Source organism: Henckelia pumila, chromosome 2 (genome assembly GCF_033568475.1).
Source record: "Henckelia pumila isolate YLH828 chromosome 2, ASM3356847v2, whole genome shotgun sequence".
NCBI classification, from domain to species: domain Eukaryota; kingdom Viridiplantae; phylum Streptophyta; class Magnoliopsida; order Lamiales; family Gesneriaceae; genus Henckelia; species Henckelia pumila.
Window position 1 is genome coordinate 52,639,546 of NC_133121.1, and position 72,089 is coordinate 52,711,634.

A 72,089-nucleotide genomic window follows, 5' to 3' on the forward strand; every position below is an offset into this window, starting at 1 on the left:
TAATCATTAGTTGCCCTAATACGAGATTAGCAACCCGAGGTCCTCACAACAGGTGGTATCAGAGCGTAAGTTCTTGGACTGAGATAGAAGCTGAGCGGGGTAGATTGCGTCACATGCATTTATAGTATAGCATGATTATGCCTTATTCGATTTGATGATTCGATGATTTGATAAATTGCATGTGAGCATGATCTTTATTTGAAATTCAACTGCATAATTTACTGATTTGTAAATTTTTGAAATTTTTACCTTTTTGTTATAAGATTTTCCCCGGGTGATGTAAGCACCCAGAATCGAAGAGAAAAGTGTTCTTTGGGTGATGTAAGCACCCCAGACTGACAGAATAGTATGGCCAGACTGGACAGAATGGTATGGTCAGACTGAATAGAACAGAACGGTATTGCTCAGCTGAATGAAGTATCTCTGATTGAATAGAACAGAATATCAGCAAATGAATATAGGATGTTGTAGGTAACAGTTGGCTTGAAGAACTTGACCAATTGTTTAAATATCGGAAAGATTTAGATGAATATCGGATCAGATTGATTGAATACCAACTTCGAAACCTAGCAACCAGCTGGTGGATTTTGATGAAGAAATGATGAGAAGGAAGAGGACAGATATTAAGTGCATGATATGAAAGTAATTCTTTAACTCTAGCGAATCGAGATGGATTAGTCTGATTCTGAATGCAGAGTATATTAGAAATTATTACACTAATTGTGGAGGAAGATATACGACCAAGCAGTGTAAAAAAAATTTAGGTAGATGTGCTAGAATCTGTTCGAAGAAACATAGATTCTAAGAAGATTCGAATGAAGAATAAATAGCAGAAGTATACAGAGGATCAGAATAACATTGCACTTGAGAATGAGACTTACAGGTAACATATTTATGTTGTTTTCACCTGTTGATGTTGTAGGTGCAAGAGATATATGATAGCTGAAAGCTGTGTTATATTTTAACCTCTGTGTCAAAAAATAAAATTTGTGAATTGAGTTGAAGAATGAAACTATTGCTTCGATGAAATGAAATTGAACATGATGTTGTTCATATGTGAAATATTTGGTACGATGCATGATAGATTATGAGACTATAACCAAGTACTGATTAGTGATAGTTTCAGATGATTGAATCACTTGATTTTGTGATTTAACCAATCAGTATGTTTTATGCTTTACGAAGTACATGTGTACCTGAATATCTGAGTTGATTGGAAGCATGTATTCCGTGAAAATGAAGTAGAATTGGTTCTTGATCAGAACTCGAGTATTGAGGAGAAGTATGAATAGTCTGATCAAAGGAGAACTGAAATAGAATTGATGAATAGAAGAAACGATTGAATTAGATCAACAAGAACATGATGTGCATATGAATATGATGATATGATATGGAATCTCGAATTAAGATTCTGTGATTTCGGATTGATGTATGATGTTTGATTACAGAAATATTCCGAAATCATTATATTCGATGCACTAAATATGTTTAAGATCTAAATCAACATTGATAGGTATGCCAATGCATAGAGATTACAGATATGTTCCAGTAAGATTTTTGACTTTAGTTTAAGTTGTGAACTAGAATTCAATAGTGAATTGATGAATTTATGAATTTATGAATTACCAACTTGATGAGATTATGAACTGAATATTAATTTTGAGGTTTAGAAGATATATGATGATATGAAAATCGGTTACAGATGAGTCTTTTCTTTGATTATGCTGAATCGACTACATCAATTAGACATATAATTCTTGAAATGTTTGATTTCGAGTGGCTCTCCTTGTTTTGTTCATAGAGCCTGAGTGATTTACTCATTCTGAGTTATGTGATGCAAGTGAGTTGTTTTCACTTTGCAGAGTTTGTTATCCAGAAGATTTGATTTTGGATGACCTTGATTGAGGGATTTTCTCAATCTTGATTTATTTCTTTTGATTTTGAGAATTATTGATCCTTTGATGATATTTCAGCGTATTTTAAGATTTTTAGCTCGTAACTGATAGAAGAATTTGAATATGATCCATGATTTTTTGGTTAGATGATATAAATTTTCGGTATTTGGAAAAGAAGTGAGAAATGAAATAGGCATTGATCGATTGATTTTAGATTTCTGTGTATTTGGTTTGAGTATATTCAGACGAATATATCACCAATCAGAATGATTTTGATTAGAAGTAAGCCAAAACTGTTCAGAAGATGAAAGAAATACAGAAAGTAAACTGAAGTGATGAGAATTCAGTAAAGAATGCCAGATTGAGATATGAATTGAAGCCTCAGATCCGAATGAATGAATTCTATTATGATTGATTATTTGATTGTGCCTGATATTTCCGAAAAGAGATATCAGAATTTAAAGAATTGCACAACAATGAATTCAATATTCATTCGATAATTGTTTTATCAAAAGATAAAGCAAATAGAAGTAACAGAATTAGTACATTTTTGAAGTTAAATGTACCGAGAGTTTCCGATGAATTTGAAGATCGTTCACAAGATGAGTTCAGTGATAGTTTGGAAACTCCAAAAAAAATTGAAACGAGATTATAATTTGAAAGAATATTTTTTGAAACTACCATGATGAAACAGTATAGATGAGGTAAATAGGTGGTAGTTATGAACAGATTGATGGATGTTACTATATATGATGATCTGTCGGTATGATCAAATCACTGAATTGTGATTAGATTCGTTATAAGATGAACAGTAAGCCAAGAAATATTGTTTCAGATTGAAACATTGGGTTTACTATTAAATTGTAATACAGATGATCCGAAGACTTTGAGTACTTTTTGAGATAAAGGTACAATATATTATCCTTGAATTGGAAGAATAGTCAGAGAAGATGAATCGAATGTCGAGAATGAACTTCACTTGATGTGATACCAATTATCAACAGCTCTGAATACTTTGAAATCTGTGACTACAGCATATTATACTCTGATTAATAGATAGTCCGAATAGACTAATCAGAATTTTAGAATACACTGTATGAGATGTGAATAACAGTTATTTATTCAGATCTATGAAGAAGATAGAGATATGATGAAATTAAAGGAATGATGAAAATCTATTGTCAGAATTAAGACTTTAGATTTATTCGAAAGAATGTGGCATCGATTGATTGACTGATGTTCTGAGAGTTGGTTATATGTGATTGCATTATACCTTCTTCAATTGATGGATTATCTGAGTCGATTTTTCAGATATTGAGAATATTCTCAGAACTTTAATACCTGATTCGGTATTACTTGACTTGATGTATTGCCACTTGATGATTATAATTCCTGTAACAGCTATTGAGCCGAGTTTGAGATAATGCTATGAGGATATGATGAAAGAAAATCCGATTTCTTTGTGTTGAAATGTTACTATTGAAGTATATAATATCAGATCAGACATGAATTGTTGATAGTAGATCAGATTTGATTTGAGACACACAAAGATTTTGAAGATGAATCTGTACGAAATGAAAACAGAGAAGAAAAACCAGAATTCGTAATTGAATGATAGATAAAACTTTTGAAGCTGAAACTGATTCGTTAAGCGGAAAAGTTATTGTTGAAACATCATTCAATTCAGAATAGAGAAAAAGCAGAGTTTAATTTGCAGATTCAGAATATGAAGTTGACTATTGATCTTGAAGCACTGAATTGAATGACAGCTTAGACTTGATATATGTTCTATCTAGAACATCGAATGATATTCAAAAAGAAACAAGTCGACACAAATACTGAACTTCATTGAATGAGATGTCAGATGGAATTGACGATAGGAAAGATTTATTCTTTTCAGCTTGATACAATGAATCCGAATTGTTCAATGAATTTGAATTGTTCCATGTATATAAGTGAAGGAAGTATCAGTAGATTCTTCCTATGTACTTTAATTAGATGAAATAGATATCGAAAAGATTCTGAGTTAAGTCGATTAGTCGACAAATCTTTAATTGAAGAAAGAAGCAGCTCAGAACGAATTCTTTTCAATGACTGAAAGTATAACTGAATAAATACCAAAGAGAATAGAAGAATATCCGAAGAAAGGATCTAATAAAAAATAAAGTGATGTGATACGAAGTTCTGAGTTATATGATTGAGGTGAGAATAACTTCAGATAATCATTCAGTCTATCAGACTTGATATTTGATTTGACTACGATTTCGAGGACGAAATCATTTCTTAGAGGGGAGGATTTGTAAGGCCCGAAAATATTAAATTATTAATTATGGGATTTGAGAATTAAATTCCATATTTTGGGCTAATATTTATTTGAGAAGTTATGGAAATGATAGATTTAATTTCCGAGCCGAAAATATTAATTTGAGAATTTTACGGGTTTTGAGAATTAAATTTCGGGAATTCTTAAATTAAAAGAATAAATATTCGATTTGAATATTTATGGAATTCAAGATTAAATTCCATGTTTCGGGAATTAAAGAAGATTAGTTTTGAAGATACAACTCGATCAGGGACTGATTTTCAAATATCGAAGTTGAAGGGCTAAAATGCAAAAGGCCGGGAGTATTTGATTAATCCGAATTTATTTAATTTTAATCCGAGTATATTTAATTTGAGAATATTTAGAGTTTTGATTTTAATTCTAATATTCTTAAATTATTTTGGATTGAAATTAAATTAAAACGAAGGCCGAGAACTGAATCGCAATTTATGAGGTTTCAGGGACTAAATTGCAATTATACAATACATATCCGATTTTTATAAAACTTAGCAGAAAGTGATACGTGTTATTAGATGGGATTTACATATTCAGAACAGAGCATGTCGAGATCTTTCATTTTATTTGAAATTTGATTGTTCAAAACGCCGTAACTTTTGATCCGCTCGTTCGATTTCGATTCCGAAAAGTGTTCTGGAATCTTTGCAACGAGGCCTTCGATTTGATGTAAGTATTTTGTGATCTTTGCAGGGTTTGAAAAACGAATTATGGCAGAGATTGTTGTTGAAGTTATGAATGTATTCTTGATCTTGTATGCATTCCGATATCAAAACCGAATCGAAGATTGATTATGAAATGAACTTGTTATGATTTCCAGCTTGTATTTGATATACTTAGCTGCTGTTATGAGGATTAGAATGATGTATTAATGATTTGGAATGGAGTTGAAATTAGAAATGAATTCGATATCGTAACGATTCCCGATTGTCAATCGCTACGATGCTCGGTTATGTTTTGAAACCATATTGATAGTCTACGATTGAGCCAATGATCTTGGGATTGTATACTGATTTTGTTAGATGGTAATATTTACATTTCAGACGTGCTACAAGCTCAATCAACTCAAGAGGTCGGATTGTGAACCGAGGAAGTTCGTTTGTGATTTGAAATGAATTTGATTAAAGATGTGTTGATGATTTTGACTCGATTCTGAAATGAATGTATTGAACGAAGCTTGATGTGAAGGTTTTGAGATTGCAGTTCAGATTTGAAGAATTCAGAACAGAAGAAATACGAAGGTAAAAGTGGACTACTACTTGAATGGGATTATAACTCGAGATGGTTTGTATCGAGTTCCCTAAATCACATACTTATTTGATTACTTGATTTTATATGCTCTTATATGAATTATGGAATGAGTCTTTGATGTTAATGAATGCTATTATGATGATATATGTTGCATTCATATTGCAAGACTTATTCTTTGATTTTGAAATAAACGAAAATGTTCGATTAGACGATTTGAGGGATTATATATGTATGGCCTGGGTGGTTGAGTTAGCCTAGTGTCTGATTTACATATATAGTGGCTTCAAAGTCTAGAGAAGTAAGATAAGTAACCCCATCTCGATCGGAAGAGTCGGTGGTTAGTTATGATATCTTCTTCTCGGGATCCCAACCGATGAAACGAGAGATTTCTTGAGAGAAGCCTATTTTTAATCATGCATTGTCTTTTACTTATATCATGAGTTTGATATATATAACTTGATTTGCATGTTAGTTTCTTTTACTGGGAAATATGTTTCTCACCGGAGTTTATCCGGCTGTTGCTTTGTTTTGTATGTGTGCATTGCAACAGGTAGGGCAGGAGCTAGTCTGAGATGATATGGACAGCTCGGGATCGAGATTTAGAGCGTGTGGACTCAGGTTTAAGCGGAAGAATGATAGTGAGAATTACAGCAAACTTAGCAAGAACATTAGAAACTTGTAAATGAGATTTTGACGTCTTGAATAGTTTGTAGTTTCTTGATATTTATGGGATTCATTTGATGTATTGAATTGCATGATTAGATGCTTGAAACCTTGTTCTTGAAATTATACCAGTTCTAGATTTTAAGGAACATGTTTGATGTTGATTTGTAATGATTTAGATCACTTGTTCCAAGTTTGACAGCAAGAAGAGTGTTCTACAGAATTGCTGGACCTGGTGCCCGCTCGATCGGGTGAGATGCACCGATCAAGCGCGGTATGGAAATATTGGAACCGAGAGCTCTGGAGTGTGGCTCGCTCGATCGGAAGAATTCATCCGATCGAGTGAGGCCATTTGTGCTACAGACCGAGAGCAATGCTTTCTTGCTCGCTCGATCGGGTGATTTTATCCGATCGAGCGAGGCTCCGGATTTTTAAAAAATAAAATAAAATTTTTTAGCTCTTGGTTTTAATATTCTAATTGATTGATTTATTATTTAATTATTCATTAGTTTCCCTAATACGAGATTAGCAACCCGAGGTCCTCACAACTACACCAGTCGAAAAATTACGGTATAAGAAATTTTTTTACTGATACCATACCAAAACTTTCAGCATACCAATTGTTGATACATCGATATTTTGAATACATATAATCAGCATATCGATTATGACGAAATGTTACGGTATATCGAGAGTTCGATATGATATTGATAAACCGTTTTATACCGAAAAAACCATTTTATTTTTAAAAATTTAAGAATTTATTGTTTAAATAAATTATATATTTTAAAAATTTATATATGATTTAGGTGTTTCGGTATTCCGGTATATGCCCCAAAATAGACATTGTGCTTCTGATATAAAGACATTCGCATCCACTTGAACGTTAATAGTTGGAGTTTTTTCCCTGCAAATATTAAAAATACACACTTCTTTCCTGTGAAAATTTAATAAGCATGTCAACCCTTAACGTTTTATAAAATTGCATGTTTTACCCTTCTCATGGTAATTTGGTGAACACGCGCGTTTCATGTTTCTGACTAAGCATATGGTAAAAAAAATTTCTTATATCTATACTATATTATTTGTGTAACATTATTCACTTTCAAAAATCTTTTAAAATATTTATATATTTTTAAAATCTATATCTATACTTCTAATTTATAAATAGTTATATCACTCTTAATAAAAAAAATATAATATTAAAATTCATTAATTGGATAATAACAAAAATCATCATGTTTAAATAATTATTTCAACAATAAAAGTTATTATAATAATCTTTAGATTTATTCAAATACATAACCCATATAATAATACACTATTTTTCTTCACAAAAATTCAATTATAAGATATTTATTTTACATTTTCACTTTATTATTATTATTAATTTTTATTTTCAATATTATTATTCTTAATTAATATTTTTATTACGAATAATATCATTAATTTATTTTGATATCATTTTTTTATTTCAAAAGGAAAAAAATACCTACAAAACAATTAATTATCAAGTGGATGAAGTAAATGTTTCAAATGAATATCTAAAAAAGGATTAATTATCAAGTCGATGGTAATCCTCTCATTTTTAATTTTTATGATATTTTAAATTTTAAAAAAAATAATCTTACATAAAAACCAATATTAAATTTAGGAGAAAAAATAAATTTACTGATCATCAAAACATAACGATGCTTTTTATACTACAAAAAAACTTTGAGTTTAGTCACGGCCAAAACCGTGACTAAAACCGTGGCTAAATTAATTTACCCACGGTTTTAGCCACGGTTTTTGAAACCGTGGTTAAATTCACTGTTGTTAAATTTAGCCACGGTTTTGTATAAAAACCGTGGTTAATTTAAAACCGTGGTTTAAATAGCCACGGTTTTTAAAACATCGTGGTTAATTTAGCCACGGTTTTTAAAAAAACCGTGGTTGAAATAGCCACGGTTTGGAATTAAACCATGGCTAAGTTAGCCACGAATTAAAAAAACCGTGGCTAAGTTAGCCACGGAAATAAAAAATCCTGGCTAATCTAAATTTGTCACAGAAGATCAAATGCATAAAAACTAATGAAAATGTGTATCAAAGATAAAAATGTATCACAAAACACATAAAATCAAACAAAGAAAAAATAAAACTAATCCCACAACACACTAAAACATATCAAAATTATATAGTTTAACATTTAAAATCTAAATACATAGCTAAAACAGCATGCCCATAACCTTATTGTGTGAATTCTCTGAAGCAGCAATACCTTTTTAGATAAAGTGATATGAGCAATTCCTATATTTCATAACCATTAGTTTAATTCCATTCAAAATTTCCAAATAAAATGATAACCAGCAATTCCTAAAATCCATGGCATGCACATAAACAAACCGACTCCAAATCCAAATAAATATTAGGGACAGTAAAAAAAATTGATTCTTAACTTTGAACATGAAACCATACTAAATATATACACCACTAAATTAATCAGATCTACCACAATTAATCTCAATATAGAAGGTAAATGGTAATGATAACTAGACAAACAAAACAAGACAAAATAAGCTCCAATATCATCCACTAAAATGTATTAAATAAACTCATCCTAAAAATTCCAAAACGCGACAAAATGAAAAAGAAAACAACTACTACATTCTAGCTTCAATTAGAATACAAGAGAATTAACTTGTGCAGCCAACAGTAGTATCCAAAAATACATAATGTAGAAAACATGCAATGTACTTGAAGTCGAATGATTAAATTATACAAAAACCTTATCACCTACCGAAAAAGAGAGTTGTTGATGCTCTATCATAATTCAGATAGATGCAAAAATTTAGGAACTTTGATATAGGGCTGGAGACCAGAGTAAGTATAAAAAAAGAAATGTAGAGGTTAAGCTTTCAGAAATGTAAAGGTTGAGACAAAACTTAAAATATAAGGATGTACCAAAAACTTGAAATTATAATATCGTCGAAATATACCTTGAACTCGACCGACGATATAATCTACAACATAAACGATATTAATACATCAATATAGTATCATAAATGAGTTGAAAATAAAAATGAAGACCACAGAAATACTTTTATCCCGTTCGTCATCAAGTTAGTTATATCACAAAGAACAATAGCTAAGAAACATTACTCAGTAGTAAACTGAGCCAATTGATATATAATCCAGGACTAAACTATTCGTACAACACAATTTAAATCAAAAACTCTGAATAAATTTACAAGATACATGAACATGTTTAATCATTACTTTGATTGAACCAAGTACCTGTAAGCCAACACCACCACCAGAGAAACTTCCCATTGTGTGTCCTCCAGATACATCGGTGCTGCAAGGGAAAAAAATGTGAATAAAGCATACAATAAAATTATTGAAAAGGAGATATTGTATCAAGATTTGGAAATTATGCATCCATAAACAGTCCAACATCACAAAACCCATATTATTAGAGGATACTATCCAGAAATGTTGTTTTCATGGGGTGATCATAATTATTTTAAATTTACAAAGCATAAACATTACTGCAGTTTAATAGTAGTAAGTTGCTCAAAATGCATAAACATTGGCATAAATGTACCTTCCATCTGTTACCATGCCTAAATGCGAATATGACATTTCTTTTGGCTTACCATTTAAAACTCTCCTATTAGATGATTAAAAAAAAACACTCCCAGATTTGAGTCCAAACAGAGGAAAGACTAATCATAATGCAGCATGCTTACCCATGGCTATAGGATAGTCAAAGTTCTCAGCAGTAGGTTTACAATATGCACAGTACGGGCAACAGTTTCACAATGTTGATGCAAGCTAGAACAATATATCAAAGAAGGCAACGAGTGTGTATGCAACGATCCAAATAGCAGCTCCAAATAACAAGCTCAATGCATCATTGAAGCCCATAAATCATGTCCGCCAAAAATTAACACTACTATACCACCTGAGTGACCAATAAAACAATTCAAGAAAAATAAGAAACAGATGAAAGGCAGTCATAATAAATTCATTTTCACTATAAGAAGCTAAGGAACCAGAGCAAACCAGAAGAAAATAAAACAGAAACCGATTGGAGCTATGTTCTTTATCTGTTGTAGCCTCACTTGATTCTTTATTAATACAAAAGAAATATCTCCACGCTATGGTTTGAATTGAAATGACTACTTTAAAGAACTGAACAAATTGAGAACTCAAATACATGTGTCCATACAAGGAACACGAATGCCTTTCTTTTTCATGCTCTCCACAAATTCATATGGCGTGAGACCCTGAGAATACAAAACATCAGAAACCATCAACATATCATAGAGAAGTGATGGGAGAGAGAAATCTGATAAAGACACTTAAAATTAAGAAAAGGAAGAAGGAAAAGCTAAAAACTAAGATCGGCATGCTTGAACTACGATCACAATAAATTATAACCCACCCTTTCATATGCATCCTTGACGTCACGAGCAGCATCATCAATTGCTCCACCAAATCGGGGATCAATTGTCAATAAACCTGTTTTACAATCAAGATGACACCACTCATTAAAAATGTCACAAACTTAAGCATCACCATGTTAATCAGTTGTTTAAAGTATTAGATATATTCACTTCATATCACGTAGAAAAAACATTAGACATTTTGACCAACCTGAAACGTAACACGGCAAAACCAACCGTCAGATACCAAACAGATTTGTTACTTTTTACAACAAATGGAGGAAGAAACTTGTATTTCCTTCTCAAAACTTGATTTCTGAGAAGCAAACTCGAAGCACAAAAATGGAGAAATGCAAACAAATCTTCAAATACTAAAATATAATCGCAAAAGCAAAAAAGAATAAAAACGAAAAAAATAAACAATCGCTATTCTAATCCGACCGAAGACAAAATCAACTCCTCAAAAACACTTCACAAATATTATATCACAGAAGACGAACAGTGAACACTAAACAAAATAAAAAAACAGAAAAAAAAAGAGAGAGAAGAGAACATGGATCCGCCATCAACTTCTAAATTGGGTCTCCCAACATAAAAGGAATAAATGAAACAGCTCGCAAGGTAATTTTCCCAACCAGAAGTGCTTTTATATTTGACCAAGCACACTCACCAATTATTCTTAAGATCCATTCATAAAATTCTAATTGCTTTCCATTCATAATTTCCCCATTTGGAAGTGATATGCTATCTAACCTACGAATACAAATCACAGGCACTCAATTTTTTGCTAAGCAGAGTCAAAGTCACAAAGACAACGGTTTTTTAAAAACCATTGTATTTGACCTTAAAATATACGCACAATTTAATCAGCAACATCCAAAAATAAAAAATAAAAAAATAACCAGCAACTAAAATTCGAAAATCTCAATTTAAATATTTTGAAAATTTGAAATTATGATCCAACAAATTCTGAAAAATATGAAATACCTCAAACATGTTAACCATCTAAACACAAAACCCATCAGCTACCAATCTTACTAAAATTTCCCAACTTTGGATTTTGATATCACACATTGGCACCATAAATCCTAATAATGTTATTTTAGGCTTCTAAAGTATTAACTTATCCAATATCAACATTATACACAATTATGAATGTTCCAAAATTTGCCAATAAATTCTGAAAATATATGAAAATTCAGTAATATCTAAATATCCAAATATCCATTTATTTAAAACTAAAATTCAAAAATCCTAATTAAATAAATCTGAACTTTCAAATTTTATTTTATTTTTTTCTAGGCAACTTTCGAATTTAATTCCAAATAAATTCAGAAAAATTAACGATACCTCGCAAGAGGTTAACTACTATTACAAGGTAAAAATAAAAAACTAACCAAGATTCGAGTGAAAATTTAATGAGGATCGTGACAGGGAAATCGAGAAGCTTGGTCGTGCCAGACCGAGCTGAAGCCTTGCGATTCCAACTATAATCGAAATCTCAAAGCACTAAGCAACCTTCTCCGGATGACGATATCCTTCTCCGATGACGCACGAAAGTGGCGAGAAAATTGAAGGGAGAAGAGGGGGAATCTGGTTGGATGATTTTGGAAAAATATCACCTTTCCAGCTTCATCAGATGGTTCTCCGGCGTACATGGCGGCAGATCGACGGATGAAGACGGGGGATCGACGGAGGACAGCGACGAGTGTCGGTAGAATTGATGGGTATGGGACATGAATTTAATGCATGTCCATTGTCAACATATGTGGGCGAGAAGTTCTGAAACGGAAACCACATGCATCAAAGCAAATTCAGTCATGAATTTGCAACGTGTGTTCACACGGAGAAAATCTTCCTATAAATACGTGCCTCTTCCCTTCATTCATATCATCCCATTCTCAAGCAATTTCTTTTGATCTTGAGTGTTCTTCTCTCCCTAGTTATTTCTATATATTTGTGAGATAGATTTTCTCCTGTATTAAGAGAGTGAGTGTCTCTTTGGAAACACAGAGAGAGGTTGTAATTCTCCAAATATTATAGTGGAATTTTTTGGTCTTGCCCGTGGTTTTTACCCTAATAATTTTTTAGGGGTTTTCCACGTAAATCTTGGTGTCTATTTGTTCTTCAATTTACATAGTTTCTATCTCGTGATGCCGTACCTGGGACCAACAAGTGGTATCAGAGCCTTGGCATAAAATTTCTTAAAATTCTGAGTATGCTCTGTGGTTGCAGCTGTGACTGATCTTCCACATCAGAAAAGATTTTTTGAGATTTTATAAGGCAGGATTATTGTAGTCAAGATGACGGAAAAATACGAGATATAAAAGTTCAATGGGAGCAATTTTTTGCTGTGGAAATTGAAGGTGCAAGCAATTCTAACAAAGGAGCGTTGCTTGGCAGCTATTGGAGATAGACCGGCGGATGTCACGGACGATCAAAAGTGGAATGAGATGAATCACAATGTTGTTGCCAATTTGCACTTGGCGATAGCGGATGAAGTTTTGTCAAGTATCTCGGAAATAAAAAGCGCAAGAGTTATTTGGGATACTCTGACAAAATTGTACGAGGTCAAGTCACTACACAACAAGATTTTCCTAAAGAGAAAGCTTTATACTCTTCGGATGGCGGAATCCTCATCGATGACCGAACATATCAACACACTGAATACTCTATTTTCCCGGCTCACCTCTATGGGGCATAAAATAGAGGAAAAAGAATGTGGGGAGCTTCTACTTCAAAGTCTACCAGATTCTTACGATCAGCTCATCATCAATGTTACCAACAATGTTCTTTCGGATAATTTAAATTTTGATGACGTCTTAACTGCGGTTCTTGGAGAATAGAGTCGTCGAAGGAACAAGGAAGATAGGTTGGCAACGTCGAAGCAAGCAGAGGCTTTACCGATGACGAGAGGAAGATTGACGGAGCGTGACTCCAGTGGGAGCCACAGATATGGTAGATCAAAGTCAAGAAGTAAGAAGAAGAATATTTACTGCTTTAAATGTGGCGGTAAAGGGCACTTAAAGAGAGAGTGTACGAAGAGGATCGAAAAGGGATCTCAAGGAAATGTGGCCAGTACTTCAGGAAGTGGTGAAATATTATTCAGCGAAGCAGCAACGGTTGCGGAAGGCAGACACAAATTTTGTGATGCATGGATTATGGATTCAGGAGCGACGTGGCATATGACGTCAAGGAGAGAATGGTTCGAACAGTATGAACCAGTCTCAGGAGGATCTGTATTCATGGAAAACGATCATGCCTTGGAAATCGCTGGGGTCGGTACCATTAAAATCAAAATGTTTTATGGTACTATTCGCACCATACAGGAGGTACGACATGTGAAGGGCCTGACAAAGAATCTTTAGTCTTTGGGGCAATTGGATGATATTGGGTGCAAAACCCGTATCGTGAAAGGGATCATGAAGATTGTGAAAGGCGCGCTTGTGGTTATGAAGGCAGAAAAGGTTGATGCAAATCTATATGTATTGTTGGGGGAAACACACAAAGAGGCGGAACTAGCTGTTGCATCAATTGGTTCGGGTGAAGAATCAATAGTGTTCTGGCATAGAAAGCTTGGGCATATGTCATGTGACGACCCGAGTTCTAATCTCTCAATAAACATTAATCAACAATAATAGACAGCAAACAATGTATAAACAAAAGAATAAAAAAAAAAATTTTAAATGGATTGCCCTGCGCACGCGCGGGCATCACCCCTCGCGCGCACGCAGGCCAATGAGACCGAGGCCTCCTGGCTTGGCCTGCGCGCGCGCGAGCAGTAGCTCGCCCGTGCGCAGGCCAATCGGCCAGAAACTTGGCTGCACTCTGCTGCTGTTCAAAAACTGTCCTAGCTTCAATAAATCAACTCAACTCCATGCAAGAAACTCTAAACAGTTTCCAACAAGCATGAGGCAAGGTAAGTGAATGTATTAGCAAAATCATAATAATTTCTCATAAACATACAAGAAATAATCTTATTCATTCAAGATCAAGCTACTTTATCATATTGTGTCAAGGATTGACATCATATCTCAGATCCTATAATATTAACAAGACTGTATCTAAATCAACAACAAGTCTTGAATCAAGTAGCTAGAACAAGATCAAGATTAAGGCTCCAATCTACTACATGACAGCTCACTCAAACTTCTAACTCGGATCATCACACTATTTCTTTCCAATCCTTGTTCTTCAAGTACGCCTTTGCCCGGTTCCACTCCCTCCTATTGCAATGACACATACAACAAAACAATAGCCGGATAATCCAGGTGAGAAATAGATTTCCCAGTAAAAGCAACTAAACATGCATACAAACATATATCAAGATCATGATATAAAGAACATAACTCAATGCATGTTTTTAAAACAAGTTTCATTTCTTCATTCGTCGGTTGGGGTCCCGAGAAGTAGATATCATAACTAATCCACCGACTCTCCCAATCGAGGTGGGGTTACTTATCTTGCTTTTATAGACTTTGAAGCAATCATAAATGCAAATCAGACGCTAGGCTAAAACAACCACCCAGGCCATACATATACAATTCCTCAAATCGTCTATTTGAACGTTTCTGTTCATTTCAAACTCAAGGAATAAGTCTTCAAGATGAATGCAACATCTATCATTATCAAAGCATTCATTATATCAACAACTCATTCAACAAAGCATAGAATAGCATATAAAAGCAACTAAGCACATAAGTATGTGATTTAGGGGAAACTCGATACAAACCATCTCGAGTTGTATTCCCAATCAATTAGTAGTCCACTTTTACCTTTCAAATATGATGTTTAGGATGTCTTCTAGCTTGTCCAAATCTGTACAAGATCAATCACCAAACTCATCTCAAAATCTGCTCAAAATCAACCCAAACGTCAACAAGAACTTCAAGGCAAACTCTACCAACCTTGTTCTATCGTCTATCGATTTCGGAGTCGACTTCTCGAGTTTATATGCCCCGTTTAAGCACTGAAATGATAGCATATCAAGCAATGAATCATCAGCCAAAACTTCAGCAACTTCTAAGTTCAAGAACAATAGCGAATTGCTTCAAATCAAGAATTCAACGGCATATCGGTATAACTTCGGTGATTCCAAACATAACTATAACAATGTCAGCTATATAAGATTCAAAACCAGCATAATCCTCAACATATCAGCAGGTATATCAATCGAATCATAGCTGGAAATCATAAGAACATGATATAACAATCAATCTTCAACCCAACTTCAAGATTATCAAAGATAGAAGCTCAACAACATCAAGTCAAACACAAGTCTGATATCTGTCATTTTCGAATGACCAAACCCTGATGAACAAAGAAGAAACTTACATCAAATCGAAGATTTCGTCGTGAGGATTCCAAAACATCTTTCGGAATCGAAATCGGATATCCGTAGCTCAAGATACGTGGATTGAAAGATGAAGATGAAACTTGGAATTCTCTTTTGCTCTCAATCGGTTTCTTCTCTTTTTCTTTTGCTGAGTAAGTCTGATGGAATACACGTGCATGCTGAGCAATACATCCAATTTCTGATAAGTTCATTAGAAATTGCACTTTAGCCCCTTAACTATTCAATAATTGCAATTTGGTCCTCAGCTTCTTATTTCATTCAATTTCAATCCTAAATAATTTAAGAATATTAGAATTTAAATCAAAACTCCAAATATTCCCAAATTAAATATACTCGGATTAAAATTAAATATTTCCGGGCGTTACAATTCTCCCCCACTAAGACACGATTTCGTCCTCGAAATCTCAAGTAGTATTAACAGGTCATATAACAAATATCAGATAACAGAAAGACTAAAGAAGACTCACATCAATGAAACATCTCTGGAAAACGTTGTCTCATGTCTGATTCAGTCTCCCACGTCGCTTCTTCAATACCATGATGACTCCACTGGACTTTCATAAGTGGAATAGTCTTCGTTCGAATTTGCTTCTCTTTATGATCAAGAATCTGAATTGGCTTTTCAAAATAACTCAAAGTCTCGTCAAGTTCAGCCTCATCAGATTGAAGCACATGAGATTCATCGGCAAGGTATTTTCGAAGCATCGATACATGAAAGACATCATGTATTCCAGATAACGCCGGAGGAAGAGCTAATCGATAGGAAAGATTGCCTATTTTCTCCAGAATTTCATAAGGACCGATGTAGCGTGGAGACAACTTTCCTCGTTTGCCAAATCTGACATTGCCTCTGAACGGAGAAATCTTCAAAAATACACGATCCCCCTGTTCAAAGGACAACGGTCGACGTCGAATGTTGGCATATTTCGCTTGTCTGTCTTGAGCTATCTTCATTCTCTTCTGAATAAGCTTCACTTTCTCATTCATATCTCGAATTATATCAGGACCAGTATCAGGTACATCAGAGATATAATCCCAATACAAAGGAGATCGACATTTTCTTCCATATAAAGCTTCAAAAGGAGCCATTCCTATACTCGATTGATAGCTGTTGTTGTACGAGAATTCACAAAGAGGTAGTGATTCTTGCCAACTAGTGCCAAAATCAAGCACTACAGCTCTCAACATGTCCTCCAATGTCTGAATAGTACGCTCTGACTATCCGTCAGTCTGTGGATGATAAGCTGTGCTCAAGTGTAACTGAGTACCCAAAGCACTCTGTAAGCTGTGCCAAAAATGTGATGTGAATCGAGGATCACGATCTGATGCAATAGATTTCGGCACTCCGTGCAATCTGACAACTTCACGGACATAAATCTCTGCCATCTGGTCGTGTCTATACGTCATACGATAAGGAATAAAACACGTTGATTTCGTCAATCTGTCAATAATCACCCAGATAGCATCACAGCCTCTAGAAGATCGAGGTAATCTAGTCACAAAGTCCATGGAAATATGATCCCATTTCCATTCCGGTACAGACAAACTCTGTAACAAACCAGGCGGTCTCTTCCTCTCAACCTTCACCTGTTGGCAATTCAAACATCGAGCTACAAAATCAGTGATATCAGTCTTCATTTGCTTCCACCAATAATGATCTTTCAGATCGTTATACATCTTCCTACCACCAGGATGAATACTGTAACGACTACAATGCGCCTCTTTCAGTAATTGTTGATGTACATCAGAAATATCAGGCACTACTAGGCAATTGTGAATGTAAAGAAGATCATCTCGAACCCAGTATTCAGATACATGCCCTGATCTAACTTTCTCAATCGAATTCTGCACATTCTGATCAAGTTTCTGAGCATCTCGAATTCTTACCAATAAAGCTGGTTCAACTTGAATTTGATAAATTCGAAGAGGCTGATAATTTGTATCAAATACTAATCCAGATAGACAACAGTTTTCAATCAAGTTCGATACACCAATCGTCGATAAGGACAAAGAACATACCTTTCGACTCAATGCATCTGCTGCTGCATTTGATTTCCCCGGATAATACTTAATCTCACAATCAAAATCTTTGAGCAAATCAAGCCACCTCCGCTGTCTCATATTCAATTCTGACTGTGAAAACAGATATTTCAGACTCTTGTGATCAGAATAGATTTCAAATTGCTCGCCGTACAAATAATGTCGCCAAATCTTCAAAGCAAATACAATGGCGGCCAATTCAAGATCATGAATCGGGTATCTGGTCTCGTGAGGCTTCAACTGTCTCGAGGCATAAGCAATCACATGTCCTCGCTGCATCAAAATACAACCTAAACCTCGATGAGATGCATCACAATAAACAGTGAAACCACCAGTACCTGATGGAATCGTCAAGACTGGTGCACTGGTTAGTCGTTTCTTCAACTCCAGAAAACTGGATTCACAAGCATCAGACCAGACAAATGGAGTATTCTTCTGAGTCAACTGAGTAATCGGCTTCGCAATACTGGAAAAATCTTTAATGAATCGACGATAATACCCAGCCAAACCCATAAAACTACGAATCTCAGGAACAGATGTCGGTCTCGACCAACTGATCACTGCTTCGACTTTACTTGGATCCACAAAAATACCATTTCCAGATATAATATGTCCAAGAAAGACAACCTGTTTCAGCCAAAACTCGCATTTAGACAGTTTAGCATACAGTTTCTCAGCTCTTAAAGTCTTCAATACTGTTCTCAGATGTTCAGAATGATCAATCAAATTCTTTGAATATATCAGAATATCATCAATAAAGATAATCACAAAATCATCGAGATACTTCTGAAATACACGGTTCATCAAAGCCATAAACACAGCTGGAGCATTCGTCAAACCAAACGGCATAACTATAAACTCATAATGGTCATACCTGGTTCTGAACGCAGTCTTAGGAATATCAGAATCCCTAACTCTCAGCTGATGGTATCCAGATCTCAGATCGATCTTGGAATACACAGAAGAACCCTGCAACTGATCAAATAAATCATCAATACGAGGCAAAGGGTATTTGTTCTTTACCGTAGCCTTGTTCAGTTGCCGGTAGTCGATACATAATCTCATTGAACCGTCTTTCTTTCTAACAAACAGTACTGGAGCTCCCCAAGGAGAAACACTGGGTCGAATATATCCCTTGGCCAGTAAATCTTCTAATTGTTCCTTCAATTCTTTCAGTTCAACTGATGCCATTCGATAAGGTGCTTTCGAAATCGGTGCAGTTCCTGGCATCAGTTCTATGTTGAAATCAATCTCTCGATACGGAGGTAATCCTGGAATCTCATCAGGGAAAACGTCCGCAAACTCACTAACCACTGGCAAATCAGCCAGGTTCGGGCTAGTTTTCAACACATCAACTGCATAAACAAGAAATCCCTCTGCTCCTTTCTGCAAAAGTCGGGTCATAGATAATACAGAAATAAGAGGAATCTTGGCACGTGAACCCTTACCATAGAACTTCCATTCTCCAGCCATTTCAGGTCTGAATCTCACTATCTTCTGAAAACAGTCTACGGTAGCTCTGTACTTATTTAGCATATCAATCCCCATAATACAATCGAAATCAGACATACCAAGTACGAAACAATCTATCTCAATTTCATTACCCTCATACTGTAGTAAACAATTCTTAACTATCTGAATTGATATAAGACCCCTCCCCAAAGGAGAAGAAACAGATACTACAATAGGTAATGTTTTAACAGGCAAAGCATGCAATGCAACAAATTTGGCAGATATAAACATATGGGATGCACCTGTATCAATCAAGACATATGCGGGATAACCATAAAGAGAACAGTTACCTGCAATCACGTCATCTGGTGTTCCCTGTGCCTGTTCCTCCGTCAGTGCAAAGACATGAGCCTGCTGTCTCTGAGGCTGACTGCATGTCTGACTTCCTCCTGGCCTCGGCTGTTGCTGTGGAGGTGATGGTTGAAAGGAATGGACAGAAGAGGCTTGCCTCGCAGGTTGAGCCACTGATCGTGATGACTCTGCACCCCGTGTCTGTCCAGAACCTCTCTGAGGACACACCCTCGCAAAATGGCCAGTCTGATGGCATATATGGCACCTCCCAGATACACCTCGGCACTGATCGGTTGGATGATTCCAACCACAACTGTTACACGACACTCCAGACTTTGGTTTTGAACCACTGGAACTCGAAGAACCGCTCCCTGATTTCTTAAACTGTTTCCCTCGAGCCTGCAAATATCCTTTCTTACCACTGCTACTACCACCTTCAAATCGAGGAGACTGTTGCGGAGTCGGAGCTGAAGGTTGTGACTGTCTCGGAGGCTGAGCAATATACGAAGCTCCTCGCTGCTGTATCAAACCAGCTTCTGCTCCTTTGGCACTGTTCAAGGCATCAGCAAAATTATTTGGTCGCCTTGTATTCACCAGTGTAAAAACATCAGGATTCAGTCCATTAATGAACTGATCAGCCATAGCCTCGTCACTATCTGCAACATGTGGAGCAAAACGTAGCAATGTAGTGAATTTTGCAACATAATCTTCAATATTCAAATACCCCTGCTTCAGATTAGCAAATTCAGCACCCTTGTCTTTGCGATAAGACACTGGGAAGAAGCGTTGGTAGAACTCAGTCTTGAAGACATTCCAGGTAAGTACAGTTCCTCGACGCTCCAGAGCTTTTTTGGTTGTAAACCACCAGCTTTTAGCAACCTCATGCAACTGATGTCCAATAAGTCTGACTCTTCGTTCATCACCATAGTCAAGTGAATCAAATAGCATCTCCATGTCATCAAGCCATCCTTCACATTCAACTGCATTCTCAGTACCTTTCAGAGTTGGCGGCTTGTAGGATTGAAAACGTTTCAACAATGTTTCCATTGGAGTTGCAGTCATATCTGTCATATCTCGTGATGTACTGCCCTGTTCATTACTCGGGACTGCAGTTGCAGGCACTATCGGTGTGACAGCTGTCGGTGGAGTATGAACTGTCTGTTCTGGTAGAGAAATAGGAACATGGGGTCTTAGAGGAGGTCGTCCTGGTCTTCGAGACATATCTGATTATCAAAATGGTTAGGATACCAAATCATCAAATTATCTCAGTCCTCCTCTGATCATCTTACCTCTGATCAAGACTCGGTTCTGATTCAATCTTAAATAAAGAGTTGAAGTACTCAACAAGACATGCTTCCAATCAATTCAGATAATCAGGTAACATATCACAATTCATCAGAATCCATGCCTCTAATCAGTTCAGATATTCCAGTAGGCATAGCATTGTAAATCATACTTTCAAATCAAATAAATACGATCAACTGTAAATAAAATATTTGAAAGTAAATCATGCTAGCAATTAAAACATGTAATTCAATCACGTAATTAAATCATAGCATGATAAAAAAAACATAAATAAGTAAGGCAGAAAACTCGATCTACCCCACTCACTGTCTATCTAAGTCCAGAATTGTCTTGCTCTGATACCACCTGTTGTGACGACCCGAGTTCTAATCTCTCAATAAACATTAATCAACAATAATAGACAACAATCAATGTCTAAACAAAAGAATAAAAAAAAAAATTTAAAATGGATTGCCCTGCGCACGCGCGGGCATCACTCCTCGCGTGCGCGCAGGACAATGAGACCGAGGCCTCCTGGCTTGGCCTGCGCGCGCGCGAGCAGTAGCTCGCCCGTGCACAGGCCAATCGGCCAGAAACTTGGCTGCACTATGCTGCTGTTCAAAAACTGTCCTAGCTTCAATAAATCAACTCAACTCCATGCAAGAAACTCTAAACAAAATCCAACAAGCATGAGGCAAGGTAAGTGAATGTATTAGCAAAATCATAATAATTTCTCATAAACATACAAGAAATAATCTTATTCATTCAAGATCAAGCTACTTTATCATATTGTGTCAAGGATTGACATCATATCTCAAATCGTATAATATTAACAAGACTGTATCTAAATCAACAACAAGTCTTGAATCAAGTAGCTAGAACAAGATCAAGAATAAGGCTCCAATCTACTACATGACAGCTCACTCAAACTTCTAACTCGGATCATGAAAGAGTGGGTGCCCGGTGAGCCAACTTGTGGCTAAGGGCTTTGATGACTCTTTGTATAAACAATCTTTTGTTTAAATATAATTTACACTTTTATTAATGGCAATGACTTTATCTTTCTTCATATTGTTATATTGTGATATACTATTGTTGTTTTGATAAAGACCTTGAATATACTATAGTGTATGTAAGATGTGGTAGCACATAGGGATGGCTATCATGAAACACATCTTATAGTCACTGTATATTCTAAACTGTTCCTAGTCGATTGAGCCGTCCGATAATAAGGATAAGGATCGCTCGAGTTTGAGACTAGCATTTGCGATGCAGAGTACCACGTTTCATTGGTAAGGAACATAGAGATGTTCGAAGCATGCAAATGGATATTCATACGATGAATGATCGAACTACCCTATCCGGACTTTCCAAGTGGTTATCACTTATCGAGTGGATAAAGTCCGCGGTTTTGGTTGTACACCATTAGTCCTTATTACTTGAAACATCATTGAGACTCTATATGCTAGTACTGTGCTTTGACTCGTTTACCAACTCTATTGGGGTCATCAGGTGTCGGGATTGGGTATAATTACAACACATATAGGAGTCGATGCTTTGTTGTCAAGGATTCACCACATACTTGCGAGTGTGGATATCCTATGCGATCTGAGGAGATATTAGTGTGACGAATCTCTGGCCAGAGTACATGATGTGTTTTAAGAAATGGTTTCTTAGTAACACATGCGATGTCACTATTTGATCTTCAAGATGTATTGCATAGTTATCGAATCTCGAACGACTCTCGATATACCAATGGTTGTTGATTCGATCGGGATATATGGATGAAGGGACCGTACTGTACGCTAACCAAAATCTATTGGTTCTTGCAGGCACTATCAATGATACCTAGGGAATCATGGGGCGATGTTGCTAGGAGCTCTTACCATGATTCGATGGGCAAGTCGGAAATCGTTGTTCCGAGTCACAAGGAGTTGTGAGCCCACGGCTAGCTGTATCCCTGAACCATTGAGGGTCACACAGAGTAATGGATTTTTAATCCCCGTTGAGATAGTTAAATTTAAAGAGTTAAATTTAATGAACAAAAAAGTTGGACTTCTTAATTAGAGTAGAGGAGTAAGATTTCCTAAAATGACATAGGGATGGGCATTTTTTGGAAATCACTGAATTCGGATTCAGAAAAATTTATCTTGACTTTAAAAGGTGCAGAAATGGTTTCTGTGCACATTGGTGAAATCGGTTTATCAATCGGAGTCATGATGAATTTTATATTAATTTCTGAACATGCGGGCTTTGCTTGTCGGGCTTGAACTTATGACTAATGGGCCCTAAGCTGTCAGCGGCCTACATTATAAATAAGTTATTGCAGTACAGAAATTACACACAACAGGTCACAAAATTTTCGAAAAACCCTAGTGATTTTCTTCTGAAGTGGCCGACCCCTTCTCCCCTCTGCTCGGTAAATTCCAGTCTGTGAATTTTGAATTACAGTCTGGTTTAACGGATCAAATTCGTTAATCTCTTCGTAGAAACTTCTGATAGATTTTCTAGTGCAATCTATCAGAGGGATTAAATATCCGTTCGTGGACCTGATTGAAGAACAGTTCGTCCATCAGTTCCAAGGATATACAACAAGAGCAGAGCAATCTGTTGGTGTCCAAAATCTCGATTCGAGATTGAAGGTAAAAATTTATAATCGTTATTTAATTTTTACACACACAATTTAATCGTAAGGTTTTGATACCCTCTATGGAATCGTTCCATATAAAATTTTAAACTTCCGCTGCACCGGGTATCAATCCTGATTAATCTGATCGCCGAGTTCTCCAAAAGTGGTATCAGAGCCAGGTTGCTCAGATCAAGCGATTAAATTAATCGATTGTACAAAAAATTTTTTAGGCCTCGGTTTTTTGAAACAAAATAAATATTTTAAAAAATAAATTTTTTTTTTTTCGGGCAAAAACCCGGGCAGCGATTGGATCGCTGCCCGGGGGGGGGGGGGCAGCGCTCGGCGCTGCCCAGGGCAGCGATCGTCGCTGCCCTAGGGGCAGCCGGGCTGCCCGGCCCGACCCCATTAGGGCGCGGGCAGCCCGGGAATGTCCCGGGCGACCCGCGGGAAAAATTAATTTTTTAATTTTTAAATTAAATTTTAATATGTTAAAATTCTATTTTTGGTCCGATCGAAAATTGTTTTTGATTGGTCCACGAGGCGTCGGATCGAATTGTTCGAGTCCGAAAATTTTAAAATTGATTTTTGGATAAATTTGAATTTTTGGAAAATTTAAATATTTTTTCCGTTAAATTGAATTTTGAAATTAATTATTTTTGGTACAATTGATGATAAGATATGATCTTATGGATATATTGAGTAAAATATGATTTTATGTATAAAATTGGATTTTATAGATAAAATATGATTTTATTTGATAAAAAGATAAAATATGATTTTGTATATAAAATAAGATTTTATGTATGAAATATGATTTTATCCTTTTAAATTTAAATTGCCATTGCATGTTATCCAATAAATTAATTTTGAATTAAATGTTATTGGATAAGGATGATCGATTGCCATGACCAATTTTGTAGGTGTATGTTAGGAATTTACATTTGTTTTTATTGTTGTTGGATTTATTAATGGGCCTGGTTTATGGCCCAATATGAATTGTCATATGTAATAAAAGTGGGCTTGGTTTATGGCTCGTTCCCACCCCTTAAAAATGTATCCCCTACTTGTCATTGTTATTTATTGTAAATACATTAGATTTAGTGGAAGATGAAGATTTGAAGACGGAGGTGGCCCAGCAGACAATAAAGACGAAGAAATGTAAATTGGAAGCACAATGTAATAGGATTGCATTGCATACTGCATATTACCTAGGATTGGACTAAGAATCGTGATTGGCAACCACGGGTCGATTAGAAATGGAATCGATCATCCTATATAATATGTGATATTATTGTTGTATGCATGTTTTAGACATAATTGTGTGAATCCGGCAAGCATACAAAATTTTAAAAATGATGAGACAAATTTTCAAAATTAAAATCCCTCATTTTAAATATGATTTAAAATTGATATCAAGATAAATAAAGGAAATTTAAATTTGTTTAAATATTCCTACCTTCCATCAACGATCAATGTATGAGATGCTACCCGCGGATACGGTCCGGCTCATATTATTGGGGGGGCCCGTTCGTCGGAAAGCTGTACATTGGATCGACACATGTTGTAAGTTGGGTGGAACTCCCATGGGATCGGCTCATATTATTGGGGGATCCACATGGCGACCGTCCATCACAACCTAATATTTATGGGTCATCTTGACATGTCACAATAAACGGCGTCATATTATTGGGCCCTTATTGGACATGAGGTAAAAACGTGGAGGTTACTTTGGAAGCAATTGGGCTCTACCTTTTGAAAACTATGGTTGGCTGATATTATTCGGGACCATAGTTTGTCAATTGGACTCCATGTTCTCACTAAGGAAAACAGTTTCCCGTTTTCATTAGAGGGTAGTGAAATCGTTAAAATAGTGGGAGTGAGATTCATAAAATAAATTTCGCCTATTTTTTGTCTTAGTAAATTAATTAAACAATCATCGATAATTGTCTGTTTCATCTCAGTAATCCACATGTTTCTATTCTCCAACAAAACAAACTTATTGGCGCAAACAATACAGAATGATTCCATAAGTTAAGATTGTCCTAAGTTCGGAAAAGATTTTCTAAGTGTTAGAAAAGGCTTCTCCGAAAAACAGCCCCGGCTGATGTAACTGCCAAAAGGTTGGCCGAACTAGAGAAATGGTTGGACCATGATCTCAAGGCCAAATGTTACATGCAAAATTGGACAAGTCTAAACAAGTTTTCCATCACTGCAAGAAACCCGATCATTGGAAACGTAACTGCAAGGAATACCTCAAGCAGTTGCGAACTGCAAAGGGTATGTTTTACATTAAAATGTTTTTCTTAATACTACTTCTTGGGTATTGGATACCAGATGTAGATCTCATATTTGCAATGAGTTGCAAATGATGACAAGAAGTAATAGGCTAAGGATGGGTGAGACCCAGTCAAGGCTCGGGAATGGTTCCAGAGATAAATCCAAAGCTATAGGAGACATTTATTTTTTGCAGAACAATTTTAAGTTTTTTGAGAGATGTTTTATTTGTTCCAGATTTGATTAAAAATATTATTTCTGTTTCTATGCTTGATAGAGGTTATTCTTGCAATTTTGTGAATGAGATTTGCAATATTTACAAGAATGAATGTTTGATTGGAAATGGACAACTTGAAAACGATCTATATAACTTAAAACTAAAAGACGTTCCAATAAATTATGTTGATAAACCGGCAACAACAAAAGGAAAATTGATAGTCAAAATCCGGCAAACCTTTGGCATGCTAGGCTAGGTCATATTTCCTCAAGGAGGATGAACAAGCTAGTGGGAGAGGGCATGTTTGATATGTCTGATATTAACTCTCTACCTACTTGTGAATCCTGCCTGAAAGGAAAAATGACTAAATCTCCTTTTAAGGGGAAACCTGAGCGTAGTCAAAATCTGTTGGATTTGATCCATACAGATGTTTGTGGTCCATTTAGAGTAAGTACTCAATATGGCCACACCTACTTCATTACCTTTACTGATGATTATTCTAGGTATGGGTATTTATATTTAATGAAATATAAGTCTGAAGCATTTGAAAAGTTCAAAGAATTCAAGGCTGAAGTAGAAAACAAGCTAGGTAAAAGTATTAAAGCACTTCGATCGGATCGAGGTGGAGAATACTTAAGTACCGAGTTTTTGGACTATCTAAAAGAGAATGGGATTCTCTCTCAGTGGACTCCTCCTATGACACCACAGCTGAATGGTGTATCGGAGCGTCGTAATCGAACTTTGTTGGACATGGTTTGATCCATGATGAGCTTCACTGAGCTTCCACCTTCGTTTTGAGGCTATGCGCTTGAAACGGTGGTATTGTTGTTGAACAACGTTCACACTAAAGCAGTGGACAAAACACCATACGAGTTATGGAATGGCAAAGCTCCTAAGTATTCGTACTTGAGGATTTGGGGATGTCCTGCTTACGTGAAGCGGACAGTGGGAGATAAGTTGGATAGTCGATCCAGCTTATGTTATTTTGTAGGGTATCCGAAGAACTCAATCGGATATTATTTCTATTATCCTGCTGAAACAAAGGTGTTTGTTTCAAGGAATGCCACCTTCTTGGAGAAGGAGTTCTTATTGGATAAGAAAGGCGAGATGATGGAACTCGAAGAAATTCGAGAAGAACCCGAAATACAAATAACGATCCTACACCTCAGGAACCATTGATAGACACGCCTATACCTAGAAGATCCGAGAGGACTTCTAGACCTCCTATTCAATATGGTCTTCTTCTTGAAGGGGATCAAGATGAACCCGATATTGGATGTGATCCAAGAAACTTCAAGGAAGCAATTTCTGATGCGGATTCAAATTTATGGCTTGAAGCTATGCAGTCGGAAATAGATTCGATGCATACAAACCAAGTTTGGTCTTTAGTAGATCCTCCCGATGGAATTGTTCCAATAGGGTGTAAATGGATCTACAAGAAAAAGCTTGGGCCTGATGGTAAGGTATTGACCTACAAGGCGCGATTGGTGGCGAAAGGTTATACTCAAAGATAAGGAGTTGACTATGATGAAACCTTTTCACCAGTTGCAATGTTCAAGTCCATAAGAATCCTTATTGCCATAGCTGCGTGGTAGGACTATGAGATATGGCAAATGGATGTGAAGACTGCTTTTCTTAATGGAGACATTAAGGAAGAAATCTATATGAAGCAGCCTGAGGGGTACACATCCATGGGAAGCGAGCATAAGGTATGCAAGCTTCAAAGATCAATTTATGGTCTAAAACAAGCATCAAGAAGTTGGAACCAGAAATTTGATGAAACAATAAAGGATTTTGGTTTCATCAAGAACCCGGAGGAACCATGCGTGTACAAGAAAGTAGTTAAGGATGCTGTGACATTCTTAGTACTTTATGTTGATGACATCCTACTCATTGGGAATGACGTAGGGATGTTGCAGTCAACAAAGATATGGTTATCAGGTAGATTCTCGATGAAGGATTTGGGTGAGGCATCCTATATTCTAGGGATACAGATCTATAGAGATAGATCTAAGAGAATGATAGGACTCACTCAGCCAACCTACATCGACACCATATTGAAACGGTTTTCAATGGATGGGTCCAAGAGAGGACATCTACCCATGTGTCATGGAGTTTCTCTATCCAAGTCTATGTGTCCCAAGACTGATGAAGAGATAGAGAAAATGACACATGTACCATATGCGTCAGCCATAGGTAGTATCATGTATGGGATGATATCTACCAGACCGGATGTAGCATTTGCTCTGAGTGTCACGAGCAGATATCAAGCTAATCCCGGTCAAATGCATTGGAAAGCCGTGAAGGACATTCTTAAGTACTTACGAAGGACTAAGAATATGTTCATGGTATATGGAGGAAGAGAACTAAAATTGAAAGGCTATATCGACTCTAGCTTCCAAAGTGACGTGGATGACTCGAAGTCAACCTCTGGATTTGTGTTCATGCTCAATGGCGGTGCTGTTTCTTGGAAGAGTTCCAAGCAAGACACCACAGTAGATTCCACCACTGAGGCAGAATACATTGCAGCATCAGCTGCTGCTAAAGAGGCCGTTTGGATGAGGAATTTTGTCCAAGAGTTGGGCGTTATTCCTGAAGTTGTTAGTCCAGTCCCGGTGTACTGTGACAACACAGGTGCCATTGCTCAGGCAAAGGAACCAAGGTCTCATCAAAGATCCAAACACGTACTGAGGAAATACCACATCATCCGGGAGATTGTGGAAAGAGGAGACATCACTGTCGAAAGAGTGGCCTCTGCAGACAATATCGCTGATCCACTTACTAAGCCCTTGCCAGGACCATTATTTGACAAACATCGCGAAGCAATGGGTCTACGTAGTATGACTAGTTGGCTATAGGGCAAGTGGGAGATTGAAAGAGTGGGTGCCCGGTGAGCCAACTTGTGGCTAAGGGCTTTGATGACTCTTTGTATAAACAATCTTTTGTTTAAATATAATTTACACTTTTATTAATGGCAATGACTTTATCTTTCTTCATATTGTTATATTGTGATATACTATTGTTGTTTTGATAAAGACCTTGAATATACTATAGTGTATGTAAGATGTGGTAGCACATAGGGATGACTATCATGAAACACATCTTATAGTCACTGTATATTCTAAACTGTTCCTAGTCGATTGAGCCGTCCGATAATAAGGATAAGGATCGCTCGAGTTTGAGACTAGCATTTGCGATGCAGAGTACCACGTTTCATTGGTAAGGAACATAGAGATGTTCGAAGCATGCAAATGGATATTCATACGATGAATGATCCAACTACCCTATCCGGACTTTCCAAGTGGTTATCACTTATCGAGTGGATAATGTCTGCGGTTTTGGTTGTACACCATTAGTTCTTATTACTTGAAACATCATTGAGACTCTATATGCTAGTACTGTGCTTTGACTCGTTTACCGACTCTATTGGGGTCATCAGGTGTCGGGATTGGGTACAATTACAACACATATAGGAGTCGATGCTTTGTTGTCAAGGATTCACCACATACTTGCGAGTGTGGATATCCTATGCGATCTGAGGAGATATTAGTGTGACGAATCTCTGGCCAGAGTACATGATGTGTTTTAAGAAATGGTTTCTTAGTAACACATGCGATGTCACTATTTGATCTTCAAGATGTATTGCATAGTTATCGAATCTCGAACAACTCTCGATATACCAATGGTTGTTGATTCGATCGGGATATATGGATGAAGGGACCGTACTGTACGCTAACCAAAATCTATTGGTTCTTGCAGGGACTATCAGTGATACCTAGGGAATCATGGGGCGATGTTGCTAGGCGCTCTTACCATGATTCGATGGGCAAGTCGGAAATCGTTGTTCCGAGTCACAAGGAGTTGTGAGCCCACGGCTAGCTGTATCCCTGAACCATTGAGGGTCACATAGAGTAATGGATTTTTAATCCCCATTAGGATAGTTAAATTTAAAGAGTTAAATTTAATGAACAAAGAAGTTGGACTTCTTAATTAGAGTAGAGGAGTAAGATTTCCTAAAATGACATAGGGATGGGCATTTTTTGGAAATCACTGAATTCGGATTCAGAAAAATTTATCTTGACTTTAAAAGGTGCAAAAATGGTTTCTGTGCACATTGGTGAAATCGGTTTATCAATTGGAGTCATGATGAATTTTATATTAATTTCTGAACATGCGGGCTTTGCTTGTCGGGCTTGAACTTATGACTAATGGGCCCTAAGCTGTTAGCGGCCTACATTATAAATAATTTATTGCAGTACAGAAATTACGCACAACAGGTCACAAAATTTTCGAAAAACCCTAGTGATTTTCTTCTGAAGTGGCCGACCCCTTCTCCCCTCTGCTCGGTAAAATCCAGTCTGTGAATTTTGAATTGCAGTCTGGTTTAACGGATCAAATTCGTTAATCTCTTCGTAGAAACTTCTGATAGATTTTCTAGTGCAATCTATCAGAGGGATTAAATATCCGTTCGTGGACCTGATTGAAGAACAGTTCGTCCATCAGTTCCAGGGATATACAACAAGAGCAGAGCAATCTGTTGATGTCCAAAATCTCGATTCGAGATTGAAAGTAAAAATTTATAATCGTTATTTAATTTTTACACACACAATTTAATCGTAAGGTTTTGATACCCTCTATGGAATCGTTCCATATAAAATTTTAAACTTCCGCTGCACCGGGTATCAATCCTGATTGATCTGATCGCCGAGTTCTCCAACAGATCATCACACTATTTCTTTCCAATCCTTGTTCTTCAAGTACGCCTTTGCCCGGTTCCACTCCCTCCTATTGCAATGACACATACAACAAAACAATAGCCGGATAATCCCGGTGAGAAATAGATTTCCCAGTAAAAGCAACTAAATATGCATACAAACATATATCAAGATCATGATATAAAGAACATAACTCAATGCATGTTTTTAAAACAAGGTTCATTTCTTCATTCGTCGGTTGGGATCCCGAGAAGTAGATATGATAACTAATCCACCGACTCCCCAATCGAGGTGGGGTTACTTATCTAGCTTCTCTAGAATTTGAAGCAATCATATATGCAAATCAGACGCTAGGCTAAAACAACCACCCAGGCCATACATATACAATTCCTCAAATCGTCTATTTGAACATTTCCGTTCATTTCAAACTCAAGGAATAAGTCGTCAAGATGAATGAAACATCTATCATTATCAAAGCATTCATTATATCAACAACTCATTCAACAAAGCATAGAATAGCATATAAAAGCAACTAAGCACATAAGTATGTGATTTAGGGGAAACTCGATACAAACCATCTCGAGTTGTATTCCCAATCAATTAGTAGTCCACTTTTACCTTTCAAATATGATGTTTAGGATGTCTTCTAGCTTGTCCAAATCTGTACAAGATCAATCACCAAACGCATCTCAAAATCTGCTCAAAATCAACCCAAACGTCAACAAGAACTTCAAGGCAAACTCTACCAACCTTGTTCTATCGTCTATCGATTTTGGAGTCGAATTCTGGAGTTTATATGCCCCGTTTAAGCACTGAAATGATAGCATATCAAGCAATGAATCATCAGCCAAAACTTCAGCAACTTCTAAGTTCAAGAACAATAGCGAATTGCTTCAAATCAAGAATTCGACGGCATATCGGTATAACTTCGGTGATTCCGAACATAACTATAACAATATCAGCTATATAAGATTCAAAACCAGCATAATCCTCAACATATCAGCAGGTATATCAATCGAATCATAGCTGGAAATCATAAGAACATGATATAACAATCAATCTTCAACCCAACTTCAAGATTATCAAAGATAGAAGCTCAACAACATCAAGTCAAACACAAGTCTGATATCTGTCATTTTCGAATGACCAAACCCTGATGAACAAAGAAGAAACTTACATCAAATCGAATATTTCGTCGTGAGGATTCCAAAACATCTTTCGGAATCGAAATCGGATATCCGTAGCTCAAGATACGTGGATTGAAAGATGAAGATGAAACTTGGAATTCTCTTTTGCTCTCAATCGGTTTCTTCTCTTTTTCTTTTGTTGAGTAAGTCTGATGGAATACACGTGCATGCTGAGCAATACATCCAATTTTTGATAAGTTCATTAGAAATTGCACTTTAGCCCCTTAACTATTCAATAATTGCAATTCGGTCCTCAGCTTCTTATTTCATTCAATTTCAATCCTAAATAATTTAAGAATATTAGAATTTAAATCAAAACTCCAAATATTCCCAAATTAAATATACTCGGATTAAAATTAAATATTTCCGGGCGTTACATGTCAGAACGAGGAATAAAGATTCTCTCAGAACGGAAGCTGTTGCCGGGGCTTACAAAAGTGAATCTACCCTTTTGTGAGCATTGTGTTACCAGTAAACAACACAGATTGAAGTTTGGCACGTCTACTGCCAAAAGCAAAGGCATATTGGAGCTGATTCATTCTGATGTTTGGCAAGCACCGGTGGTATCCCTAGGAGGAGCGAGATACTTTGTCTCGTTTATTGATGATTTTTCTAGGAGATGTTGGGTGTATCCAATCAAGAAAAAATCAGATGTTTTCGAAATCTTCAAAGTTTTCAAGACGCGGGTTGGACTTGATTCTGACAAGAAAATCAACTGTTTGAGGACTGATAATGGAGGAGAATATACCAGTGATGAATTTGATGCATTCTGTCAACATGAGGGCATCAAACGACAGTTCACGACGGCTTACACGCCTCAGCAAAATGGAGTGGCGGAGTGGATGAACATAACTTTGTTGGACAGAACAAGGGCCATGTTGATTACTGCGGGTCTACCAAAGTCATTTTGGGCAGAAGCAGTCAAAACCGCTTCTTACATCATCAATCATTCTCCTTCAATGGTGATTGATTTGAAGACTCCGATGGAGGTGTGGACTGGCAAGCCAGCTGATTATTCTCGATTACATACATTTGGAAGTCCGGTGTACATTATGTAGAATGAGCAAGAAAGATCAAAGTTGGATTCTAAATCCAAAAAGTGTATCTTCTTGGGCTATGCTGATGGAGTAAAGGGGTTTCGCTTGTGGGATCCTACTGTCCACAAGCTTATCATCAGCAGAGATGTTATCTTCGAGGAAGATAAAGTGAAGGGAGACAAAGGCACACAGAATTCAAAAACTACTATCATTCAGGTGGAAAACAAGACAGACGAAGATCAAGTTTCTTGTGAAGCAGTACCAGAGCACGAGGAACAAGAACCAGTTGAGTCAGAGGTTTCCAAAGTGAGGCAGTCAACTCGAGAGAGAAGACCACCAGGTTGGCTTTCAGATTATGTCACTGAACGCAACATTGCATATTGTCTATTAACAGAGGATGGTGAGCCATCGAGTTTCCATGAGGCTACTCAAAGCTCAGATGTATCCCTATGGATGACAGCGATGCAGGAAGAATTGGAAGCATTGGACAGGAACAAAACTTGGGATCTTGTTACACTACCACGAGAGAGGAAAGCTATCGGTAACACATGGGCCTATAAGATCAAGCGTGATGGCAATAACCAAGTGGAGCGGTATTGTGCAAGATTGGTTGTCAAAGGGTATGCTCAGAAAGAAGGAATTGACTTCAATGAGATATTTTCTCCTGTGGTTCGGCTTTCAACAGTCAGGATAGTATTGGCAATGTGTGCGGTGTTTGACCTACATCTAGAACAGCTAGATGTGAAAACGGCATTTCTTTATGGCGATCTTGAAGAAGAAATTTATATGCTCCAGCCAGAAGGTTTTGCAGAAAAAGGCAAAGATAACTTGGTTTGCAGGTTGAACAAATCTCTGTACGGTCTCAAACAGGCACTGAGGTGTTGGTACAAGAGATTTGATTCCTATATCATGAGCCTTGGGTACAACAGACTCAGTGCAGACCCTTGTACGTATTTCAAGAGGTCTGGTGATGATGATTATATCATTTTGCTGTTGTACGTGGATGACATGTTGGTAGCAGGCCCCAACAAAGATCGGGTCCAAGAATTGAAGGCACAGTTGGCTAGGAAATTTGATATGAAGGACTTGGGACCAGAAAACAAGATTCTAGGGATGCAAGTTCACCGAGACAGAAGTAAAAGGAAGATTTGGCTTTCCCAGAAAAATTATTTGAAGAAAGTCTTGCAATGCTTCAACATGCAAGATAGTAAGCCAGTTTCGACCCCTCTTCCTATTAACTTCAAGTTATCTTCTGAGATGTGTCCTAGCAGTGAAGCAGAGAAGATGGAGATGTCTCGAGTACCGTATGCATCAGCAGTGGGGAGTTTAATGTTCTCCATGATTTGTACAAGACCAGACATTGCACAAGCAGTGGGAGCAGTCAGTCGATATATGGCGAATCCTGGACAAGAGCATTGGAGCACGGTTAAGAGGATCCTTAGATACACTAAGGGTACCTCGGATGCTGCATTATGTTTTGGAGGATCAGATTTTGCATTTAGGGGCTATGTGGATTCAGATTACGCAAGTGATCCAGATAAAAGAAAATCTACTACTGGTTATGTGTTTACAGTTGCAGGAGGTGCAGTCAGCTGGGTTTCAAAACTGCAAACAGTTGTGGCATTATCTACAACGGAAGCATAATACATGGCAGCTACTCAAGCTTGTAAGGAGGCAATATGGATTAAAAGGTTATTGGAGGAGCTTGGGCACAAACAAGAAAATATTCCTCTGTTTTGTGACAGTCAGAGTGCCTTGCACATTTCAAGGAATCCAGCCTTTCATTCCAGGACTAAACACATTGGAGTACAATTTCACTTTGTACGGGAAGTAGTAGAGGAAGGAAGTGTGGACATGCTGAAGATCCATACGAAGGATAACATATCTGATTTTCTGACCAAGCCAGTGAACACAGAGAAGTTTGAGTGGTGTAGATCCTCTAGTGGCCTAGCAGAAACGTAAGCAGCGGGAATGGCAAGATTAAAAGAAGGTGTGGAGATGTGTTTGATTCACAATCAATCTCCAAGTGGGAGAAATGTCGGTAGAATTGATGGGTATGGGACATGCATTTAATGCATGTACATTGTCAACATATGTGGGCGAGAAGTTCTGAAACGGAAACCACATGCATCAAAGCAAATTCAGTCTTGAATTTGCAACGTGTGTTCACACGGAGAAAATCTTCCTATAAATACGTGCCTCTTCCCTTCATTAATATCATCTCATTCTCAAGCAATTTCTTTTGAGCTTGAGTGTTCTTCTCTCCCTAGATATTTCTATATATTTGTGAGATAGATTTTCTCCTGTATTAAGAGAGTGAGTGTCTCTTTGGAAATACAGAGAGAGGTTGTAATTCTCCAAATATTATAGTGGAATTTTTTGGTCTTGCCCGTGGTTTTTATATTAATAATTTTTTAGGGGTTTTCCACGTAAATCTTGGTGTCTATTTATTCTTCAATTTACATAGTTTCTATCTCGTGATGCCGCACCTGGGACCAACAACGAGAAGGGTTTGGAGAGAAAGGGTAATCGCGATATTGTTGTATACGTGTTTGGGGAGAGAGATTGTGCACGTGTTGATAATATATCTATATATATATATATATATATTATAATATATTTAATTAATTAATTATTAATTAATTAATAACTAATAATTTATTATTATTAATAATAATTATAATTAATTATTAAAATATATAAGTTTAAATAGCCATTAGCTAAAATAACCACAATTTCTCAAAACTCGTGGCAAAAATAATCACTATTTTTTAAAAACATTTTTGGATAAACCGTGACTATTATAATATTTAAATAAAAAAATTGATTAATAAAAAAAATTAAATATTTTTATTAAGTAATTATGATAATATGTATATGTCAATGATGTATTTTTTTTAAAATCGTTGCTAAATCAATGATTTTTTTGTATTGATTAGTGTAAACAGCGAAAACGTGTTAAAAATTTTTGTTTTGGGGCTACATAAATTTTGCAATGTTATATCCTTAAACAGAACATCTCAAAAACATGTACGACACCACTAACATTTATATACATCGTAGTTTTCTTACATAATCCAAGAATTATCAAAAATAGTTCCAGCAATCGAACTAAAGTTTTCAAAATTTCATTGTTCATATCATCACATGTAGTGGCCCATATCCAAAATTAACGATAATGAGTAATTATCGTGTGATCATGTTAGATTTAGTAAAACGTAATTAAGGAGACTTCTAAATGGATTAACGGAGCCTAGAAATAGACCTAAAATGATCAGAAATGGTCCGGAGGGTCAGACAGATCGGAAGCTCCGAAGTTAGGATCGGATGCTCCGAAGGTGATCGGAAGCTCCGATCGAATTACGTCATCCATGACGTGTGGTTGATCGGAAGCTCCAAACAGGATCGGAAGCTCCGATCACCCCTATCCGAAGTCAACTGGTGAGATTTTGACACGTGGCAGATAAGGATGTTCGGAAGCTCTGATGGCAGGATCGAACGTTCCGATCAAGGATCGGAAGTTCCGATCGAGGATCGGAGGTTCCGATCGATGCCTATAAATATAAGGTCCGAGGCATTCATTTCTTGCCAATTCTGAATTCTCTCCTTCGCCCTCGTGGTCCTATTTTAGGGATTTGGGTACTCTTATTTTAGAGTTCGAGTAGGGTATTTGTTTTAAGTATAGTCAGACAGTGTCTGACATAGTAGCGGAGCAGTGCTCGTGTTGTAGAGCCGTGTTCGAGGCTGTGGATTCGCAGCAGGGGAGTGCCCTAGTTGCGGGATAGTCGCCATCAGTGGGCTGACGACGGACGCAGGTATAGCTATGGTCTCCTTAAATTATTTAGGAGTATGCAATAGCTTAGTTAAGGCTTTTAGCGCTTATTGAATGATGCATGGGTATTTGCATTGTAGACTTGATGATAGGCTTGGAACCTAGAGTGGGACTACTAGGACTGCCTTAGAAAGGTACGTAAGTACTGACTGAGATTGCCAGCGGATATGCATGCTTATATGTTGCATTTATGTGCTTGCATGTTATTATTGTTATGCGGCATGTGCATATCATATTGTGCCTGAACATATGTATCTCTTTCGAGATGAGCCAGTTAGGGTTGCTCAGCCCTGTTAGGACGTTTGATATCGAGTACCCTTAGGTACTGATACCTCGAGGACTCCGTGGTCCGCGTCCGTGATTCGGGAATGAGTGGTCGCACACAGTGGTTAGCTACCCCGATGTGACGAGCTTATATCCCAGGCGCCAGTCTGAGCAGTTGTATATAGTTATCCCAGATATGGATACCCTGTCATTTGCATGCATCATATTTGTATGTTTATCCGTGCTTTCGTATTGAGCTTAGAGCTCACGTCCAGTATTTTCTGTGTATCTGGATACCCTATTCGACGGGGCAGGTGTAGGTGCAGGATTGAGCACCAGGAGCCTGGAGGAGCCAGCAACCTTGAAGACAGTAGTATTTAGCTGTAGGTTTTTATCTAAGTAATTCGATTGGGTTGTATAAATCGAGTTTGTTAGCCGGTTGTATTCTGCCGGTCTGCTTGTATTTAAGTCTTCCGCAGCGATTTTATTTAATGCATGCTTAATTATGCTCTTAACTCTGATTAGGTAGTGGATCCGGGTTGGGTCGCTACATTTATTGGTATCAGAGCTGCATGCAAGGGACTTAGGAAATTAATAATAAGACTTCTTGATTATCCTTGTAGGATTGATTGAGGTCTAGCGAAAGAAGATTTGGTTCTTCATTGCCGAGGTTTGTGGCATAAGTCTTTACTATAAGGAATGCAGCAGTGATGAGAACACCAGTAGTAGCATATCGATAGATAGACTGACTGCTGTGAACAGTTCATCATTCGATGCATTGGAATGTTGATCGAAGAATATATGGATTCCAACCAGGGAAGATTGGAAGAGAAGATCGAGTATATCGCGTCAGATACCTCTGAGGGCTTTTTGGAACGAATGGTGTTTAGTAATCCATGTGGTTCCAGTCCTTGAAGATTCTCCACTCGTAGCTGAAGAGATTGTCAGATAGACCTTCACAGGAGATACCTTGAGTGCCTAAGGCATGACAGGTTTCGAGCGTAAGGTCTGTAAACTCGTGCAGAACATGGTTTTGCCGGTATGCTTGTATCGATGTTTTTGGTAGGCATACGGGAAACTTCATGTTCAAAAGCATGATTTGGATACAAGAAGAACGCTGATGGTAGATCGCGAGCAAAAGAAGTCGACCGACATGCACTGACGCAGAGCATAGCTGGTTAGCTATCACGTGTCATTTCTCCGAAGTTCTTCACGGGAGGACATGTAGAGAGACTTGGACGGGAGTATGCTTGTATCGATGCGTGTGTCGATGGGAAGCTTCATGCTCAAGGGACGAAGACAGGATTCGATGATTTTAAATACTGTATTGTTTTAGTGTAAACAGTATTTCAGTGGTAATGAATCATCAGAATTTAGTTTTATCAGTTCAAGTTATTGGATGTACATTTTGTTGTATTTTGAATACTGTATGTATTACATGGGATTGTAATAAAGAAATTGTACAAACTTGAAGTAATGATACATGTGTTACTCGTGATTGATTGCAAGTAATTTTATAAAGTTTGGCTTGGAATTAGTTGATTGGTAATCAACTAGGATAACTCATGGATTTTGGGTAAGCCAGCGGTAACGAATTGACATGGGGTTAGTCTAGGTGTCTTCCTAGGGCTGACCTAATTAGTCGTTTGACTGGGTTAGTGCCATTGATGAGGTAATTCATCTGGGGGCATGGGAATTTTGATCTTGTTTGAGATTTTGAGTTTTGTTCTAAGTTGTTTCCTTAGGACAGTAGTCTGATTGACCTTCATAGGTTGAGACTTTGTGATGATGGGATTTCAACGGGATACCAAGTCGAGTATATGCCGAGAGTTGTGGACTATGACCATGACTATACATGATGGAGCGCGACCCTATGCCAGTGTTACTCTGGGAGTCTTTTGTACTTCGGAGAATGCCTGGAAGCCTTTGTGCTTCAGGATTTGGCGGTGGGAAGGCTACTTAGTATAGAGTTTTGGTAACAGTCACGACGGGGTATGACATTGGATTGGATGCCTGGTTAGGTACCGGCGGTTTAGATATCGTCTGACTGTCGTCAGAGATATTGGTTTGCAGTTTTGTCATAAGGACCAGTCTTGGAGGGATTTTCCTTGAAGAGTGCGTACTCTGAGCAGACAGTTTTAGTCTATTGAATACTGCTAGACTAAGTGGATCTAGTCGGTATTTGGATACTCTTGTGATAAGGGTTATCCAGGAGATGGGTTTGTGAAATTCCTGAAAACATTTGACTCGGGGATGAGTAGTTTTCAGCATTGATGGTTTCCTTCAGTGATAGATTATATCCGATGCTAAGGATTGTACATGACTATTTGAGGCGTGAGGATAACGTGATTTATGCCAGTGTACACTTGGTGGTGATTTCAGGTGGGACACCGCGACAAGTAACCTCAGTCTCGATTTGTTGCAGTCTTAGCAAGAGATATAGTTATCAGGAGCATGTTCAACGATAGTTGAAATCTTTTCGGACTTGTATTGCGGCTTGGATTGAACAAGTCCTTATGATCATCTTGGATGAAGATAGACAGTGATAGTATGTCTAGACTGGTGCATGTTTAGCGCTAGTGACTACTTGTAACTGTTGTCTGACTCTGTCAAAGATGAGTGATTGAATCAGCTGAGATTCTTTTTATTCCAAGTATTTGGGATATGCGGACGTGTGGCAGTGAGATCATCGATATTGATCGAGCCATGAGAGTTTCATTGATCAGTGATTGTCTGATTAGGGTTGATATCGTCAGACATGGCGAGAGCTACAGTATATCGATTTGATTGATCAGATTATTCCAATCGGTACAGATGGGATATAGTGAATCAAGAAGTACAGGGAATGGTACTTTAAGTATGGTATGCTTTGATATAACGATTCAAGTGCATTTAGGGAATTCTTTAGTTGCTAAGGGATCTTCAGGAATGCGGGAATCGAGACTTTTGGATTCTGCGGATCACGAAAGTGGTCATTAGTTGGCTCATGTGATCGTAGTTGTTGGTAACGTTGCTTTGGCTACCAGTGACAGATTTTGATCTGAGCATTGCTTGGTATTAGCAATTATTGATCCAGTTTGAGGAAATAGGATTCAGTGATTGTTCCAAGATTGTCAGTGGACGAATTTTGGGGACTGTTGGTCAGAGTGTTTTGCTTGGGGTGCTTCCAATATATGTCTCAAGAGTTGTTCTTGAGAGGCGATTCGACAAGTGCTTATGGATTTCAATGAACATTAGCAGGTTAGCATTAGTTGTTTCATGGGATGAAACAACAGCTGAGACTTGTGTTTCTGAGTCTGGCAGGATTGTTGTCACTGAGATCCCAGTGCGTTTTGATATGTTGTGTCATTGAGAGGGTTAGATAACGTAATTGCCACTAGTATTGATAGATTCTGTGCGGGATCAAGGTGAATAAGTTTAGTTATCCCCGCTAGGGAGCCAAGGATTTTGTTATCTGGAACAGGATAAAACGGAAATTGTTTTCATCGATACTATCTCTAGTTCCGAGATAGAAGTAAGCATCTGATATAGACTACTGCTGAGGATGGTGTTAGTCCATCTGGGAGTTTCAGCATGATGATAGTGAATTTCGAGGCGACGACCTCGAAGGATACATTTAGACAAGAAATTGTGTATAAAGATTTTGTCATCTGGTTACTTAGTTGGTGTTCTTTGGGAAACATTCATCGGGCAGAGTGAGTACTGAAAGTATGTACTATGACGCCAGGAATTATCAGGATTTTGTTGTTATCCATGGAAGGATGACTAATACGATTGAGTAGATGCTATCTACGATAGCGGGATTCAGATCAAGGTTTATCGCAATCAGTCTAAGGATTTCAGATGGTTAGAGTGGTGGCAGTGATGCGATTGCTTTGCGAACTGGTGGCCAGTAGTTGCCATTCGCATAAGGTACTGTTTTGGGAAGAAATATCTTATCCTTCGTGATAAAGAGTAACTCACATGAGTTCTTGGAAGAAGGATATCTAGGGTTTGACCAAAAGTCAAATCTAGATTAATTTGTTTTAGAACTTTGCGATAACGTCAAGGGATGCGATGTTACCGTTAGACCAGTGAAATACAATTTTTTGTATCTGGTTTTATCGTGGGCAGCGATGGAGTTTGTGCATGTCTAGAGAATAGCTGATGGCTAGTTACGATCTTAGCAGGAGTGTCATCGCTAAGATTTGTAGGCAGTGTGGCTGATACAGTCAGCAATTTGGACCGAAGGTGCCGTGTTGTTGCGGTTATCGATGGATAACTGACGATAGTCAGCAGTGTTACTCGATTCTCGCAGGATTGCTGATAAGAAGGCAGTGATTTCCAGAGTGATTGTTAAAAGCGTGCGAGTTTGAAATCAGTGCGAATTATAAATCGAGTTTATGTTCTGATGTGGTTCAGTGAATGAACAGACCTTGAAGGTTTAGCGAGGTTTGGTATTGTCGAAGGTTATTTGACCAGATGTTTTGAACCAGAACTACTAATGAATTGGACGAATGGTTTATACTATAGTCCCGAGGTTTACCTTAGATTTCGAGGACGAAATCCTTTTAAGGTGGTGGGAATGTAGTGGCCCGTATCCAGAATTAACGATAATGAGTAATTATTGTGTGATCATATTAGATTTAGTAAAACGTGATTAAGGAGACTTGTAAATGGATTAACGGAGCCTGGAAATAGACCTAAAATGATCAGAAATGGTCCGAAGGGTCAGACAGATCGGAAGCTCCGAAGTTAGGATCGGATGCTCCGAAGGTGATCGGAAGCTCCGATGCACGATCGGAAGCTCCGATCGAATTACGTCATCCATGGCGTATGGTTGATCGGAAGCTCCGAACAGGATCGGAAGCTCCGATCACCCCTATCCGAAGTCAACTAGTGAGATTTTGACACGTGGCAGATAAGGATGTTCGGAAGCTCCGATGGCAGGATCGGACGTTCCGATCAAGGATCGGAAGTTCCGATCGAGGATCGGAGGTTACGATCGATGCCTATAAATATAAGGTCCGAGGCATTCATTTCTTGCCAATTCCAAATTCTCTCCTTCGCCCTCGTGGTCCTATTTTAGGGCTTTGGGTACTCTTATTTTAGATTTGGAGTAGGGTATTTGTTTTAAGTATAGTCAGACAGTGTCTGACATAGTAGCGGAGCAATGCTCGTGTTGTAGAGCCGTGTTCGAGGCTGTGGATTCGCAGTAGGGAGTGCCCTAGTTGCGGGATAGTCGCCATCAGTGGGCTGACGACGGACGCAGGTATAGCTATGGTCTTCTTAAATTATTTAGGAGTATGCAATAGCTTAGTTAAGGCTTTTAGCGCTTATTGAATGATGCATGGGTATTTGCATTGTATACTTGATGATAGGCTTGGAACCTAGAGTGGGACTACTAGGACTGCCTTAGAAAGGTACGTAAGTACTGACTGAGATTGCCAGCGGATATGCATGCTTATATGTTGCATTTATGTGTTTGCATGTTATTATTGTTATGCGGCATGTGCATATCATATTGTGCCTGAACATATGTATCTCTTTCGAGATGAGCCAGTTAGGGTTGCTCAGCCCTGTTAGGACGTTTGATATCGAGTACCCTTAGGTACTGATACCTCGAGGACTCCGTGGTCCGCGTCCATGATTCGGGAATGAGTGGTTGCACACAGTGGTTAGCTACCCCGATGTGACGAGCTTATATACCAGGCGCCAGTCTGAGCAGTTGTATACAGTTATCCCAGATATGGATACCCTGTCATTTGCATGCATCATATTTGTATGTTTATCTGTGCTTTCGTATTGAGCTTAGAGCTCACGTCCAGTATTTTTTGTGTATCTGGATACCCTATTCGACGGGGCAGGTGTAGGTGCAGGATTGAGCACCAGGAGCCTGGAGGAGCCAGCGACCTTGAAGACAGCAGTATTTAGCTGTAGGTTTTTATCTAAGTAATTCGATTGGGTTGTATAAATCGAGTTTGTTAGCCGGTTGTATTCTGCCGGTCTGCTTGTATTTAAGTCTTCCGCAGCGATTTTATTTAATGCATGCTTAATTATGCTCTTAACTCTGATTAGGTAGTGGATCCGGGTTGGGTCGCTACATCACATCCGATTAATGTATTGCTCTAATATTTATTTTATATCTTTCAAATTTTGATTTTTTAATTTTTTTTAAAAAAATACTTCTGCAATTTATTTGACGTAAATAAATATTTTAATCTAACATCTATATAATTATTTTAATTATGCTAAATTATCTAATAATTAACATTCGTGTGAAAATGTGAATTTAACATTATCTCGTAAAAGAATGTCGACGTTTTTTAAATATGATAGAAAACGATAGAAAAGAATAAATAATTGAGGATATATATCATGTAATTAATTAATAATTAACCACGGTTTTATTAAAACCGTGGCTAAATTTAGAGACGGTTTTGTAAAAACTGTAGTTAAATAACAACGGTTTTTTAAAACGTGGATAATTTTAACCACGATTTTATTTAAACCGTGGCTAAAAATAGCCACGAATTTTTAATCGTGGTTACTTAGCCACGGTTTGAAAAAATCGTGGCTGAATAACCACGGTTTTGAAAAAACCGTGGCTAATATTAGCCTCGATTTAGATAAAACGGTGGTTATTTAACTACGGTTTCTTAAAACCGTGGTTAAATTGCCACGGTTTGAAAAACCGTGGTTAATTAACCACAGTTTTTTTTCAAACCGTGGATAATTTTAGCCACGGTTTTAAAAAACCGTAGCTATTTAACCACGATTTTGAATTTTCAAAACCGTGGCTAAATCATTGAATTCAATTTTAATTTTAATCCTACATAAACCACTATATTCATGTTTTAATGTTTATGAAGTATTTTTAATAATAATTGAGGATAATTAGTAAAATGGCAACTAGTTTGACCAAGTGTTTCTTCTTGGGGTAAGTGTGTAAATTTTATAAAAGATTAAGATTTGGTATGCCTATTAAATTTTCACATTAAAAAGTTTATATGAATGTTTTCATAACCGGACCGGAGATCGAACCGGTTACCTTAAAAAAATGATCCAAATGGTCATACCTTTTTATTTAGACAGTTGAACTGAAATTTTTTTTATATAACATAATATAATATAATATAATGAATAATATATGAATTTTAAAAACCCAAAAGATGTATATAAATAGAAAAAAATATATATTTACTAAGGCTGAAAACTAATAAATATATAAATATATTAAAAATATCAATTATAGTTTTACATTTTTTAAATAATAAATTAATTAATTTTAAAAAATCTAGTATTAATAAAATAATATTTTTAATGAAATACAAATTCCAAATAATCATGTATATATGTAACAAAATATTAAATTTAAAGTTTTAAAAAAATTTCGAAAAATCGGTTCAATCGGTTTTCCGGTTCTTGATCGGTTTGATCGTTAAAACGGTTTTTTGGGGTATTTTGGACCGAACTTGTGACCAGTTTTCGGTCGAACTGACCGGACTGATTTTGAAAACATGGGTTTATATTTTCAATATTTAACAGGGGTGTTCGGTGCAAAAAAAAACTCTTAATAATCGTCATCTCTTCAAAAACATAGAATTCACATGTCATATATATATTATATCAACACCATATTTCTTTATATATATATATATTGTGATTCATTTTTTGTGCTTATTACTCAAACATCTTTGCAATCCAAGTGCCACATTCATTTGTTAATTGGCGAGTTAATATTCATTGGCGTAAGAAGGGGCATATTCGTGAAATTATGTCCTTCCTCATCTTGTGGTTCTTGTGGAAGGTTATAAATGATTTTATACATCGAGGTGCTTCCTATTTGCAGCCCGTGTCATTAGGTTCTTGAATGGATATTCGGTGGAATTATCTCAAGCTGGAGTTCTTAAAGCTCAACACTGGAAACAGTCGGAGGATTTGGCTAACTCATTTGGGATTAGCTATTCTTATTTGCGGACTTCTTCCATTAAGGTGGTGCGCTGGATTCCACCTGCTGTTGGGGTTCTTAAACTTAACACGGATTGATTCTCTAAAGAGGATGGAGCTTCGGCTACTGGGGGTATAATTCGATACCATATAGGTAACCCGCTTCTGGATTTTTATGAGAATATTGGTTTTGGGACCAACACCAGAGCAGAGGTATATGCTATAGTTAGAGGGCTCAACATTTGCATTTATGACCTGGAGTGCAAAGTTCGAATCCTGGGGAGGGCAAAAACTCCCCACCAGGGGGGAGAAGATCATGAGAGCAAGAATGAACTGGGCCAGCCCAGTTCATTACAGTTTTGACGCATTATCTTGTGTGTACTTCTTAAACATTTGTAAGAAGTTATTTTCTAACATGATATAAACTCATGTATCAAAAATAGATTGGTGGTGTCTTTACCTTGTACCAAGGTATTTGACCTGCTCCTCCCAGAAGGATCTCTGATTTTTTTATTCCTTTGCAAAGAATTAAAATTTTTCGAGATAAATCTCGTCCATCAATTTTTGGAAAGTCCTCTTCATATTCTTTAGGTAAGACTCCTCTTTTTGCTGTACAAATTCCTGCTTCCTAATCAATATAAGCTGCAAAGTATTCAGCCTTATATTGTTCGTACAACATCCCAATTGGAATGTAAATGGAGAAAGGACTTGTTGTCATTTTACTTAAAGGGATTACTAAATGGTCCGGCCATTTTTAGTAAACTGCATTGTAACTCAGTAATCCGATTAAGACTATTTAGCCTTAATGTTTCTAAGGCCTCAGTAGGTAGAGTATTGTTATTCTTTTCTACTTCTTCAATGTGTCCTAGTAAATCATGCTCATGATTTACTAATTTCAAAAGTTGCTTCTTTCTCTGTTTGTGAACAGATTTTTCGAATCTGATTAAGGGGTTCCTTATCCAATTCTCTTGGTTTTTCATCTCGTAGAATTCTTATTGAATTCTCCAAGTCTTTTCTGTTGCCATAAACTCTATTCTTTATTCAAGGCGTTTCCATGGTTTATGATCTTCCAGGAATTCTAAGCCCAGAATTAGTCGATTTGCTTCTTTTCTTGGAATTCCAAATTTGAAATTCCAATTCACCAATACTTATCAATCCTTGGTAAGTTCCTTTAACCTGTTGTTCTGTAACACCCCAAAATTATCTTAGTGGACCTTATTTGAGATAATCAGAGATTTTAGAAATCGAGGGCTGATTTGATTTTGATCAGGGACTAGAATGCAATTTTCAGAATTTTCAGGGACTAAAACGCAAATTTGGACTTAAATAGATATTTAAGAAAGCTTTGACTCTCCTTTTTACTTCATCCTTCCCCTCCAATCCATCTCCCTCCATCGAAGGCGTGAGAAAGCTTTCCCAAGCTTTTGTGATTTCCGTTTTAGCTCGATCCGTCCGTTGGAATTTATTTCTGAAGGCAGATTAGCGATCACGACTGCGAGAGCTTCGTTCTATAGTAAGTTTTTCTTCGATCAGCTAGACTTCTATTTTTGGATGTTGTTAGAATCGATTGATTTTGGAGTATGTTGATCTTGGCAGAGTTCTGATCGTTTATTCTCTGTCGGTTTTGAAAAAGAGGGTCGTTCGGATTTGTTTTGATTTTTGGAAGATTATTTCGAAATTGGAGATTTTAGATTTGAAGGATTTGAATTGTTTTGATGATATTGAGATGATTATGAGTATATTGGATTGTTGAATTGCTGTCTGCGTTTTCGGTTTGGTCAGTTTATAGCCGTTATGCCGTCAGTTTGAGTTTTGGATATCGTTCAATATTTTGATCGTATCGAGTTTGATTGAGATTTTGGATGTCGATATTGATTCTTATGACTTCTTTTGATAGATTGAATTGAATTCAGCAGAGTTGCGAGGTAGCAGCTTTGGACAGTATGGAAGATTGAAGTCGGTACAGTATCGAGTTTCTTATTTATCGATTGAAGAAGTTGTTTGAGCTTTGAATGAGTTTGATAGGATATTGATGATTATCCTTGTTATTGATTTCAGATTGAAGTACCTTCGAAGCGAATAAGGTAAAAGACGACTTAGAATAGAATGGAATGATTAACTCGAATTAGACTTTATTCGAGTGTTCCGAAGAAATCACATACTTGCATGATTGAATGCTTATTTGAAATCATATTTGAATGTTTATTTGAATGCATGAGATTATATATGCATTTATATTGACGAAATCATGTTTGAATGATTATTTGAATTGATGAATGAAAGCATGATTGAATGCTTATATGAACTGATGATTGAAATGATATTAGAATGCCTGAGATGACATATGCATTCATATTGAGCCTTGATTCATTTCAATTTGATTAGACGATCTAGATATTGTAGTTGAGTGACCTGGTTGGAGATTTTATACCTTGTCAAACAAACTCTCGATAATGCTCTGGAGTCTAGAGGAACCTCGTCCACCTCGAGAGGGGACTTCGGTGTGATTGTTGGATATTTTAACCTTGGGATCCCAAACCGAAGAAAGAAAGAAAGAAGAATTCCATTTGATTATCTGAGTCTGATAATCCATAAGTTTTAAAGACATGCATATCATTTTAATTCAGTACTTGGATTAATTACTTGAATTCTATCTTCATGTGATAGATATATGGAAGTTGATACATGTCATGACTTGATATGTTTATGTGATTTATATCTGAAGTTGATATATGACTTGGATTGATACATTTATTTATTTATATGTTTAATTGAAATGCATGATAGTATCTTTTACTGGGAATTATATTCTCACAGGATTATCTGGCTGTTGTCTTTGTTTGTATGTGTACTTGGCAACAGGCGGGGCAGGACCGAGTCAGAGGCAGCATGGCTAGGTGGTTGAGAGAATAGAAGTGAGGCCCTTGGTTTTAGGAGTTGAACTAAATTCAAACTCTTTTGTATTTTGTGATATTGTAATCGAGTATTGAAGCATGTTCTAATAGTTGGTTGAATGTATGACTTTAGAACTACCTGGTATTGTTATTGCATGTTGAATGAATTTATACATGTTGTTGTTGTATGTTTGGAAGAGTTGAGGATTGATTTTGAAGAAGAAAAACCAACTTTTTCTGGGCAGAGTGTCTCGCTCGATCGGCAGACTTTCACCGATCGAGCGAGCACCCCTGTTTTTAGGCAGGAAGTTTGGATTTTTGCTTCCGCTCGATCGGTAAGTTTTTATCGATCGAGCGGCGGGCATTTGTAAGTCTCGGCAGAGACTTGTTTAAGATGGCCCGCTCGATCGGTAAAGTTCTACCGATCGAGCGAGCACTGTTTAAAAAAAAAAATTTTATTACTTTTAATCTTGGATCTTGAATGCCCTATTGTTGTTTAATTCCAAGATTAGATGTTTAGAATCGAGGCCTCACATTAAGTGGTATCAGAGAGATAAGATTCTTGGACTTAATTTAGAAAAGAGCAGGGTAGATTGAGTCCGCTTGAATTCAGTTTCTCGCATGTGATTGATTAATTCTATGATTGAAGAATATGCGAGCATGCTTTATGATTGAGAATTATTTGAATTACTTGGATATGTGATTTAATTTTTAAAGCATGAATTAATTGAGATACGTACTGTTTCGGGTTACATTGTATACTCTAGAGATCGAATGAGTATGTCGAGCTGAGGTTGTTGGACACCGGATAGATGTATTTGAGATGTTGTGTCCTAATCCTCTTGAATCAGATTTTCTACTCGGCAAGTTTGAACAGGATTCAACTAGTAGCGAACCCGATTGTATAGATTTCTTTTGTGACTGAACTGATGGAAGCATTACTGATGAGATTTCAGTCTGTTAACCCTTCAACTCTGAGGAGTTTTGAGAATGAGTTTAAGTGTGAAAGCTGATTAGAAGAGATCGATCAGTTGTTTGATTTTTTTAACTACAGCGACGAACGACAGATTCAGTTAGTTGGTTACCAACTGCAAGGCTTTAGTACTTGCTCGAGGATTCACATACTCTAACGGCTCTTGACGATGATGAAGCAGGTAACTGTTCGATTCTAGTCTTTCAACTCTGTTGCTGTTAGATATTGATGCAACTTTTTCTTCTTATTGAGAAGTTAGATTAATACTTCCTCTACTTTTGAGTATCTGAATTAGTTGCGGTGAATTTAGTTCGAATTTTGAACTTTGATTCGATGAGAGTTGATTGTACTGAACAGTACTATACTTCGGTTATCAGATTTGATTATATTATCGATGTAGTGTATTAACCGAGTACATGGCAACCGAAGTTGATTTCAGATTGTTGCCAGATTCGGATCCGAGATGATAGACGAGTGGATTTTTCCTCCGGTAAGAATGCCTGAACTAAGAATTCCTTTCTTATTGATTGTTGATTACCGTTTGTTACAGAAAGGTGCGGAGGAATGTTTGATGTATGTAGATGATGTCTTCAATCAGCCCGTGTTGGTTGATTTAACAGAGATGTTAAGTTTGCTGATGTTGTCTAGTTGATATTCCAGATTGCCTCTGAGTCGAGAGGATGAGTTCAAAATTAATTATAGATCAGACATCATCGACTGATAATCTGAAGGGAAGAAGTTTCAGAGATTGAATTCGGAATGAGATAGGACCGATTTGAATTTTTATCGTACAGATTGAATTGGAATTGCATCTGCAATAATTATGAGTCCTTTGAACCTAATCTTCCAGAGAGTTGTAGATGAGTTCTTGAATATTATTATCGATGAAACTCTTATCCTTAGAAGAGCCGTATTGATCTTTCAGATTCTTTAAGGATTGTTCGCAGATTTTCTTGTTGATCAATTATGCTATTCTTCTGACGTCTGAATATTGTTGAGAACGAGTTGTCTTTTCCTCGATCTTTTCTCTAAGAAGATGGAATTTTATTGAATACCTCAAGACTAGAGCTGTTATGAATTGATCTGGAATGACGTCCTTATCTGAATTTGAAGATTTTTGGATTTAGAGAATTTTATCGTGAATCCTTTGAAGAATTCTTATTGTTGAGAAGACGATTACTCAGCAGATTATGTTCTCCTATTTAGTTTGTATATTTGAGACCAGTTCTTATTGAATTGAGGGAGATATTGAATAGAACCTCAGTATTATTGATTTCTTCGGTATTGATGACCTTTCGGTGCTTTGCACTTCTTCGTATTGAGAGTTGAGACTTATGTCTGTTCAGAATAACTCCGTATTATCTTGAGCATCGGAGAAGTTGAAGACGCTCGAGATGCAATATTAGTTTCCGATTTGAGTATCACAGAGATCTCATTGCTCAGAAGATTTATCATCATTTTATTTGCTTGGAAGATTTCAGTAATCTATTCTGATCTTGGAAGATAGAAGTCTTTATTGTCGCAGTCCGAACTAATTATGAATTGGGAAAGAGAGTTATAGAGGACGATTAATCTGACTGCGAATTTTATTGTTATCCGGAGAACTGATGGTAACAGCTACAATGGTAATCTGTATGATCTGATCTTATTTTTATCTATTTCATTTGTCTTCTTTGACAGATGATTGCTGCACTTTTGTTAGAGTCTGGATAAGATGGAACGTTTATCTTGACTCCTTCATTCGACTTCGAACCAGAGTTGATTGAGAAGATTTATAACGCTTTGGAATCTGATTCGACCTTTCAGAATCTGATGACGATAGATCTGATCTGAGTATAATCTGAGTTTCAGGTTTTTATTGATGCCTCATTAGCGAATAACTTTTGTTGTGCCAGATGTTTCGGTTTGAGACAGAGTATCAAGAGATTTGCACTTTGAAGTTTATTCAGAGTTCTTCCAGATGATCGGAAGATGTTTGATGAATTGAGGAATTAGATCGAATAGAGGATGAGGAAGCATGAAGATTCGAAGTATAGTTTCTGATGTTGTGAACTGTCAGCAGTCAGAAAGATAACGATCCAATTTTATGTTGTACAGTCTATTCTGATTCAGAATGGAATTGGGATCACAATTCATTGATTTTAGTAGTAAGACTACTTTGTTGAGTTCGAGATGAGATGTCATAGGAGTATCGTTGAACGAGTGATGGAATCCTCCGTTAAGAATTCTCGATTCTAAGAATTCTTGATTTATTCTGTAGATTGACTGATGTTACAGAATAGTATGAATGAACTCTCGAAGCTTTACAGTTGATGTTTTGAATTGTAACCTGAACTGGTTGATGTGCCAGTGGTTTTTGAATGAATGATGTTGTTCGGATTGAACTTCTAGATTGGTCCCGATTGTCAGAACGAGTTCGACACTGATTGGGGATCCGAATTTTTATCTTCAGGAAGATCGTGAAGTGAAATTTCTCAGAATAGTTTCCAGATTGAGGTTTGGCCAGTTTGAACTTTTGACAGGCCGTTGGATTTGACGAATACTCCTATTTGGTTGAAGAATTTTATGTTGACCGAATCTTTCAGGAGTATCAGTTGAAATTAGGAATTCTTATTGATGAATTTCTTGCTTTCTGGTGATGAGAATTGTACTGATCGTACAGAGCTTTCGAGAATCTTTTCAGAATGGTATGCCGATCAGTTGTATACTAATCTCGATGTTTGAAATTCTGATTGGACCGAATGAATTTCTTCGATCTTATGATCTAATGATGGAATTTCTGATTATCCGTTCTTCTGTATTCTGAGTTTCAGTACTGATAATCTTGCAGTACTTGGTTTTCTTCTTATTGAGATTTCTGTTTTGAATCTTTTTAGCAGAAGGAGTGAATGCAGCAACTGATGTTTAGAACCGAAGGATTTGTTCTTATTTTATCTACTGTCTGATTTTGATTGACCGATAGATAGGATCCGTTACAGTTTTTTGTACAGAATGATTTTGATGAAGAACAGAGAATTGATATCTTGTCAGATGTTGTCAGATGTCATGAATTGCCGAAGTCTGTCAGTTTAGACTGAGATCCTTGATGCTTTGTCCTTTCGGCATAGACTTTGAAGAGAATTTTGTTGTCGATTTCAACTACTTTTGATTCGATACCCTCAGAACGACAGACAGCCAGATCAGATGAGTCAAACTTTAGAAGTATTGCTTTGAGTAGTAGTGCTCGACTTAGCACTAGTTGACGGAATTCTTGAGGTTTGTAGAAATTTCGTGCAATGATAGAGTTTGACGAGCTTTTGGAGGCACATTCTAGAAGTTGTGCGAGAGTAAATGATGATCGAATTGAATTTTGAGATTAATTCCCTTTGTCTCTTGGTTTAGAACGTAAGATGATTCGAATTGTGACTGAGTTTAGAAGAATTTTCTGACGAAGATGAGTCGACTCTTGATAGATGGACGGAGTATTGATGAAGTATTCGACTAGAGTATCTGACTTTCTCTATTGTTGAGATTTCGAACTGATTGAGACGAACGATTCAGAGTAAGATTGGAAGTAAACTCTGGATTTAGTTCCGAGATGTAAATTCTTATTGTAGTCCTTTGATTCTAGCCTCGACCTTGTGATAGAATCGTGATTGATTTCGAGGACGAAATCGATTCTTAGGGGGGAAAAATTGTAATGCCCCAAAATTATCTTAATGGACCTTATTTGAGATAATAAGAAATTTTAGAAGTCGAGGGCTGATTTGATTTTGATCAGGGACTAGAATGCAATTTTTAGAATTTTCAGGGACTAAAATGCAAATTTGGACTTAAATAGATATTTAAGCAAGCTTTGACTCTACTTTTGACTTCATCCTTCCCCTCCAATCCGTCTCCCTCCATTGAAGGCGTGAGAAAGATTTCCCAAGCTTTTGTGATTTCCGTTTTAGCTCGATCCGTCCGTTGAAATTTATTTCTGAAGGTAGATTAGATATCACGACTGCGAGAGCTTCGTTCTATAGTAAGTTTTTCTTCGATCAGCTAGACTTCTATTTTCGGATGTTGTTAGAATCGATTGATTTTGGAGTATGTTGATCTTGGCAGAGTTCTGATCGTTTATTCTCTGTCGGTTTTGAAAAAGAGCGTCGTTCGGATTTGTTTTGATTTTTGGAAGATTATTTCGAAATTGGAGATTTTAGATTTGAAGGATTTGAATTGTTTTGATGATATTGAGATGATTATTAGTATATTGGATTGTTGAATTGCTGTCTGCATTTCCGGTTTGGTCAGTTTATAGCTGTTATGCTGTCAGTTTGAGTTTTGGATATCGTTCAATATTTTGATCGTATCGAGTTTGATTGAGCTTTTGGATGTCTATATTGATCCTTATGACTTCTTCTGATAGATTGAATTGAAGTCAGCAGAGTTGCGAGGTAGCAGCTTTGGACAGTATGGATGTAGCGACCCGACCCGAATCCACTACCTAATCAGAGTTAAGAGCATAATTAAGCATGCATTAAATAAAATCGCTGTGGAAGACTTAAATACAAGCAGACCGGCAGAATACAACCGGCTAACAAACTCGATTTATACAACCCAATCGAATTACTTAGATAAAAACCTACAGCTAAATACTGCTGTCTTCAAAGTCGCTGGCTCCTCCAGGCTCCTGGTGCTCAAACCTGCACCTACACCTACCCCGTCGAAATAGGGTATCCATATACACAGAAAATACTGGACGTGAGCTCTAAGCTCAATACGAAAGCACGGATAAACATACAAATATGATGCATGCAAATGACAGGGTATCCATATCTGGGATAACTGTATACAACTGCTCAGACTGGCGCCTGGGATATAAGCTCGTCACATCGGGGTAGCTAACCACTGTGTGCGACCACTCATTCCCGAATCACGGACGCGGACCACGGAGTCCTTCAGGTATCAGTACCTAGGGGTACTTGATATCAAACGTCCTAACAGGGCTGAGTAACCCTAACTGGCTCATCTCGAAAGATATACAGATGTACAGGAACAAGATAATATGCACATGTCGCATAACAATAATAACATGCAAACACATAAATGCAACATATAAGCATGTATATCCGCTGGCAATCTCAGTCAGTACTTACGTACCTTTCTAAGGCAGTCCTAGTAGTCCCACTCTAGGTTCCAAGCCTATCATCAAGTTTACAATGCAAATACCCATGCATCATTCAATAAGCTCTAAAAGCCTTAACTAAGCTATTGCATACTCCTAAATAATTTAAGGATACCATAGCTATACTTGCATCCGTCGTTAGCCCACTGATGGCGACTATCCCGCAACTAGGGGCACACCCCTGCTGCAGCTCCACAGCCTCGAGCACTACTCCGCTACATGAGCGCTGCTCCGCTACTCGAGCACTGCTCCGCTACTATGTCAGACACTGTCTGACTATACTAAAATATATTCCCTACTCCAACTCTAAAAAAAGAGTACCCAAAGCCCTAAAATAGAGCTACTAGGAGAAGGAGAGGAACTCAGAATTGGAAAGAAATGAGGAGCTCGGACCTCATATTTATAGGCATCGATCGGAAGCTCCGTTCCTTGATCGAAAGCTCCGAACGTGTAGATCGGAAGCTCCGTTCCCCCGATCGGAAGCTCCGTTCGCTACGTGTCAATTCGGTCCACATGCAACCACACACCTGTCATCGACAGCCATCGGACGCTCCGATCCTGATTGGACGTTCCGATCTCCCTGCTTCCGATGTGGTTCCGAACTCACCAAGATCGGAAGTTCCGATCCTGGATCGGTGGTTCCGATCCCACTCGAATCTTGGGACCCTCCAAACCATTTTTGAGTGTTCTGGATCCATTTCTGGACTCCGTTAACCCTTCTGGAATTTTCTTAATCATGTTTTACTTAATCCAAACATAATTACATGATTAAATACTTATTAATCGTTAATTCTGGATACGGGCTACTACATTCTCCCCCACTTAAGATATTTCGTCCTCGAAATCAGATCTTAAGTATCGAATGAAAACAACTCAGGATGTTCTGAACACATCCTGCTCTCAAGTTCCCAATTAGCTTCCTCAGTACTTCAATGTCGTCATTGAACTATCAATCAGAGGAATAACTTTATTACGCAAGACCTTATCCTTATGATCCAGGATACGAGTAGGTCTTTCCACGTAAATCAAATCAGTATCCTCTTCAATCTCAGACCGCTGCAGAATATGAGACTGATCCACCCCATATCGTTGCAACAGAGATACGTGAAATACGTCGTGAATACTGGGAAAATAAGGTAGCAAAGCTAGCCGATAATCCAAATTGTCAATGCTCTCAAACGAACCATAAACCTAGGAGATAACTTGCCCTTAAGGCCAAATCTGAGAATCCTGCAGAAAGGTGATATTCTCAGAGTTACTTTCTCCCCCAGCATCAAGCTGCAAAGGCTCACGCTTAGGATCTAGCATAGTTGTCCCGACGATCCTGTGCACTCTTAATCCGTTTCTTGGTCTGATCAACTATGTCTGCTAACTGCTGGACTAACTCCAGTCCTTCAGTCTGTCTCTCCCCCACTTCTCCCATAGAAGGGTGGAGTATGACAATGTCGTCCGTACAACGCCTCAAATGGTGTCATCCCAAAGCTACTATGATAGTTGTTGTTGTACGCGAACTCAATCAATGGCAACTGATCCTGCCAGACTGAACCAAAATCTATAACACATGCTCGCAGCATATCCTTCAAAGTAAGGATTGTGTGCTCTGACTGACCATCTGTCTCCGGATGATATGTATTACTCAAACTGAGAGTAATGCCCATTACCCGTCAAACCCTCCCCCAAAATCTGGAAGTAAACCTGGGACCTCGATCACTGATAATGCTCATAGGCACTCCATGAAGTCGATCGATCTCCTGAATACATAATTGAGTCAAAACGATCCACATTGTACTCTTGGCTATAGAAAATGAAATGCGCTGACTTGGTGAGTCGGTCCACCACAACCCAGATAGCATCACAATTCCTCGAGGATACCGGAAAATGGGTCACAAAAAGTCCATCGTGATAACTTCCATTTCCCACTCAGGAATAGGCAGACTGTGAAGCAAACCTCCAGGTCGTCGGTGCTCTGCCTTGACCTGCTGACACACCAAATATCTCGAGACAAGTTGATAAACATAGCGTTTCATTCCCTTTAATCCGAACCAAGTACGTAGATCTTTGCTCAACCTGTTGCTTCCCCAGATGAATACTTAACTTAGCATGATGCACCTCCAAAGAACAAATCTCAAGAAATCCACTGGAAGCACCCAAACTAATCATTCCGATTAACAGTCTTTAAAATTTGTCCACTGACAATCCTTGGACAATCACTAAATCCTATTTCCCATGCTGAATCAATCATTGCTAAAACCAAGCAATGTTCAAATCAAAATCCGCCCATGGTAATCTCAGCAACGCTTTCAACGAACTACGATCACAAGAGCCACCCTATGACCACTTTCGTGATCCATAGAATCCAAAAGTCCAAATCTCCGCATTCCGGAAGATCCTTAGCGATGAAGAATCCCCTAAATACACTTGAATCGCTATATCAAGCATACAATACTTAAAGTACTATTTCTAGCACTTGTTGATTCACTACATCCCAATCAAAACCGATTGGAATAATATGATCGATCAAGTCAATATACTGTAGCTCTCGATCTTCCTGACGATATCGACCTTAGTCAGACGATCACAGATCAATGAACTCTCATGGATGATCAATATAGATGATCTCCCTGCCACACGTCCGCAGATCCCCAATACTTGGAATCAAAAGAATCACAGCTGATTCAACCACTCATCTTTGTCAGAGTCAGACAATAACCACGAGTAATCACCAGTGCCGAGCCGGCATCCGTCTAGACATACTAACCACTGTCTATACTCGTTCAAGGTTATCATAAGGACTTGTTCAACTCAAATCACAATACAAGTTCGAAAGATTCCAGATAACGCTGAACAACTCCTGATAATTATATCTCTCGCTAAGATTGCAACAAATCGATACTGAGGTAACCTGTCAAAATGTACCACCTGGAATCACCACCAAGTGTACACTGGTATAAGTCATGCTTTCCTCACGCCTCATATAGCCATGTACAATCCTTAGCATCAAATATAATCTATCACTGAAGAAAACTATCCTTGCCGAAAAATACTCATCCCCGAGTCAAATGCCCTAGGAAATTTACTAACACAACTCCTGAATAGCCCTTATCACCAGAGCATCCAAACACCGACTAGATCCACTAGTCCAGCAATATTCGATAGGCTAAAACTATCTGCTCAGAGTACGCACTTGTCAAGGAAATCCCTCCAAGACTGGTTCATATGACAAAACTAAAACCAATATCCCTGACGGCAGTCAGACGATATCTAAACCACTGATACCTAACCAGGTATCTAGTCCTATGCCATAACCCGTCGTGACTGTTTACCAAACTCTAGACTAGGTAGCCTTCCCGTCGCCAATCTTGAAGCATGAAGGCTTCCAGGCATTCTCCGAAGTACGAAAGACTCCCAGAGTAACACTTGGCATAGGGTCGCGCTCCATCATGTCTAGTCATGGTCATAGTCCACAACTCTCGGCATATATCCGACCTGGTTCCGGATGAAATTCCATCATCACGAAGTCTCAACCTAAAAAGGTCAAACAGAATACTGTTCTACGGAAACAATCCTAGAACGAAAATCCAATTTCCAAACTAGATCAATATTTCCATGCCTCCAGATGAATTACCTTATCAATGGCACTAACCCAGTCAAACGACTAATCAGGTTAACCCTAGGAAAATACCTAGACTAAATCCATGTCAATTCGTTACCACTGGCTTACTCAAAATCCATGAGCTATCCTAGTTGATTACCAATCAACTAATTTCAAGCCAAACTTAGTAAAATTACTTGAAATCAAACACGAATCTTTGAATAAGTAAAACATGTATCATTACTTCAAGTTATGTACAATTTCCTTTATTACAATCCCATGTAATCCATACAGTATTAAAAATACAACAAAATGTACATCCAATAACTTGAATTGATACAACCAAATTCTGATGATTCATTACAACTGAAATACTGTTTAAAAATACATCAATACAGTATTTAAAATCGTCGAACTTGTCTTCACTCCTTGAGCATGAAGCTTCCAATTGACACACGCATCGATACAAGCATACTTCCGTCCAAGTCTCTCTACATGTCCTCCAGCAAAGAACTCCGGAGAAATGGCACGTGATAGCTAACCAGCTATGCTCTGCGTCAGTGCATGTCAGTTGACTTCTTCTACTCACGATCTACCATCAGAGTTCTTCTTGTATCCAAATCATGCTTTTGAACATGAAGTTTCCCGTATGCCTACCAAAAGCATCAATACAAGCATACCGGCAAAACCATGTTCTGCATGAGTTTACAGACCTTACGCTCGAAACCTGTCATGCCTTAGGCACTCGAGGCATTCCCTTGTAAAGGTCTATCTGACAATCTCTCCAAGTACAAGTGGAGAATATTCAAGGACTGAAACCACATGGTTTACCAAACACCATTCATTCCAAAAAGCCCTCAGAGGTATCTGATGCGATATACTCGATCTTCTCTTCCAATCTTTCCTGGTTGAAATCCATATATTCTTCGATCAATATCCCAATGCATCAAATGATGAACCGTCCACAGCAGTCATTCTATCTATCGATATGCTACTACTGGTGTTCTCATCACTGCTGCATTCCTTATATTAAAGACTTATGCGCAAACCTCGGCAATGAAGAACCAAATCTTCTTTCGCTAGGCCTCAATCAATCCTACAAGGATAATCAAGAAGTCTTATTATTAATTTCCAAAGTCCCTTGCATGCAGTGCTCTGATACCAATAAATGTAGCGACCCGACCCGGATCCACTACCTAATCAGAGTTAAGAGAATAATTAAGCATGCATTAAATAAAATCGCTGCGGAAGACTTAAATACAAGCAGACCGGCAGAATACAACCGGCTAACAAACTCGATTTATACAACCCAATCGAATTACTTAGATAAAAACCTACAGCTAAATACTGCTGTCTTCAAGGTCGCTGGCTCCTCCAGGCTCCTGGTGCTCAAACCTGCACCTACACCTACCCCGTCGAAATAGGGTATCTAGATACACAGAAAATACTGGACGTGAGCTCTAAGCTCAATACGAAAGCACGGAGAAACATACAAATATGATGCATGCAAATGACAGGGTATCCATATCTGGGATAACTGTATACAACTGCTCAGACTGGCGCCTGGGATATAAGCTCGTCACATCGGGGTAGCTAACCACTGTGTGCGACCACTCATTCCCGAATCACGGACGCGGACCACGGAGTCCTTCAGGTATCAGTACCTAGGGGTACTCGATATCAAACGTCCTAACAGAGCTGAGTAACCCTAACTGGCTCATCTCGAAAGATATACAGATGTACAGGCACAAGATAATATGCACATGTCGCATAACAATAATAACATGAAAACACATAAATGCAACATATAAGCATGTATATCCGCTGGCAATCTCAGTCAGTACTTACGTACCTTTCTAAGGCAGTCCTAGTAGTCCCACTCTAGGTTCCAAGCCTATCATCAAGTCTACAATGCAAATACCCATGCATCATTCAATAAGCTCTAAAAGCCTTAACTAAGCTATTGCATACTCCTAAATAATTTAAGGAGACCATAGCTATACCTGCATCCATCGTTAGCCCACTGATGGCGACTATCCCGCAACTAGGGGCACACCCCTGCTGCAGCTCCACAGCCTCGAGCACTACTCCGCTACATGAGCGCTGCTCCGCTACTTGAGCACTGCTCCGCTACTATGTTAGACACTGTCTGACTATACTAAAATATATTCCCTACTCCAACTCTAAAATAAGAGTACCCAAAGCCCTAAAATAGAGCTACTAGAAGAAGGAGAGGAACTCAGAATTGGAAAGAAATGAGGAGCTCGGACCTCATATTTATAGGCATCGATCGGAAGCTCCGTTCCTTGATCGAAAGCTCCGAACGTGTAGATCAGAAGCTCCGTTCCCCCGATCGGAAGCTCCGTTCGCTACGTGTCAATTCGGTCCACATGCAACCACACACCTGTCATTGACAGCCATCGGAAGCTCCGATCCTGATTGGACGTTCCGATCTCCCTGCTTCCAATATGGTTCCGAACTCACCAAGATCGGAAGTTCCGATCCCACTCGAATCTTGGGACCCTCCAAACCATTTTTGAGTGTTCTGGATCCATTTCTGAACTCCGTTAACCCTTTTGGAATTTCCTTAATCATGTTTTACTTAATCCAAACATAATTACACGATTAAATACTTATTAATCGTTAATTCTGGATACGGTCTACTACATTCTCCCCCACTTAAGATATTTCGTCCTCGAAATCAGATCTTAAGTATCGAATGAAAACAACTCAGGATGTTCTGAACACATCCTGCTCTCAAGTTCCCAATTAGCTTCCTCAGTACTTCAATGTCGTCATTGAACTATCAATCAGAGGAATAACTTTATTACGCAAGACCTTATCCTTATGATCCAGGATACGAGTTGGTCTTTCCACGTAAATCAAATCAGTATCCTCTTAAATCTCAGACCGCTGCAGAATATGAGACTGATCCACCCCATATCGTTGCAACAGAGATACGTGAAATATGTCGTGAATACTGGGAAAATAAGGTAGCAAAGCTAGCCGATAATCCAAATTGTCAATGCTCTCGAATGAACCATAAACCTAGGAGATAACTTGCCCTTAAGGCCAAATCTGAGAATCCTGCAGAAAGGTGATATTCTCAGAGTTACTTTCTCCCCCAGCATCAAGCTGCAAAGGCTCACGCTTAGGATCTAGCATAGCTGTCCCGACGATCCTGTGCACTCTTAATCCGTTTCTTGGTCTGATCAACTATGTCTGCTAACTGCTGGACTAACTCCAGTCCTTCAGTCTGTCTCTCCCCCACTTCTCCCCTAGAAGGGTGGAGTATGACAATGTCGTCCGTACAACGCCTAAAATGGTGTCATCCCAAAGCTACTATGATAGCTGTTGTTGTACGCGAACTCAATCAATGGCAACTGATCCTGCCAGACTGAACCAAAATCTATAACACATGCTCGCAGCATATCCTTCAAAGTTAGGATTGTGTGCTCTGATTGACCATCTGTCTCCGGATGATATGTATTACTCAAACTGAGAGTAATGCCCATTACCCGTCGAACCCTCCCCCAAAATCTGGAAGTAAACCTGGGACCTCGATCACTGATAATGCTCATAGGCACTCCATGAAGTCGATCGATCTCCTGAATACATAACCGAGTCAAAACGATCCACATTGTACTCTTGGCTATAGAAAATGAAATGCGCTGACTTGGTGAGTCGGTCCACCACAACCCAGATAGCATCACAATTCCTCGAGGATACCGGAAAATGGGTCACAAAAAGTCCATCGTGATAACTTCCATTTCCCACTCAGGAATAGGCAGACTGTGAAGCAAACCTCCAGGTCGTCGGTGCTCTGCCTTGACCTGCTGACACACCAAATATCTCGAGACAAGTTGATAAACATAGCGTTTCATTCCCTTTCATCCGAACCAAGTACGTAGATCTTTGCTCAACCTGTTGCTTCCCCAGATGAATACTTAACTTAGCGTGATGCACCTCCAAAGAACAAATCTCAAGAAATCCACTGGAAGCACCCAAACTAATCATTTCGATTAACAGTCTTTAAAATTTGTCCACTGACAATCCTTGGACAATCACTAAATCCTATTTCCCATGCTGAATCAATCATTGCTAAAACCAAGAAATGTTCAAATCAAAATCCGCCCATGGTAATCTCAGCAACGCTGTCAACGAACTACGATCACAAGAGCCACCCTATGACCACTTTCGTGATCCATAGAATCCAAAAGTCCAAATCTCCGCATTCCGGAAGATCCTTAGCGATGAAGAATCCCCTAAATACACTTGAATCGCTATATCAAGCATACAATACTTAAAGTACTATTTCTAGCACTTGTTGATTCACTACATCCCAATCAAAACCGATTGGAATAATATGATCGATCAAGTCAATCTACTGTAGCTCTCGATCTTCCTGACGATATCGACCTTAGTCAGACGATCACAGATCAATGAACTCTCATGGATGATCAATATAGATGATCTCCCTGCCACACGTCCGCAGATCCCCAATACTTGGAATCAAAAGAATCACAGCTGATTCAACCACTCATCTTTGTCAGAGTCAGACAATAACCACGAGTAATCACCAGTGCCGAGCCGGCATCCGTCTAGACATACTAACCACTGTCTATACTCGTTCAAGGTTATCATAAGGACTTGTTCAACTCAAATCACAATACAAGTCCGAAAGATTCCAGATAACGCTGAACATACTCCTGATAATTATATCTCTCGCTAAGATTGCAACAAATCGAGACTGAGGTAACCTGTCAAAATGTACCACCTGGAATCACCACCAAGTGTACACTGGTATAAGTCATGCTTTCCTCACGCCTCATATAGCCATGTACAATCCTTAGCATCAAATATAATCTATCACTGAAGAAAACTATCCTTGCCGAAAAATACTCATCCCCGAGTCAAATGCCCTAGGAAATTTACTAACACAACTCCTGAATAGCCCTTATCACCAGAGCATCCAAACACCGACTAGATCCACTAGTCCAGCAATATTCGATAGGCTAAAACTATCTGCTCAGAGTACGCACTTGTCAAGGAAATCCCTCCAAGACTGGTTCATATGACAAAACTAAAACCAATATCCTTGACGGCAGTCAGACGATATCTAAACCACTGATACCTAACCAGGTATCTAGTCCTATGCCATAACCCGTCGTGACTGTTTACCAAACTCTAGACTAGGTAGCCTTCCCGTCGCCAATCTTGAAGCATGAAGGCTTCCAGGCATTCTCCGAAGTACGAAAGACTCCCAGAGTAACACTTGGCATAGGGTCGCGCTCCATCATGTCTAGTCATGGTCATAGTCCACAACTCTCGGCATATATCCGAACTGGTTCCGGATGAAATTCCATCATCACGAAGTCTCAACCTAAAAAGGTCAAACAAAATACTGTTCTACGGAAACAATCCTAGAACGAAAATCCAATTTCCAAACTAGATCAATATTTCCATGCCTCCAGATGAATTACCTTATCAATGGCACTAACCCAGTCAAACGACTAATCAGGTTAACCCTAGGAAAACACCTAGACTAAATCCATGTCAATTCGTTACCACTGGCTTACTCAAAATCCATGAGCTATCCTAGTTGATTACCAATCAACTAATTCCAAGCCAAACTTAGTAAAATTACTTGAAATCAAACATGAATCTTTGAATAAGTAAAACATGTATCATTACTTCAAGTTATGTACAATTTCCTTTATTACAATCCCATGTAATCCATACAGTATTAAAAATACAACAAAATGTACATCCAATAACTTGAATTGATACAACCAAATTCTGATGATTCATTACAACTGAAATACTGTTTAAAAATACATCAATACAGTATTTAAAATCGTCGAACTTGTCTTCACTCCTTGAGCATGAAGCTTCCAATCGACACATGCATCGATACAAGCATACTTCCGTCCAAGTCTCTCTACATGTCCTCCAGCAAAGAACTCCGGAGAAATGGCACGTGATAGCTAACCAGCTATTCTCTGCGTCAGTGCATGTCAGTTGACTTCTTCTACTCACGATCTACCATCAGAGTTCTTCTTGTATCCAAATCATGCTTTTGAACATGAAGTTTCCCGTATGCCTACCAAAAGCATCAATACAAGCATACCGGCAAAACCATGTTCTGCATGAGTTTACAGACCTTACGCTCGAAACCTGTCATGCCTTAGGCACTCGAGGCATTCCCTTGTAAAGGTCTATCTGACAATCACTCCAAGTACAAGTGGAGAATCTTCAAGGACTGAAACCACATGGTTTACCAAACACCATTCATTCCAAAAATCCCTTAGAGGTATCTGACGCGATATACTCGATCTTCTCTTCCAATCTTTCCTGGTTGAAATCCATATATTCTTCGATCAATATCCCAATGCATCAAATGATCAACCGTCCACAGCAGTCATTCTATCTATCGATATGCTACTACTGGTGTTCTCATCACTGCTGCATTCCTTATATTAAAGACTTATGCGCAAACCTTGGCAATGAAGAACCAAATCTTCTTTCGCTAGGCCTCAATCAATCCTACAAGGATAATCAAGAAGTCTTATTATTAATTTCCTAAGTCCCTTGCATGCAGTGCTCTGATACCAATAAATGTAGCGACTCGACCTAGATCCACTACCTAATCAGAGTTAAGAGCATAATTAAGCATGCATTAAATAAAATCGCTGCGGAAGACTTAAATACAAGCAGACCGACAGAATACAACCGGCTAACAAACTCGATTTATACAACCCAATCGAATTACTTAGATAAAAACCTACAGCTAAATACTGCTGCTTCAAGGTCGCTGGCTCCTCCAGGCTCCTGGTGCTCAAACCTGCACCTACACCTACCCCGTCGAAATAGGGTATCCAGATACACAGAAAATACTGGACGTGAGCACTAAGCTCAATACGAAAGCACGGATAAACATACAAATATGATGCATGCAAATGACAGGGTATCCATATCTGGGATAAATGTATACAACTGCTCAGACTGGCGCCTGGGATATAAGCTCATCACATCGGGGTAGCTAACCATTGTGTGCGACCACTCATTCCCGAATCACGGACGCGGACCACGGAGTCCTTCAGGTATCAGTACCTAGGGGTACTCGATATCAAACATCCTAACAGGGCTGAGCAACCCTAACTGGCTCATCTCGAAAGATATACAGATGTACAGGAACAAGATAATATGCACATATCGCATAACAATAATAACATGCAAACACATAAATGCAACATATAAGCATGTATATCCGCTGGCAATCTCAGTCAGTACTTACGTACCTTTCTAAGGCAGTCCTAGTAGTCCCACTCTAGGTTCCAAGCCTATCATCAAGTCTACAATGAAAATACCCATGCATCATTCAATAAGCTCTAAAAGCCTTAACTAAGCTATTGCATAATCCTAAATAATTTAAGGAGACCATAGCTATACCTTCGTCCGTCGTTAGCCCATTGATGACGACTATCCCGAAACTAGGGGCACACCCCTGCTGCAGCTCCACAGCCTCGAGCACTACTCCGCTACATGAGCGCTGCTCCGCTACTCGAGCACTGCTCCGCTACTATGTCAGACACTGTCTGACTATACTAAAATATATTCCCTACTCCAACTCTAAAATAATAGTACCCAAAGCCCTAAAATAGAGCTACTAGGTGAAGGAGAGGAACTCAGAATTGGCAAGAAATGAGGAGCTCGGACCTCATATTTATAGGCATCGATCGGAAGCTCCGTTCCTCGATCGGAAGCTCTGGTCCTCGATCGGAAGCTCCGAACGTGTAGATCGGAAGCTCTGTTCCCCCGATCGGAAGCTCCGTTCGCTACGTGTCAATTTGGTCCACATGCAACCACACACCTGTCATCGACAGCCATCGGAAGCTCTGATCCTGATCGGACGTTCCGATCTCCCTGCTTCCGATGTGGTTCCGAACTCACCAAGATCGGAAGTTCCGATCCTGGATCGGTGGTTCCGATCCCACTCGAATCTTGGGATCCTCCAAACCATTTTCGAGTGTTCTGGATCCATTTCTGGACTCCGTTAACCCTTCTGGAATTTCCTTAATCATGTTTTACTTAATCCAAACATAATTACACGATTAAATACTTATTAATCGTTAATTCTAGATACGGGCTACTACAATGGAAGATTGAAGTCGGTACAGCATCGAGTTTCTTATTTATCGATTGAAGAAGTTGTTTGAGCTTTGAATGAGTTTGATAGGATATTGATGATTATCCTTGTTATTGATTTCAGATTGAAGTACCTTCGAAGCGAATAAGGTAAAAGACGACTTAGAATTGAATGGAACGATTAACTCGAATTAGACTTTATTCGAGTGTTCCGAAGAAATCACTTACTTGCATGATTGAATGCTTATTTGAAATCATATTTGAATGTTTATTTGAATGCATGAGATTATATATGCATTTATATTGATGAAATCATGTTTGAATGATCATTTGAATTGATGAATGAAAGCATGATTGAATGCTTATATGAACTGATGATTGAAATGATATTAGAATGCATGAGATGACATATGCATTCATATTGAGCCTTGATTCATTTCAATTTGATTAGACGATCTAGAGATTGTAGTTGAGTGACCTGGTTGGAGATTTTATACCTTGTCAAACAAACTCTCTATAATGCTCTGGAGTCTAGAGGATTAAAATATGCCTCGTCCACCTCGAGAGGGGACTTCGGTGTGATTGTTGGATATTTTAACCTCGGGATCCCAAACCGAAGAAAGAAAAAAAGAAGAATTCCATTTTATTATCTGAGTCTGATAATCCAGAAGTTTTAAAGACATGCATATCATTTTAATTCAGTACTTGGATTAATTACTTGAATTCTATCTTGATGTGATAGATATATGGAAGTTGATAATTTCATGACTTGATATGTTTACGTGATTTATATCTGAAGTTGATATATGACTTGGATTGATACATGTATTTATTTATATGTTTAATTGATATGCATGATAGTCTCTTTTACTGGGAATTATATTCTCACCGGATTATCCGGCTGTTGTCTTTGTTTGTATGTGTACTTGGCAACAGGCGGGGCAGGACCGAGTCAGAGGCAGCATGGCTAGGTGGTTGAGAGAATAGAAGTGAGGCCCTTGGTTTTAGGAGTTGAACTAAATTCAAACTCTTTTGTATTTTGTGGTATTGTAATCGAGTATTGAAGCATGTTCTAATAGTTGGTTGAATGTATAACTTTAGAACTACCTGGTATTGTTATTGCATGTTGAATGAATTTATACATGCTGTTGTTGTATGTTTGGAAGAGTTGAGGATTGATTTTGAAGAAGAAAAACCAACTTTTTCTGGGCAGAGTGTCTCGCTCGATCGGCAGACTTTCACCGATCGAGCGAGCACCCCTGTTTTGAGGCAGGAAGTTTGGATTTTTGCTTCCGCTCGATCGGCGGCGGGCTTTTGTAAGTCTCGGTAGAGACTTGGTTAAGATGGCCCGCTCGATCGCTAAAGTTCTACCGATCGAGCGAGGACTGTTTAAAAAAATAAATAAATTTATTACTTTTAATCTTGGATCTTGAATGCCCTATTGTTGTTTAATTCCGAGATTAGATGTTTAGAATCGAGGCCTCACATGTTCTAAATAGTAAATCGAATTACAAGGGAATTGATTCCTATGACTTGTAATTTCGAATACTATTTTGACTTATTTCCAACCTTCTGGAGATCTAAGTTTTCCTATTATGGAAACTCTATTTCTTCTGGTTGAATTTCCTGAATAAGAGATTTTTCCCATTTTTCGACTTGTAATTCTGTCATCTTGGAAAGATAACCTTCGGGGTTCTATTTTGAGATCTCTGTATAGAACCAGTCTATCTTGAATTTGAATGTCTTTTTCCTGTATTATAGAAAACTCGATTTTTTCTGGATAAATTGCTTGAGAAACTTTCCCAAAAATCTCTAGTAAGTCAATAAACTCATTTCTAATAAATAACTCTGAATGATGAGTTTTAGAAAGAGCATATGAAATTTTATATGTAATAGAGTATGATTTATTACCTTTCTTCATTAATTTTTTTTCCTTGAAGTTTTGATGCAACGTCAAGGCTTGACTAAATTCTTTGTCAGCTAAATTGTAGGCTATTCTTGGATAAATAAATCATAAAATTTTTTCTGCCCATAAATTTCATGAGATAGTTTCCAGAACAACATCTTGAATATTCCCCATTATTTTATTGCATACTACGATATCTATGGGCAAATCTATTCCTTCTTTAAAAGTAGCCTTGATCATTATCTGGATTGCTCCAATATGAATCCAGACATTGTCCTTACTACTTCAGTTTTCAATTTCTGTAATTCCTCTCTTATTTTTTCAAAAGGAATTAGTTGCATCTCTATTTGATTACTGGTTAACTCCATAGGGATTGCCATTTCCATTTTGGATACCTTGTAAATCAAACTATGCCTTCTTTATCTAAGCCCCAGGTTTCCTAAAACTCTTTCTACTTGTCCTGTTGAAAATCCTTGATACTTCTGTAAATTAGGATTTTCTCTCATAATTCTTTGGATCATATTATAAGATATAGTGGTTTGACTAAAGAAACCAGCCAAACTTTCATGTGTTTCATGTCAAAACACTTCTTCCTTATTCTGATTCTGATTTTGATCCATCATCAGATCCTTATTGACTGATAAGTATCTCTTCTTCGCATATGCTTTCGTCTGAGGAAATATCCTCAAACTGATATCTTGAAATAAGACAACATCATCCATATCAGGTGTTGCTTCAAAGAGTTTGACTTCTTTCTTCTCACTTCTCTAGACAATTTGTTTAAATATGTCCTCTTTCTCCACATGTCCAGCAGTTACAAGGACAACATCATCCATATCAGGTGTCGCTTCAAAGAGTTTGACTCCTTTCTTTTCACTTCTCTGGACAATTTGTTGAAATATGTCCTCTTGCTCCACATGTCCAGCAGTTAAAATCCTTGAAACTTTCACTTGCTCTCATATGAGTTCTCATGAAAGTTCTTCTGTATGGTGTTCTTCCCCGGCTTTGAGACGAACTTGTTTTTGGGGATGAAATCTTGCTTCTTGTAGGTCCACTTCTTTTTCCTGATCTATAAGATCTGGCCATTTGTTTAGACCAAAATGTTCTTGGTTTCCAAAAAATCCTCATTCTTTTATTGTAGGGATTATTTCTGAATTTCTTCCTCTTAAATCCTTGTGATCTATCCCCAATGACTGTTGGGAGATCGTTTTCTCTCCAGGGACTTGGCATTTTTGAAAAATTAGCTGAATAGCTACATTTTCTTTAACTCCCGAATTCCATTTGTATTTAGTGAATAACATAATGTATTAATCTACTAAACAGATATCGTGCAATTCGAGACTATACAGAGCTTGAGTATATCTTCTTTTCTTCTCTATATCTTGATTATTGAAGTAGTCTACTCCTATTAATTGGGCTTTAAATAGGGTAGTCATTCTTCCTCCAATCTCACTTAGGGATTCTCTTGCTAAGACTGATTCCTTAGTCTCAGGCATTGTCATTTCCCACGCTATCTTAACTGATCTCATGAGAATCATTTCTAGTAGTTTAATGAAATCCTTCTTTATTGAGATCTAGAGTTCCCGCTGCGATTCTCATAGCTGGCGTTCAATCGTCTATAAGATATTCTTTGTTTTTGAAATCCAGAACATCGAGGTTTAACATAACTCCATAAGGATGTATCGAATCTAAAACAATTTTTCCATAAGGAGTTTGGTAGAGTGGGATTCTACTCCCTCTCGACCTAGTTCCTGCTGGATGCGAATTTTCTCCAACCTGTAATTCACTATGTGGTTCTTTTGTTTTAACCACATATTTTGGAGGATTCCATGTAGGTTGTTCACCTCCAGGGAAATTCATCTTTAGATCTACTACTTTAAGATTTGCAAATGAATCTGCAAGATCTTGTAGATCCTCAAGACCTAATCTTTCTAAAGTAGTCGTCAGATAGTATTTTTCTCTGATACTGCTTTTATAAGGTTGATCATCATTTCTTTCATCAGTCAAAGGTTTTTGTACCATTTTGATTTTACCTTTTTGATATAACAAAAGTTCAGTGTCAAACGAGAGTGGTAACCTTCCTCCTATATTAACTTTTCTAGAACCAGAGATTTGTTTTAGAGTTTGGATTTTTGTTTGAAGATCCTTTAGAGTTGCAAGAATTTCTTCTTGCCTCTTAAGAATTTCTTCAATCTTTTGAGATATTTCATACAGCTGATTGATGTAATATTGTACCGTCTTTTGGATTTCTCTAAGATCTCCGGAGATTTTAGAGAAATCTGGGGTAATCTCTAAAAATTGGGAGTTAGAAATCATATTTCTTAATTTCTTCAGAGCCTACAAAAACCAGAGCCTTATATATTAGTTAAGACCTGTTGAAGGAATCTGTTTTAAATAGATTTACTTGTTTATAGGATTTCATATAAATGAAATCCCACTTGTACAAACCTTCGTTTGAAATCATTTTTTGTTGAAAATCTCCTCCTCAACAAAGAAAAATATGATTTAACGAATAATATTACGTCTGAATAATTAACCTAAAGCTCTGATATCAATTTTACGAATAATTCTATGTACCATATCTAAGCACAAAATCATCAGATTATAGTATAGAATTTTAAGATTATGAGCACAAATTAGCATAAATCAAGTACAAGAATTAAACATTAATTTAATCAAGTTTGATGGTCATAGAGAGTTATTTTAAAGAATATTTTGGTTGGGGAGTTAGAATAAAGTTAGAATGAGTATTGGGGATTTAAATACAATTCACTCTTAATTTAATAGTATTTTTTTTAATTGAAACTTTTTCTCTATGTAAATATGGGTGGTATAAATTATAAAATATTCATTTATGTCATTCAATATTTCAAATTTCTCAACTAATTCCGAAGCAAAAATTTTATTTTCTTAACCTAAATATAGCTGAAATTATATTAGAAATCTCTTAGAACTCCGTCGCTCTACAGAAAATATCAATAGTGAATGAATAATTTTAAATGTACAAATATCGTGTACAACGATATTTACAACAATTATATCGCAAGATTTTGTTATTTTGTTTAGAGATTTTGTATTCAACAACTCATACATAACATAAATTAACCGATCCACGTGAGTCGTTTTTTTCGTTCTTGACTTTTAAAATTAAAAATCTTTGCATGAAACTCTTAAGAATGTTTAAAATACCTTGAAACATCATAAACATGCATTTTGGAACCTCAACCTTGAAAAGAAAACAAAATATTTTTTTTTAAAAAAATGAGCTGGACTACCCACGCGAGGGGGCACGGTCCCATGCCCCTCATCCCGCGTGGGTGGTCCAACGACCACCTGCGCAAGGGTTCTCCTGCGCAAACCGACTTCCCTTCACTTCTAACACTCCAAGTCATGATTTAATGCATTAAAACACACAAAACATGATCTCTCCTATGATTTAAACATCAAATAACATCGATGAGATCTACCAAGAACTCGTTCTAGAAATCATGACACCAAAAACACATCAAACCTTGAATCATCAATAAAAATCATATTTTGGGAAATCCATGAAACCCTTAAAAAGATGCAAACTCTCAAAACATCATCAAACCCGTCAAAAACGACCTACGTTTCACGATTTACATATAGTCATAATCATGCTCATCAAAACTCATCAAAATTTCATGCTATAAACCATACATACATCTCAAAATACATATTTTGCATATCAAAATACTTATAATCTTGAATGGTGATTTCAAAAGCGTTTAAAAATATGCCTGAATTCTGACGTTTGGGTTTAACCTGGACTGGAGAATGATATAGCCTTGAAAATCTGAAGAACTTTGCCCTAGAATTAGAAGTAAATTTTGAAACGTGCAACGTGAAAGGGAATGGGGAGAGTAGACGGCGTCTAAGTAGGGAAAAGAAAAGAAAAGAAGCTGAAAAGTTTGACGTCTTAAAATTTTGTGAGTAATGGGATTAAAAGTTGGCTCGTTACTCTCAAACACTAATCCTTTAAAATTTCTACTCTCAATTATTAAAATTGCAGTACAACTTTAAAATTACATTACATAAAAATATTTTTCTCTCAAATACTGCTCCGTATTTGACTTAAAATTAACCTTGAAATATTTTCTTAACTCGCTCGAAGGCTAGTCTCGTTCTTTCGGTCCAAAATTAAATTTCAAACCTGAAACATTAAAATAACTTGCAACACAATAAATGTCATGAATAACATGCATAAAATCATATAAATCATTCAAACTTATCGTGATCAAGCTACTGAACTTTTGGACCTTACA